The sequence below is a fragment of the Juglans microcarpa x Juglans regia genome, chromosome 7D, assembly GCF_004785595.1.
Source record: "Juglans microcarpa x Juglans regia isolate MS1-56 chromosome 7D, Jm3101_v1.0, whole genome shotgun sequence".
Lineage (NCBI taxonomy): Eukaryota > Viridiplantae > Streptophyta > Magnoliopsida > Fagales > Juglandaceae > Juglans > Juglans microcarpa x Juglans regia.
The window spans coordinates 20546751-20618839 of NC_054606.1; the positions used below are offsets into that span (position 1 = coordinate 20546751).

General features: G+C 36.5%; 3 protein-coding genes, 1 long non-coding RNA gene and 2 other non-coding genes across 9 annotated transcripts; 3 read left to right on the top strand and 3 right to left on the bottom strand.

Annotated features, from left to right (window-relative positions):
- The first annotated feature begins 8467 nt into the window (after positions 1–8467).
- On the top strand, positions 8468–15254 carry LOC121239254 (serine/threonine-protein kinase D6PKL1-like). Of its 3 annotated transcripts, none has more exons than XM_041136460.1 (3): positions 8468–8907; positions 10806–12736; positions 14209–15254. In XM_041136460.1, the coding sequence occupies exons 2-3, from the start codon at positions 10986–10988 to the stop codon at positions 15053–15055; spliced, it is 2598 nt and encodes an 865-aa protein (XP_040992394.1). In that variant the 5' UTR covers positions 8468–8907; positions 10806–10985; the 3' UTR covers positions 15056–15254. The 3 variants fall into 3 exon arrangements, with proteins under 3 accessions (XP_040992394.1, XP_040992396.1, XP_040992395.1); XM_041136462.1 differs by lacking the exon at positions 8468–8907 and adding an exon at positions 9383–9642; XM_041136461.1 differs by lacking the exon at positions 8468–8907 and adding an exon at positions 10337–10453.
- A 5690-nt stretch (positions 15255–20944) lies between these two features.
- Positions 20945–22963, top strand: LOC121239255 (putative low molecular weight protein-tyrosine-phosphatase slr0328). 2 transcript variants are annotated; one of them, XM_041136463.1, is made up of 6 exons: positions 20945–21388; positions 21520–21655; positions 21742–21809; positions 21884–21970; positions 22587–22740; positions 22788–22963. In XM_041136463.1, the coding sequence occupies exons 1-5, from the start codon at positions 20996–20998 to the stop codon at positions 22665–22667; spliced, it is 765 nt and encodes a 254-aa protein (XP_040992397.1). In that variant the 5' UTR covers positions 20945–20995; the 3' UTR covers positions 22668–22740; positions 22788–22963. The 2 variants fall into 2 exon arrangements, with proteins under 2 accessions (XP_040992397.1, XP_040992398.1); XM_041136464.1 differs by lacking the exons at positions 22587–22740; positions 22788–22963 and adding an exon at positions 22049–22467.
- A 683-nt stretch (positions 22964–23646) lies between these two features.
- On the bottom strand, positions 23647–50163 carry LOC121239310 (histone deacetylase 9). The gene is made up of 14 exons (XM_041136527.1): positions 49964–50163; positions 48583–48695; positions 48346–48463; positions 47101–47175; positions 46791–47010; positions 28875–28938; positions 27662–27754; positions 27411–27519; positions 27183–27232; positions 27013–27103; positions 26158–26228; positions 25858–25956; positions 24085–24151; positions 23647–23955 (listed from the first exon to the last, which is right to left on the bottom strand). The coding sequence occupies exons 1-14, from the start codon at positions 49998–50000 to the stop codon at positions 23870–23872; spliced, it is 1293 nt and encodes a 430-aa protein (XP_040992461.1). The 5' UTR covers positions 50001–50163; the 3' UTR covers positions 23647–23869.
- LOC121240138 lies at positions 39577–39684 on the bottom strand. The gene has a single exon (XR_005935465.1). It is a non-coding gene; the product is annotated as a small nucleolar RNA R71 (small nucleolar RNA).
- A 4462-nt stretch (positions 50164–54625) lies between the features above and the next one.
- On the bottom strand, positions 54626–55037 carry LOC121239898. Its single transcript, XR_005935405.1, has 2 exons — positions 54937–55037; positions 54626–54904 (listed from the first exon to the last, which is right to left on the bottom strand). It is a non-coding gene; the product is annotated as an uncharacterized LOC121239898 (long non-coding RNA).
- Positions 55038–60488: 5451 nt separating this feature from the next.
- On the top strand, positions 60489–60594 carry LOC121240129. Its single transcript, XR_005935458.1, has one exon. It is a non-coding gene; the product is annotated as a small nucleolar RNA R71 (small nucleolar RNA).
- The last annotated feature ends 11495 nt before the right edge of the window (positions 60595–72089 follow it).

A 72089-nucleotide genomic window follows, 5' to 3' on the forward strand; every position in this document is an offset into this window, starting at 1 on the left:
ACCCTAGAGTTCCATCAAGGAGATCTCAATTCCATAGAGACAGTTGTACGTAGCAAGTAAATGTTGTATGATTTACTTAATTTGCTATCTCTCTCATTCTACGCACGCCCTAAAGCTTGGATAAGAATTATAAGAGTTTACAATCCTAAAATATATAAGTTCTTCCTTTCCATGAGCAATGACAGATAGGTTATTGAGAGTTCTTCTGCAGAGGAGTAAAGGCAGGTATGGAAGAGCATTTGGAAGCTTAATGTGCCTCATAGAGTGAAGGTTTTTGCTTGGAGGGTGTGCAAAAATGGACTACCTACTTTGCTGAATCTAAAAACTCGATGTGCTATTGAGGAGCCAAAATGTCATTGGTGTCAAGAGGAAGAGGAAGACCTGAATCATGCTTTGTTTGACTGCCCTCTTTTTAAAGACTGTTGGCTCCATCAATTCCAGTTTCTAAAAGATTCAAATGCTAGGCTGAATTTTTTGCAAGTGGTAGTTGCTGTCATGAAGAGAAGGATTTCAAGGGAGTTTGAGAAACTTTTTCTTATAGCTTGGGGTATGTGGTATAGGAGAAATTAGCTGCTGTATGAGAATAATTTGTTGTCCCCACAACACGTTATTGAGCATGCACTTTCACTTTTTATGAGCATGCTTCTGCTGCAGCTACCAACAAACCAGGTTTGAAAACACTTTGCAGTTGGGTGACGCCACCAGTGGGGGGTCTTAAAACTCAATGTTGATGAAGCCATTTTTAGTGATTTGTGCAGATCAGGAGTTGGCATGATACTGCGAGATGATAAGGGCCATGTTATTTTTGCAGCTAGTAAACCAGAGCATATGGTCACTGATCCATTTGAGATAGAGTTGCTCGCTATTCTAAGAGGGTGCAATTATGTATTCCTATGGGACTTCCAGATTTGCACATAGAGAGTGATTCTCTTCTTATGGTGCAAGAGTTGAACATGGAGGGCCCTTCATTGTCTATTTGGGGCAACATTGTTCATGAAATCAGGAGTATATTGCAACGTTGGCCAAGTTGGTCTGTTCATCACAAAGGCAGGACGACAAATGGTGCAGCACAGTACTCTTTGGCACGTTTTGCTTGGAATTTAGATGATTTAGCAACTTGGTGGGATTTGATTCCAGAATGTATTGCAAATGCTATTTGGATTGATACACTTATGTAATGCATTACTTGATGAGTAAAGGTTCTCTATTGTTATAAAAAAAAAAAATGTATAATTAATTATAACCTCTTAATAATTAAAAAGAAGAAGAAGATAGAAGAACTGGTGCTAATTTAAAGCTTCAATGACACGTCAATATTTGCATTGAATTGCATATATTTATAGTTGAAACTCATGGGTTCTACATGAAATAAATTTGGGCCACAAAGAAAGTGAGGAAAAGGTAGCTTGCATGTTAAAGAGAGTTGTCTTTGTACATTAGTACATGCGCAGATGGATGGATGAAAAAATAAATGATATACTCAATGCCTTTCATTTCACTGATCAACAAACTAAAGTTGGTTATGAAAGTTTGATTGAATTCTGCTCTCTTTTTGGTTCTATTTGAAAATGAGGAAACCTTGAGAGTATGATGTCCTAAAATAATATGAAATTGGCACATGACATTATAAATGGAGATCATGAGTACTATTGCATAAAAAAACCTATCAAATAAAATCCAAAAAAATAAAAAATAAAATTAAAGGATATTTTTAGTGGAAAATTTATTTTTCCATTCTGTATTTTATTTTTGTGAGACAAGACAGTTCTACTTATAATGACTTAATTGTGCACCAAAAACCTCTCATCTTGAAAATAGCATCAAGATCCTCTAAATTTCTATGAGTTGACTATCCATCCAAGTTCCTAAAATTTAAACCATTATTTTGTTACCTAATTAATTAACAATTATAGTCTAATTAATGACATTTATCTTCGAAGGATTTCCAAAGATTTAGTCTACATACCCTTAACCACCTTGTGAAATTATCAAGATATATTCGAATTCAAAATTTCTACTATGCATAATATAATGTGAAATCACTACTTATCCCAAAAGTTTAACCTAATAGAAAGATATAGATTATTATATTTATAATATATCTTAAACACACTTCATTAAATTCATACACATTATATATATTATATATTATTGATATGAGTAATGCTAGATACAGTCATGGATTGTGCAAGTGTCATGCAATCGCTTTGAAAAAGAGTGAGGTCCACTATTAAAAATTAATTTTCTTTTTATGTGGGTCCCGTATTTATTCATTTTTTTCAAAGTGATTGCACGCCGTTTGCACACTCACAATTGTAACTATCATTTCTTTTTTATAATTTATTTTATCTCGATGATCCCCATATATATATATAATCATCATGATAATTAGCTGCTGGTAGCTGGCTGGTTTTGGTTATACTATTCTCAGATAAATTGCCACAATAATGTGACTGTCCAAATAAGACTTAGCCGCGCATTCAAAGCCCATAATTTATATCGATCTATGATGATGATGGTTAAAACAATAAAGCTTTCTACCTATCGAGTAAAAGGAAGAAATTTTGGACCTACATTATTTTGTTTAGCCTCTAAAGTTGCATCGCTTCATTATTTTGTTCTAGTGTTTACCATTATTACATGATAATCAAGGTCCCCTTCCTTTTGCTTTCTAAGAATGGTAACACCAAGTTCGATGCGTAATTTCTTGTTTCAACTAAGTGGCATTAAGGGAGACAAATATGCTATTGCATGCTATTTTCTTCTGTGCTTTAACCACCTTTTTTTTTTTTTTTTTTTTCACATGTTCTTTACTTTTGACGTAGTTTAACTTTGTTTTATGTATAGTAATAAGTAAATCTTATAAAATTAAGAGGAAGCTGTCTAAAAGTTGGTTGGATTCTATATATAACGAATCCTTTGGGCAGGCAGTGGCTGGATCTATTGCATGCAGGTCACCTTGCTAGCTATTGATATTTGTTATTTTTTTTTTAATTAAATCTAGATGATTTTTTATTTTCTTCACATTTATAGACGTTCATCTCCATCTCGGAGTTCAGACCTTTTTTGTTTTTTTACACGTTAGAAAAATTATATATCCACATAATCGAATATTCGTTGTGTTATATGATCTGTGATAACGTTCCGGTGGATTCTAGACACTCATGACATGAATTTATAGTGTGCGTTTTATCCATATATATACAGTCGACTTGTAATCCAAGAGATGAATTGTTGCTAGTTTTTGCTGTGCGTGAGTGAAACCTGCAATGGAAATGTACGTGTGCTTTGATAGTGTATACAGCAATCATCTCTCTAGGGTTCTTGGATAAAGGAGCATATCTTAGCTAGAGCGTCTCTTGTCAAAAGAAAAATATTACTGTTTCTAGCTAGCTAGTTTGGTTTTTCACTTATTTAACATGAATCACATGCGAATATGATAAATAATGTTTCCTTCTAACCAAAATAGAAAAAATGGTAAAAAGAAAGAGAAGAAGGGAAGGAGGAGAGAAAGGGGATCGAGTGAAGGGAGGCCGGAAAAGTCGATCGAGGTCCCTCCTACTTAGATGTATCGCAACAAGCTTCGATCGTTTGAAGGAAAAAAAAAATATATATATATATATATATATTTATCTTTAATAAGAGAGTTTGGAGATCAAGAGATTGGTGATTAATTTAAATGCTTTACCAATTCCGGATATAGATCTTGTTATAATTTCTCTAAAAATTAACCCATTTGGACTAGAATCGATTTTTTGCAGCCAGATAGTGCAAGCCACATGCTAAAAGAGAAGGATTAGACCCTTAATGGAAGTAATGGTTGGCCTATATTCTGAAAACCATTGATGACCAGACAAAGCATTTTTGTATTTAAGTGTTGATATGATCATGCTCCTTTTTTTTTTTTTTTTTCCACATTCACCTTTTCGAAAAAGTTAATTACCTCTTCATATTTTTTTTGAATTTAGCCTTATGTGGCGATCGGTCTCCTTTAAATTTGAAGGAAATACACTAAATATATATAATCTCAAATTCATGATCTTAAAAGAATTATTTATAACTAAAATTTTTGGTTTTTTTTTTTAAATTTGAATTTGAATTTTATATATAAAAATAATTATTTTTTGAAATTTATAATATTTTATTTAATTATTATTATCATTTTTCAATTTTTCAACATGGCAAGTTGATTGCTAAGCATTAATTATATATGCAAGATCAACATATTAATTAATAGTTTAATTACATATATAATCTTATCGCGATGACGGACTAACACGATCAATCTTAAAAACACATGATGAAGTACAAATTAAACTCAATATAAAAGCACTAGAAGTACAAATTAAACACATAGATCAACAATATATATACTATTTAATCTTAAAAAAAAAATACAATGTGGTTCTAAATTAACAGGCCGACACACAATGGTCAAATAGATTTTATATAGATCAACAACCGTTGGGGTAGACAAAAAATGGCACTTTCAAAGGAATCTTCTTGTTCACCTAAGTACTAATTAATAATATATAATTAGCCCCTCCCTCCCTCCCTTGGGGTAATCCCTGGCCCTACCCAAATTAACCCTTAATTGTCTCTGGAAAAGAAAACCAGACAAGGCTAATTTAAGGTCCTAGATAGCTAGGTTTGGGTCCATATATATATGCATGCAGCATCAGTGTTATTTTCTCCTCCTTTTCAAAATTTTGGTGATTTATCAAAATTAAACTCTCAAAATTTGAGTTCAAATTTCCTGTTTGTAGGGAAAATATTATAGGAAATTTCAGTTCTAGATGTAGATAGATCAACTGTCTTTTAACTATATCTTGCATATATGTGAGTTAATTGGTTTTGTCTGCAACATGATATATATATATATATATATGTAGATAGATATATATAGAGAGAGATGATAGTTGCAGTCGTGAGTGTGCAAGTACCGTGCAATCACTTTGAAAAAAATGAATAGAACTTTTTTTTTATTTGTTGGTATATATATATAATGCATGCATGCAGTGTCGATTAATTAATTGGGTGCAATCATAATGAATTGTATACAATATATATATATATATATATATATATATATACATATTTTACGTAAATATATAATGAATTCTAATTATTAATATGAAGAACAAGTTTTAATGGTAAGAGAAATATTCTAAAAATCGTCTTATTATAAACAGTGACAGATTCAGGAATTTATTTTTGGAGGGACGAACATGAAGTCTTATATATCATAAATAAAAGTATATATATTTTCATGTGTTTTTTCATAAATATGGTTCATATATATTTATAGTCTAATTAAAGGCCGATCACAATTAATTTTTGTACGGGCAAATGTTACAAGAAGGGAAAGATATATCAATGGAAGAATACATATATGTATGCAGGTTCATGGTACTTAAATTAAAAACAAATTGAACTCATTAATTTCCTATAAGCTGCTAGCTAGGAGCTGATCGATCGAGCGAGCGTATATCTTTGGCTTCCCCCATGCTAGAGCTAGCTAGCTAGCAACATGATGATCAAGACATGAACTGCTGCATGCATGCATGAGCCTTCTGTCCAAACGTATAAAAATTAAAGCCTTTGGTGTTGTGGCAGACCGTTGCTAGCACAAAAATTCTAGCTTATACGTACGCCAAAGTTGAGTACGTACTTCAAAGAAAGGAAATCTCGATCTCTTTAATTTATTTATGTTGATTTTGTTTAATTGACATGCTAGCTTCTCTATACTATTATATATATGTTCTCCTAATAGACTAGTACTGTACGTACGTGCCTGCTTGTCTTTAATTCATGCATGGCTATATATCTTGATTCATGTGTTACCACCAGCTCGTTCCTCAAAAGCTATCATGTCATATACATCCATTGCAAGTACTCATGCAAACAACACAAGAGATCAGGTAGGGTTCAAGATGTTTCTTATCCAATATTATTCCATGATCGATCTAGATCATATTTGGAGGCCGCCATTGGGGTTTTTAATTTTCATATATAGCCCTTGTGCAAAGTGGCATTAATCTAAGATCGATAAGGTGCTCTTTGGCCTCCGAATATCATATATGCAAGATTAATATTATATGCTACAGTATTTCTATTTTATTTTCTTCTTTTTATGTAAGTTGTGACACATACATTTATTACTAAAAATCATCCAATAGTGAAAATGTGTTATATTTTACATAGTTGGCCGATGAAAATTAATAGAATGATAGTGTAATGTATAGAATTTTCCATATAAAATAGCGGAAACAAATTAATGATTTTCTTTTCTCCTAAGAAAGGGATGAATCTTGCCAAGGCTGATTTGGTAGTAGCTATCAATTAGGGTTGAGCAAGCGACTTTCAATATAAATAATTTGGGTCGGCATGCAGTCTTGATGGATAGGGCACCACTTTTGTTGGTGGTCCACTTTAGAGCATCTTGGTCGGCTTGTTGTGAGATGTATATCCCGAGGATATTGTTAGCCATCTTGGTATCAAATGTTTGTCTGATTTTGGGTCTCGCTCCATGTCCATGCAGCAGGTAAGGATAGGATCATGAGCTGATCAACTACTTTTTCATTTTGGTTTTGTATTATGGTCTACATGAAGGACAGGTCTTGAAATTCTCTAAGCTAGGGGATTCACGGGGTCCTCTTAATGGGGTAAGAGGAGCTCCTTTTATATTTTTGCTTCATGGTCTTCCCAAAGGAGGTTGGCGGTAGTTCAAGATTCCCAACCCAATTTTGCAATGTGAGCCATGTTTATGTCATACATTTTTCTTTCAACTTCTTTTGGTAGACAGATTGTACATGTTCTAAAACTTGGAAGTAAAATTTATTTTCTTGGAGAATCTCAGTTGAATATTCTTGAACATGCTATCCAATAACAAGTATAGAGATTTTAGTAGGAGGAATGTAGAGATATGCTTAGGGGTGGGGGTTGGGTACCCACACCGGGCTTGCTCGCCCGCCCGCCCGCCTAAAGATGGCGGGGTAGTCTGCTCGCATTTGGTAGACGGACGGGAAGGCATCAACCTCCTGAGAAAAGGGGGGAGCGTGCCGGATGGGCTACTGCTCGTGCTCCGGGTTTACCCCATCTATCTAGGTTTATATATATATATATATATATATATATATATATATATAAATATATTTACAAGCCCGTTGATTAACACATGCACCATTATATCATTGATTTGAAAGCTTTTTACATTAATTATCATAAAAACTAGTTATATATTTTTCTAATAATTACAATAAATAATGTATTTATATACTAACCTCTAAATAAGAACGTGATTAAATACGAATTTCTAATAGTAAACTCATTTAAATTTGGTTTTGCAATTTAAAAATTGGTTGTATTATTTTAAATTTACTTTAACAATTTATGTAGACTTTGATTAAAAAAGGTGCATTCCCCATCATCCTCTTCTCTTCTTTTGATGATCGATTAAAATGTTTTTTATCTTATCAATACTTTATGGCAGGTTTGGGGGTGGGATGAAATATAAAATTCTCATCTCATCTCATCTCATCATTACACCTTTGATCGATTAAAATGTCTTTTATCTTATCAATACTCCACCATATATATATATATATATATATTGAACCATATTTATAGAAAATAAAATTAATATATAAGGAAATTGACATGAAAAAAAATATGAATCTTTCACAATAATTTCTTTTTCCCTAGTCTACTCTCCATTTATTATCTCCTCTTTAAAACATAAAAAAGACCTAAAAATACAAACATCTTTTATCCGAAGTTCCAAACATGCTCTAAGATCAATTATATAAAGAAAACATTAGATAAAAGCTTTTATGAAACCCATTATAACTTAAAACTACTCAAAGTCTCAAACTACTTACTAACACTAAAATAAAAAATGGAGCAAATTTTGCCATACCAAATTCATAATTTCATTAAAAGATATTTGTATAAAACGTACATTATAAATCGAAGACATATTAATAGCTCAACTGATACAACTTTTAAAATTATTGAAATATATATATTTTTTAATTTTAACAAAAATCATTGTTCAGAATATATATTTTTATGGAACTCATAAAAATAGTGGAAAATATAAATAGTACTACATGTACTTATAATTTTACTTACAAGATTTGTTTTGTTAGTTTTTTTTAAAATTTAAAATTTTGAATTTGAAATTTTATAATTTTTGGTATATTAATAACTAATACGTGAAAAAGTAATTTTTTTTAAGTTTTTTTAAATACATTTAATATTTTTCGGAAAATATATATAGGATGGAAGGGTTTCACACGTGTTTTTTTTTTTTTTTTTTCATTTTGAACTTTTTTCTTAAAAAATATTATCTTGATTTTTATGTTTTTATTGTTTGAAGAGATCGAAGACTGTTTGGTGTTTAATGATGATGATGATTTTTATTTTTTTAAAATCCTCGAGATTTTTTGAAGGCCGAAAACTCACTTTCTTCTTTCCGCCATTCGGAGGAGAGAGAGCAAGAGAGAGAGGGAGAGGGGGAAAGAAACAGTAGTCGGAGCTGTAGTTGGAGCAGAAGTAGTAGTAGGAGTAATCTCTGATATTTCTCGTGATTTGCATTTCAACCCTTTTCTTCTCTCTCTCTCTCTCTCTCTCTCTCTCTTCATTCACTCCTCTTCCTCAACCTCTAACCAAACCTACCTTCCTTCTCTCGTGTTCCCTAACCAGTAGACTACCCGAAAGCCCAGAAAAGCCTCTCTCTTTCTCTCTCTGTCTCTCTGCTGAAGAATTCGAACACTTGTTAGTTTTTCTGTCCGTGACGCCACGCCTCTTTCCGTTCAAGAAAGGGCGTTTTTTTTTCCTTTACTTACTTTGTGGCTGGTTTTCGATCCGTCTGTGTTTTCTGGGACCACTCTGATCTTGTTCTGGGTATGCTTTACTTTTTTTTCTGTAACATAAAAGTTTGTGTTTTGTTGTTGCTGCTGCTGCTGTGAGTGGTGGTGGTGTTCTCGTTGCTTTTGCAGTGCTCCTTTATTCAGCAAAAAAGAAAAAAAAACTTGCAGTTCTCTTTTGTTTTGAAATCGGTCTAAGCACATAAAAAAGAGAGGGGATTTTGAGGTGGCACTTTCATAATTATATAGTTTTTAACCCTGAAGACTTTTTTCTTTTTGATTTCAACTTTAAATAGTTAGATTAATTTTGGTGGTTCAATTAATCGGTACTTACCTCAGGATATTTTTAGAAAGAAGTCCTGCATTCTTCAAAATCTTCAAATGAAGGAAAAAGAAATTTTTTGAGCGTTTCTTTTTAATATTTAAAGAATTTGAAGGGAAAAAAGGATTAGGTGGATCCATTATCAAGTAGCTGTTCCTAACTGATCGTTGAGTTTGTGATTCTTTCGTCCTTTTTTTTTTTTTTGTGTGTTTGTCTTAAGATCAATTATTTGCTGATCTCGACTGCGGATGCGTGTGTTATGATTTATGATGTTGCAAACATAATACATTAAATTTTCTTGAGTTTGAGAGCTCGAGTAAAATAACTTCAGAGAATAGGAAAAAATTGTTATGGTTTTTGCTGGTGATCGTTGGATCAAATGGCATTTCCTCCACTCACTTGATCAAGGGTTGGAGGGACAGGGTCACGGGTTCACCCACTCTAACCAGTGTGCTCGTCCATTCAATTTTTTTTTGTTAATTGTTTAAAGTTCAGCATTTGGGTTGTATTTAGTGCCAGCGATGCACATGGAATACAATTTTTTTTTGGAAATAAATCAAACAAAAAAAATATGTCCTCGTTATTTTGAGGGTAATACATCAACGTACTTGCTTGCTTGGTGACAAATTAATGTGCCAAGTGGAAAAACTTATCACGTCTTGCTTTTGGATGAACTCCGTGAATCCATGTTTGATTCCAGAAAAAAACTGGCTGAAGGTTTTGTTTTTCTGGTCTAAGAATAAGTTTTACTTGTAATTGCATTTGTTTAGATTTTTTAACATTCTAGTTGAATACCTATGAAAAAAACATTCTTGCTGAATAGAATAGAATTAAGATAATAAGAACCAAAGGAGTTTCTTTTATCCATATAGAAAAAGATGGTGAAAACAGGAATTGCAGCCAAGACAGAGACGTTTTGTTTGTAAGAGTGCTACAAGCTTATTACTATGCCTTCCCATTGCTATTAGCCTGGTGCAAATGTTCAGATAGAACTCTTAATATACAGACGTATACAAAGGTCTCGTTTGTTTTCGCATATGAGATGAGTTGAGATAAAAGTTGAATAAAATATTGTTAGAATATATTGTTTTGATATTATTTTTGTTTTGAGATTTGAAAATTTTGAATTGTTTATTTTATTTTTTGTAGGAATTTGAAAAACTTGCAATGATTAGATGAGATGAGATGAGAATGGTTGTAAAAACAAACGAGGCCAAAGTGTATAGAGAAGAAAGAAGATTAAAGACTCAAGGAGAAGATGGTAGGAAATCCCAAACCATTTCTTTAAGCATGAATAACTCAAGCAGATAATTACATATCCCTCTAACCCTTGGTCAATTGAGTTCATGATTGGTGATGGACACAGGTGAACTAACTTGCAAGTTCTTTTGGGGGGGGGGACATATGTGACTAAGTAATCTTCTGAGAGTTAGTTGTTTTTTATTGGATCAGATGGTATACTTCTTGTATATGAAAGTAAAAATTGAGTCTTTAGCCCTTTGGTTTCATATATATATATATATTAGCACTTTGTGGAAGGAAAAAATATGTAACCTCTTTTGTTAACATGTGTTTTAAGGCCTGTACTTATCTAAATTTTGTTATCTCTACAGATTTGAATGCTTCAACTTTGAAGGGGCCATTTAATTTTGCAAGCAACTATGATTGAAGGAAGCTCCAGAATATATGTGGCGTGTTTTCTAATTTCTGTGCTTCTCCCTATTCGAAATTCTTCTCTTGAATTGGGTTAGAGTTACTTTGCAAGGCCGTGTCTAACTTTTGTGGAAGTTTGGATGAATCTGGCAAAAATGGGCACCTTACCCAGTACTAGTGAAATTGTTGAATCAACAGAAGAATCTGATTCTCAATTGAAAGTGGATGAGCAAACTGGAAAGCACTGCATGTCAGACTCAGGAACTAAGTATTCTATAGAAGATGACATTAATTGCCTTTTCCAGGCAATTGACCTCAGAACTAAAGCTAGAAGGTTGGGTCAGTCGCATGAAATAGGAGACCCATTGAGAAAGAGTGCACAAAAAAGGCCAATGAGAGTTAGTTCCTCCCATTCATCGGGAATTGGAATATCAGAGCCTGTGAGTTTGAAGCAAGCTCTAAGAGGACTATGCATCTCCCAGGCATCAGAGATGGCTGCTATGAAGCGATTATCTAAGCCAGCCAGTTCGCCAAGGGTCTCGGAAGCGGGGACTATCAAAAGGTTGTATAGGGCAGTGGTTGTTGAGGCTGATGGATCCGGTGTTGTGACAAAAGGAGGCAAGGGGAATTTGATGGAAATCACTCTTGTACCAGAAGAAAACAAATCAAAACTTTCTCGTATGATGCCTGAATCCATGCAAGTGCCAGAAGCAGAGTTATCAAAAGAAAGGGTTCATCCTTCTACTTTGTCTGATAAAATAATGCCAGAGGCAATGATGACTGGATTTCCATCACATGGTCAGATTGTTCCTTTGCAGACACAGGTTGGGGGTGAAATTTTGAAGGCAGAGGTTGGAAAACTGAATGCTGCTGAATCTTCAATCACTTATACTGGCCAGGGATTGGATGCAGCTGCTCCCACCTCGGTAGAAGTTCCAAGCGAAACTCCAATAGTAGATGGGGGGCAGAAAGGTAAGTTGCATTCTCTGACTTCCTTATCTAGCTTCGGCAGTGCCACTAGGATAAGCAAATGGACAAGTAGTAGTCCGCATTTGATGAAGCCAGTCTTTGGGAACAAGAACTCTGTTAACAAGAAAATAAAGCAGGATTCAAATTCTGCCTCAAGCAGTTGCAATCCATGTAATGGAAAAGTTGAGGATGATTTGGTTCCTAGTACAAGTAATTTAGACAATCAGAAGCAAACTTATTCTATGGAGCATGATGGGAAACTTAACGAGAAAGCTTCTCCAGCATCCAGCAGTTTGAATCTTAACGTTGAAGTCAATTCAAGTACTATGGACACAGGCTCAAGCAAATCTGGTTTTGTTTTGAATTGCACCAACAGAAGTAAATCTCTAGTGATAAAAGCTGATGAGAGATCAAGGTCAAGAGAAAAGGGGGAGTTCTCCCAAAGCTCAAAAAGTAGCATTGGTGACTATAGCAGTAGCACAACGAATAGTGAGGAAAGCAATGCGTGTGGTTCTAGTCGTAGTGGCAAAAGGCCTCACATGTCGAAAGACTTGAGATGGGAAGCCATCCGCAGTGTTGAGAAACAGCAAGGAAGCTTGAGTTTGAGGCACTTCAAGCTGCTCAGGAAGCTTGGTTGTGGGGACATTGGAACTGTTTATCTTGCTGAGCTAACTAGTACAAACTGCCTATTTGCATTGAAAGTGATGGATAATGAATTCCTGGTTAGCAGGAAAAAAATGCCCAGGGCCCAAACTGAGAGAGGGATACTCCAAATGCTGGATCATCCTTTTCTTCCTACCCTGTATGCCCATTTTGCAACAGAGAAGCTCTCATGCTTGGTTATGGAGTATTGTCCAGGTGGAGACTTACATGTGCTGCGGCAGAAGCAACCAAGCAGAAATTTCTCTGAACTAGCTGCCAGGTAGTTTTTCTTGTAGGTTCAGTTCTGAAGATCTGTGCATGCCTTTTTTTATTCATCATGTTATGGGTTGTGATGATGACCTGTAAATATATAGTCCTCGGATATGGCGTCTTCTACAGTTTTGTTATGGATGATGTGCTTTTTTTTTTTCCTCTCACTAGTCACTTCTGTTGCTTATGTACCATATACCTATCAAGAAAAAATACCACATACATAGGTTAGACTAAAGTTTCCCCCGGTTTGAATTAAGAATTTTGCAACTTAATTGGTTTTATTTAGACCATTTTGTTAAGTCCCCCACTGGATGAAATGTCTTTCTAACCATCATGCTTACCTAATGTTAAGGCGATTGAATATTGAAAACTATCTTATCATTGAGATGTTCAAAATATTAGTGTTTTGGTACTCTTTTATTTTGCCAAGTTTGTTTATTTGTTTGTTTGTTTGTTTTGTTTTGTTTTTATTTATTTTTTATTTTTTTATATATATTCTTGAATGTACTTGGGAAATAGAAAGTTTATGAATTTGATAGGTAATTGTTGTGAAATTTGGCATGTGTGATAAGTCTATTGATTTAGTGGAAGTTATTGATAGGTATCACTCGAACCCAACCCTCTATAAAGGATTTATAACCTTCTTGAAATTTTCTATTTTTTCAGCTATCAAAGCGTTGTATTGTGAAAAAGTCGAGCTTTTAGCAGACATTGGAACATTTTCCATTCTTCAGTGGATTTGCTTTATAGGTTTAAATGTACCATTACTTTTAATTTCCAGAATTAATCTTTTAGTTTGGTAAATATCATGGGTAAACCTTAATTCGCCTCTGGTATTTAAGGTTGGAGGAGGATTTCCTTGCATTTATTCAGGGCCTTGTAGCTGCCAATTTCCGATATGTTAGGAAATCAGTGAAGCTATGCTCTCCTCTAGATACATTGGATGGACTGGACTCAGAATTTGGAGCCAAATAATTAGAGAATAGCTAAGAAGGTTTTAATTAAGCTCTTGCTTTGGAGTCAGAACTATCTTTTCAACTGATTGATGGATGAAAGTAGAAGTGAGCAGTGGTATTACCAGTGACAGGAAACTAACTGGGTGGCTCCCAGATTTGGCTTTCAATCTACGTTGACCTTGAATTTCAGGGTTCTCACTCACATCCCATGCTTAATAGGTGAAAGTCGGATTCATGTCAACTTAGATATGATTACTGGATATCACTACAGATGCTGGCGAAGTGGCATGGATGGATAATGTATTGATGAATTTTATTTTATTATTTTTTGTTGTCATATTCTATTGGAAAAAATTATGTTGGACTCTCCATGATAGCCATAGGTTGTGTAGCAGAAACTTAATTACATTCTACACATAAAAAATAAAAAATTACGAAATTTGCTTCACTAGTCACCGACAACATGATGGTTCCTCGGTCCTTTCAGTCTTCTTTGGAATAATCCATGTTATCGCATTTGCAGATTTTATGTCGCTGAAGTCCTGCTTGCACTGGAGTATTTACACATGCTAGGAGTTGTGTATAGAGATTTGAAACCGGAAAATATTCTGGTCCGAGAAGATGGTCACATCATGCTCTCAGATTTTGACTTGTCACTCAGATGTTCTGTCAATCCAATGGTGGTTAAATCATCTTCTCCCGTAGTGGAGCCCCCAAAAAAGATGTCAAGTCCATGTACCGAATCCAGCTGCATTGACCCATTTTGTCTCCAACCCTCCTGGCAAGTCCCATGCTTCACTCCTAGACTTATATCTGCTGCAGCAAAAGCTCGGAAGATAAAAGCAGATCTAGCTGCCCAGGTCAGCCCTCTGCCACAGCTTGTTGTGGAGCCAACGAATGCCCGATCAAACTCCTTTGTAGGTACGCATGAGTACCTTGCTCCTGAGATCATCAAAGGTGAGGGTCATGGGAGTGCGGTTGATTGGTGGACTTTTGGAATTTTTCTGTTTGAGATGTTATACGGTAAGACACCCTTCAAGGGTTCAGGAAATGAGGAAACATTGTCTAATGTGGTGTCTCGGAGCCTCAGATTCCCAAGTAGCCCTATAGTTAGCTTCCATGCAAGAGATTTGATCAGAGGCCTATTAATCAAGGACCCTGAGAATCGGTTAGGATCTGTGAAAGGAGCTGCAGAGATCAAGCATCATCCTTTCTTTGAAGGGCTTAATTGGGCTCTGATACGTTGTGCAGTACCCCCAGAGCTACCGAAGTCTTCTGATATTGAATTTGCTGCACTGAAAAAGGAGAGTACCAAGTGTAATGAGCTTGAGGCTGCAGGAGGAGAGTACGTGGAGTTTGAACTATTCTAGTTAGAAGACCGTTTTCTTTTCTTAACTTTTCCATCCTTTGTTGCAACTGATAATATAGCTTATAATGTAAATAATCTATAGCAGTGCGGAAAATTACAGATTTTTATATGTCAATACTGAATCAGAGTAGCTGAGAGTCTGAAAAAGGGAATTTAGGGGAGCATTTTTCTTAGTTGCTCGCTTGCTCTGGCCTTGTTCATTAGCTTTGTTTTTCTCTTCTTTTCTTTCGGCAGTATTTACCTTGTTCTTAAATCCCGGGTTTTTTGCTTGGTTAAGAATTTGTGGAAGAAACTTTTAATTCAGGCATCTTTTGCTTTGATCAGCCAAGCTGGAACAGGTCAATCAATCTCTGCTTGGTTCATTGGCAGCCTTACATCTTATATGTCAGAGATGACAGTCAATTTACTTTCATAAGATCTTTCGACCCCAAAGCATTCTTTTCCATTCATTTTCCATCTTCCATGAGTTTGGCCTCTTGAAGCATTGCCCATAATTGTGGGTTCAGAAAATGAGTTATCCTTTCATTTGTAGCCAAAATATAACCACATAAAATGTCATGGAGACCATGAACAATACCAAACTAATATGCTAGAATAAAATCGAAACACAAGTGCAGAATATGGTATGGTTTTTTTAAGCAAATTACATTAAAAAAACAAATTACATCCCATGATTGCTTGTAACAATTAAAAGGAAAATAAAAATAAAAATAAATAGAGAAAAAGGCAATGGACCAATAGTCCGAGTCCTTGTTCTTTGGCAACGTTAAGGAGGACGGACTGTGTTAAGCAAACAATCATTTTGATGCGTTTGTTGGAGATTCTCATGTTGACTACCTCCATGTCCTTGTTGAGAAAAAGCGAGAACATGATTAGATTGTTACTGTATATAATTTTAGGAATTTATACAATTAGGACTGTTAATATTAGCTTTATAGATTATCTTACCATGTATAGATGCTGAATATTAGGAATCAGTTAACCTCCATGTATAGCATATACTTCTGTGTATGGATGGAATTACGATATAATGAAAGAGTGAAACTTACAAGAAGTAGACTCGTTTCATATTCAGTTTACTAGCAAAAATTATTCTGCTTAGAAGTTTCAATTTAAATTATTTGTCAAAAGAAAAGAATTGTGGGTCCATATTGATGGGAGTGCTCCCGCACCTCAAGACGTCGAGATTTTGTCTAAATGGGAAATCAAGGATGCTCGGGTTATGACCTCGATCCTTAACTTAGTTGAGCCTCACCTTGTTTTCATTCTGAGGCCTTATACAACTGCCGCTACCATGTAGAATTATCTGAATAAGGTTTACAATCAAGACAACATGGCTCGGCGTTTTCAATTGGAGTATGAGATGGCTAATTTCACACAGGGAAGTCTCTCCATTGAGGAATATCTTTTTGATTTTCAAAATCTTTGGGCTGATTATTTAGATATTGTTTATGCTAATGTTCCCGCTGCAGCTCTCTCTACTGTTCAAGCAGTGCATGAAACAAGCAAGAGGGATCAATTCTTGATGAAGCTCCGTTTTGATTTTGAAACTGCACGTTTTAATCTTATGAATCGTCATCCTGTACCATCTCTGGATGCTTGTTTAAGTGAACTTCTTCATGAGGAGTAGCATATTGTAACTCAGACTGCCATGGAACATCAAGCTAATGTTAGTGCACCAGTTTCTGTGGCTTATGCAGCACAGGGGAGGAACAAGGATAAAGACATGCGTGTTGTTCAGTGCTTTTAGTTGTAAAGCTTCTGTAACTACTACAAGAAACAGGGTCATATCATATCTGCTTGTCCCATTCAACCTGAACGGAAGCAAGGTACTACTTATCATGCCTCCACTGATGCCTCTAGTTATACTGCATTGCCTGATGCCTTGCCGGTTGTTCCTATTCCTGCTCTTATAGCCTTGCAAACCCGAATACACTCACTCTTGAAATGGTACAACAGATGATCATTTCTGCTTTTTCTACTTTTGGGCTCTCAGGTAATCATAAAGTTTCTTCTTAGCCATGGTATTTTGACTTCGAAGCCTCTAACCATATGACCAATATTGTTGTTCCTCTTTCCAATGTCAGAAATTATGATGGAAATCTAGAAATTAACATCGCTGATGGTAGTTCTCTGCTTATCAGTGTTGTTGGTGATCTTTCCTTTTCCTTAACTAATGTTTTTGTCTCCTGACCTCTCCACAAATCTTATTTCTATTGGTCAATTGGTTGATAATAATTGTAATGTTCATTTCTCCCGTTCTGGTTGTGTTGTGCAGGATCAAATGTCAGGAAAGATGATCGGAAAGGGGCCTAAAGTGGGACGACTCTTTCCTCTTCACGTTTCTCCTTCCACTAGTATTCCTAGTTTTCCTTTACTTTCCTTTGCATGTAATATTGTTGGTTCTGGAAATAAGATGTGGCATAGATGTCTAGGCTACCCAAACTCTGATGTATTTCATACTTTGTTTAATTCTAGATTATTGGAAAATAAAATATGTTCTTCTCTTGATCTTTCTTTTGATTGTACATCATGCAAACTTGGCAAAAGTAAAGTTCTACCTTTTTCTCATCATACATCTCGTGCCTCACAATGTTTCGATATTATTCATAATGATGTTTGGGGTATTGTACCCATTGTTTCTCATGCGCATTACAAGTATTTTGTTACTTTTATTGATGACTTTAGTCGCTTTACTTAGGTTTACTTCCTCCGGGGTAAGGCCAAAGTTTTTTCAGTCTTTAAGTACTTTTTTACACTTCTTGAGACTCAATTCTCTGCCAGCATCAAGGTCTTGCACTTTGATTCTAGCGGCGAATACATGTCTAATGAGTTTCATGACTTTCTTCAAAGCAAATGGATCATCTCTCAGCGTTCTTGTCTTTTGACACCACAACAAAATAGTGTTGCTGAGAGAAAAAATCTTCACATTCTTGATGTGGTAAGAACTCTTTTACTTGAATCATCTGTTCCTCCTTGTTTTTGGTGTAAATCACTTTCTACTTTAGTTCATTTGATCAATCGCTTACATTCTCCTACGTTAAATTATGTTTATCCTTTCTTTAAGTTATTTGGTCATTATCCTTATATTCTGATTTTCGTACATTTGGTTGTGTTTGCTTTGTGCATCTCCCCGCTCATGAACAACATAAACTTACTGCTCAGTCTGTTAAGTCTGTTTTTCTTGGTTATGCTATCCCTCAAAAGAGTTATGTTCGTTATGATCTCCATGCTCGTCGTATATGGGTTTCTAGGAATGTGATTTTCTTTAAAAATCAATATTTCTTTCCATCTTATGTTGAGCTGTCATCTGCATTTTTATCTCTTTTGCCTAGTTTTTCTGATTCCCCAATAATTGTGGAAATGTTCAAACTTGGTTTTGTGTATGAAAGATGTAGTCGACATGAATCTGGTTCCACTTCCTCTGTGCCCCTATTGATCTTGACCCGGCGCCTGATCCTAACTTCTGTTTCCACCATTCTTCGTCGATCTACTCGTCCTTCTTGACCCTCTGATTGGTATGGTTTCTTCTCTCCTGTCTTTCTTGTTGCTACTTTATCTACTATTTCCATTCTCTCTTGCTACAAATAGACCATGGAACATGAGTGTTGGTAAAATACAATGCAAGCAGAATTTCAAGCACTTGAGGAGAATCACACTTGGAATATTGTTCCTTGTCCTCCTATAGTTAAACCTATTGGGAGTAAATGAGTTTTCTCTGTAAAACTTCGTTCTGATGGCTCTTTGGACCAGTACAAAGCTCACCTTGTAGCTTTAGGTAACAAGCAAGAATATGAGGTTGATTATGAGGAGACATTTGCTCCTGTTGCCAAAATGACCACGGTTTGAACCATCTTAGCTATTGTCACTTCACAGTTGTGGCAACTGTATCATATGGTTGTGAAAAATGCCTTTCTTTATGGTGATCTCCAGAAATAGATTTACATGAAACTTCCCTCTGGTATGACTACTTCTTATCCTCATAATGTCTATAAGCTAAGGCATTCTCTGTATGGGCTCAAGTAGGCGCCCTGGGCTTGGTTTGAGAAGTTTCGCAGTCTACTTCTTTCTTTCAATTTTATACAAAGTCAATATGATTCTTCTCTCTTTTTCCACATGTCTACGTCGGGTATGGTCCTTCTCTTGGTTTATGTGGATGATATTATCATTACTGACACTGACTGTGGTTTGATTACTAAGCTTCAACAGCTGTCACATGCAACTTTCCATATGAAAGATCTTGGCCAGCTCACATACTTCTTAGGATTGGAAGTTCATCATCAGGCCAATGGTATTTTCGTGATCCAGTGTAAGTATATTCAAGATCTTATCACTTTGGTTGGTTTGGAGGACATTTCTTCTGTTGATACTCCTATGGAGGTAAATGTTAAATACATGAAAGATGAAGGGGACCTTCTGGATGATCCTACTCTTTATTGGCTCCTGGTTGGGAGTCTTATCTACTTGACCACTACTCGACCTAATATCTCCTATGCTGTTAATCAGTTTAGCAGTTTATGTCTTCTTCTTGGCATCTCCATCTTGCTGCAGTTCGACATATCATCTATTATCTTCGAAGTTCACCTACTTGTGGGTTATTCTTTCCTATTGGCTCCTCTCTTCAACTTGTTGCTTATAGTAATGCTGATTGGGCTGGGTGTTCGGATACACATTGATTTACTACGGGTTGGTGTATGTTTTTAGGTAATGCCTTAATTTATTAGAGATGTAAAAAACAAGATCGTGTTTCTAAATCTTTTACTGAGGCAGAGTATCGTGACATATCTATTGCTTGTTCTGAAATTGTATGGCTACATGGTCTTCTTGAGAAGTTTAGGTTTCCTCAGACTACTTCTACCCCTCTTCATTTTGATAACACTAGTGCTATTTAGATTGCCATCAATTCTGCTTTCCATGAACGCACCAAGCACATTGAGGTTGATTGTTATTCTATTCGAGACACATTGAAAAGTTGGGTGATATCTCTTCCTCACATCTCTTCTGATCTCCAAGTGGATGACGTCTTCACCAAAGTTAGGACTCGACAACGGTATTAATTTCTTGTTGACAAATTATTACTGGTTGACTTACTAGCATCAATTTGAGGGGGATGTTGCAGTATATAATTTTAGGAATTTATACAATTTAGGCCTCTGTTAATATTTGCTATACAGATTATCTTACCATGTATAGATATTGAATATTATGAATCAGTTAGACTCCGTGTATAGCATATATTTGTGTATAAATGAAATTATGATATAATGAAAGAGCGAAACTCACAAGAGGCAGTTTTTCCAAAACAAAGTTCTCGGTTTCTCTTGGTTTTCTGACTGTTTTGGCATAGGTGTCTAGAGTCGAACCAATAGAGTTGTTGGCGGATCACTGTGTCAGCGCATGGGTCTCAAGCACTAGTGGTGGAGGGATGGCGAAGGTTGTTTATGGAAGTCTGGGACTGGAGAGTCAAGCGGTACATGTGTACTGTTTACATGCACCAATGTAAGATGGCGTATGAGACTTGCGCGGTGGGTCACTTGCATCATGTTCATGGCAAGAAAACGGTAAATCTAATATTTTCGATCTAGAATAAAAAGTCAAAAAGAAAATTAACAGAAAGATAAACCAAAATCAGAGGGTAGCATGAAGAGAGGAGGGAGTACCCCTCCTTGGAAAGTCTTTTCTAAGGACAAGTTATAGTTTTTATTTTATTTTTTTGAGGTTAGAGAGAGAGAGAGAGAGAGAGAGAGAGAGAGAGAGAGAGAGTCGGGTCCAAAACTGAGTTTTTTGGTACAACTTTTTTAAACATTTTTTTGGATGGACCGTGGACGTGATCTTTTCCTCGTTTGGCCCATCTCCAAAATACTTCGTAGTTCGAGCATTGAAAGCCAATCCAATTCCCACAATTCCTCCAAGAGTCCACACTCCACTCGCAGGACTCAGGATGAGGGCACTGCAAAGTATACTGTCATGCCCTTTAAATTTACAGTGTGGTCACTCCTTCCACCCTCAGGCCCTCTCTCCGAAACCCCAGATTCCTGTTCTTCTTCCACCTACCCAATACCCGCCTCTTCAAAACTCGATTCCTTCTCGAGTTCCTTGCAGACCCACTTCCTCCTTTTCGTTTGGCTCTCTGATAAAATCATCTATGGCTTCTTCTGCAACACCAGACACTGACGCACAGGCAGCGACCAAACCCTTCTCTGTGCTCTTTGTTTGCTTGGGCAACATTTGTAGAAGCCCAGCTGCTGAAGGAGTCTTCACAGACTTGGTCAAGAAAAGGGGTTTGGATTCCAAGTTTAACATTGATTCTGCTGGCACCATTGACTACCATGAGGTAGGTATCATTCAATTATACCCTTGAGGAAAGGAAAAGAAAATTTAAAAGTAGTGAGGAACTAAATTGAAAATGATATGTTTTTTTTTTTTGGTTCTTGGTTTTCTTAATAAATGTTTCACTGTTATAAGGGAAATCAAGCTGACCCAAGAATGAGGGCGGCCTCCAAAAGGCGTGGGGTTGAGATAATATCTATATCAAGGCCCATCCGGCCGTCTGATTTTAGAGATTTCGATCTGATTCTTGCAATGGACAGGCAAAACAGAGGTAGGATATCCAAAACTGAATTTTCGCGCACAATTGTGTGTTTATGCCATACTCCACTTATTTTGTGGGTGTTATGTTGGCTGTAGAGGATATATTGGAGGCCTTTAATAGGTGGAAATTTAGAGAAACCCTGCCCGCTGATGCACACAAAAAGGTGAGTATAATAATTGTTGTCATCATCTGGTGCTGTTTTGGTTGTGTGGTCTCATTGGGGTATGGATGACGTAGGTGAAGTTGATGTGCTCCTATTGCAAGGAACATGATGAAACTGAAGTCCCAGATCCTTACTATGGTGGACCACAAGGTTTTGAGAAGGTAATATAAGATCAGTTCATCCACCTATGTCTTTTACAGAGATGGGGAACTACATGCCTTTGTTTGTTGTAAATAGAGGGTTAGAGAAGGTTCCCAAAGAGTGTGACTAGTCTAGATGGTTCGTTTGAAAGTCATAACTACGGTATTTGAGCCTGGCTTAAGAAATCCTGTTCTGTCATCTTGTCAGCTCCCGTAGATGCATGAGGGTATGGTTGACGATCGAGTTTGTAATTACGGTTGCAGGTTGCAGTTGTTGGAAAGCTGGACACAACATTTTCTATGTTTCAATTTGTGACCGCTTTCCACCTCATGTGCATCAATTCACTTATAATGGCTACTTAATGCCATGAATTCTACCAACTTGCCGGTTACTGGGATTTTTTCTATTGTCTGTCCTTGTTGGGTGTCTAATTGTCTTGCAAGAATACATGAGCTCCTTGATTGAGTTGAAACAAAATTCTAAGATACCATCAAAATGGTCTCTAGCCAAAGAATTTTAAATTATACTGCTGACGCATCTCAACATTCTGCTTTAGACTGGTAGTCTTGGTGAGATAATGAGATTTCTGTACTTCTAAGTTTATAGTTTGGCTTGTACAATCTGGTCGTATGGCAGGTTTTGGATTTACTTGAAGATGCTTGTGGATCATTGCTGGATAGCATCTTGGCAGAAAACAAACAGATTCAGGATTCTTAGCACCTGGTAGAAAAGCAAGTTGATAATATCCTGCATAAGATTGATGAGAAAACTGCGTTCTTCGTTGTATAATGTTTTTTTTTTTTTTTTTTTTGCTAATTGGTGATCTTAAGTATTTATGTCTCACGAACATCATTCATGTAAAGTCCACCGTAGCTGCTGAGGCCTTTTTTTTTCCCACCCATCTATTGGCATTGGCATATGATACTTCCAACTATTTTTTGTTGAATTCGTGGTATTACTTTGTTAAGCTAAATAATTTGACCAATAAGAATGAACAAATGGAGATATATATATATATATATATATATTGCATCGGAGGTAGCAATTGGCATGTGGGTTAGATTCAACGTACTGGAAAAAGAACCACTTAGCGTATTTTGGATGAAGCGTCTCTTTTGAATAACCCCTCCTCTGATGTTCATGTGTTTTCGTCCAGTGATTGTTCTGGGTTCACTCCTTTCTTAACAGTGTTACAAGCAGCACGGTTCATGGCGAATGTAACGAACATACCATCCCATTAACACTTTTCTGAATGCTAATTAACCTGTAGTCATGAAGGCAGCTTGCCGTTTTCGGGTTTATGTCGTTCAAACTGTGTAAAGAGAAATGCGTTAACAATAAAGAAATTTTATAATAATAAACTTACAAACTAACCTGGTTTAATGTATTATGTTAGATTGTAAAATTATTTTTATTATAAAATAAATCTAATATATCATATAAACTCGTATCAATTTGTAAATTTATTTAAATAAATTGTCATGAATTATGGTGTTTAAGACAAAATTTGTATGGTACATCGACCATTATCATTATATCTCATAATTTACGCTGAGCTATTTCCAAATTGATTGTGCAGGTGAAATCCAATTAGTCAATCAAGCAAATACTAAGTCCATAAAGAACATCAATCGGCCTCAATCATTTCATTGCAAAACCCATTCCAACAAGAGAAGTGCCAGAAAGCTTGCAAACAGATTGTAAAGTTTCTTTTACTATAAAGTAGATTTAACATGTCAAAACAATACACATCGATTTGTAAACTTCTTTCTAACTAAACAACTAGCTTAAGGAAATCTGCTAGCAGACAATTACTAAATGAATTTTGACGAGGCTATCTGGGAAAAAGTTCGCTATCACAACTCCAAGGTTCTCAAACAATCTCTAATAGGCCCTATTATTGTCAAAGCAAAGGAAATTTATACATCCTCCATATTCTGATCGTTATCATGGTCTCCTTCGTAATATTCATCATCACGTTGTATCTGCTTGTCTTGAGTGTGTTCTGAAAAGAAAAGAAAAGAAATAAAAAATAAAAATCAATCGAATGACAAATATAAAAAAAAGTGTTTGATGACTGGAGCATGCACAGCCACTAGGATGCATCAGATTTCTGATTTCTTGATTTACTTACGATCCATGCGCTCATCAGGGTTTTGCTCATCTTCATCAAAGTCAGGAATGTAAAAGTCGGGTGGAACCTGCAACAGAAAAAGCATTGCTCAGTCCAACAACTAAGGCCCCGTTTGGTTGTTGAGTTCAATTTAATTTTAAGTTAAGTCTAATATCTAAATATACAACTCTCAAATTACTAAACTCATCTTAACTCAAAACCTATTTACACGTGGGACCCACAACCTTTTTCAACTTCTCATAAATACATCTAAACTCATCTTAACATCCAAATAGATTTAAACTCATTTTAAATGGACTCCACAAAACTCACTCTACCATCTCTTTTTTTTTTTTTTTTTATAAGTAATAAATTATTTCATTGATAAAGAAAATAGACATAGCCCAGGTACACTGGAAGTATACATGTGAATACACCTATTTAAGAACTAGAAACAGTTACAAGGAAATCATGGAAGCTGAGGCCATTCAAATCTAGAGCAATGGCCCACAAAAACAAAGTCTTCCAAAAAAAATTCCTAAACTCTTCCATGGAGCGCTCATGATCCTCAAAAAGCCTCTCGTTTCTTTCACACCAAATATACCAAAATTCACTCTACCATCTCAACTCACTAATATTTATAAAGAACTCAACTCTACATGCAGCCTTAGTTACTGTCATTCCAAGCATTATTAATCTTCCAAGTAAACTAATAGTCTGCCATCAAAGAGCTGAAAAATATATGGAAAAAAATATTGCAACCTTGCTCCCGAATTACCAATCATTTTGAATGTGCACTTGAAACCGCAGAAAATTGAAATGCACACCTTAAACTACCAATAGGTTTCATTGTGCACCCTCATTCAAGGTACCATTAAAATGAACGAAAAAATAGATCACGTCACAATGAAGGGTACACATTAAAACTTATTGGTATTCTAGAATGTACATTACAACTCATTGCTACTTAGGATGTATAGATCAGGCTGAAAGGCATAGACGATGCACAACAAATAATATTCCTGTACTGCCCCTTGTTGGTCCAAGGGACAGAGGAGGCTAGGTTAGCTGAAAGATGTTAGCGGAAGAAGGGGTTGTTTGAGATACATGTTACATCTTCCATATTATAAAAAAGCATTACCCCAAAAATATCACCATTAGGCTGCACCAAGGATCTGATGGGCTATTCAAACCATGCAATTTAACATGTTTCCACAATTTTGGACGTCTTATACAGACAATCGCTCCTTTGTGTTCACATTGCAGCAAATAGTTTTTTTCCTAATTTATTCCACAATTCAATCAGCATCCCCCTCTGGGATTGTATATAAAATCATTTTTGATGGCTCACCAATTTAAGCAACTACATATTTAAATCATTAATGACTATTATTGTTATGGCGTAAATATCAATTGAGATGCAAAGAAACAACAACACTTCTATTTGAGTGCGGTACAACCTCCATGTAAACTGCCCAATGGAAAACTCACGAAGGTTAAAACTCAACAAAAGCATTTTTGGCTCTGAATATAGAAACTAGATCTCTAGGCTAATTTGAGGCAATGGCTATCCCTGAGGGAATCCACCAAGTGATTCTAAAGTCAGCGGGCATATCACAGTGAATACCAGATAACCAGCATGCCTATAGCATAATTATGCCATTCAACTTAACTTTAGTCATTAAAGGCTGACCGACAGTACAGCGAAGCAAAGTAAGCGAAGGCCTGACTAAAACTTAAAATGAATTTCACTTCATGAAAACGAGGACTTGGCAACATTTGCATTCTACTCACCTCTTGCATTTGTACACCGGGAGCATGTTGGATGCTTCGAAGATTTTCGAAGACTTGCATTTTTATTGTGCCAAGGTATGATTTGCTATTTAAGTTTTCCTGCTCAATCAATGCGAGGAAAAAGAATGAGAGAGAGAGAGAGACTTTAATGCTGAGAATATATGTTGCACACTGAAAATGACCCTCAGATATGACCAATTCACCCATGAAAAACTTATTAGTTCCCCCCATGTTCCAAAACTGGTGCATGGAATCAAATGAAATGCACCACTAACACAAGCTTTCTGAGAAATTACATACTATATGCCCATTTGGAATCCTCAATGAGTATTCTGGAGAAAAATATTTAATATACTCGTTGTCAGGGATCTCTGCAAGAAAGATGAATTGATAAATGAAACTTACACTCCAAATGTAGTGAAACAGAAAACCAATTATAGCAAGGAGAAAAAAATGCACAACGTGCATCATAATCAGAAAGTATAGGGCATACGGAGATATTCTTATCAGAAAGCATAGGGCATACACAAAAGCTAAAATTATGCGCATAAATATGAAAATAAAGGATGATTATTTTAGATGTAGAAGGATGAACAAAGAACCGGTTACAACTTGCCTCAACTGTACATTGAGAAAGCCTAATAAAAGAATGAAGATAGAGAAAAAACTAATGTTTTGCCAATTGCATATAAAGCATGTCATTCCGTATCTCCCCACCACCCATTTTTTCATGTTCAGTGTGAAAGAGTAGACAACGATTATAGAAGGACAAGGGCATTAAAACCAGTGTCAGAAGACTAACTAAACACAGTTGCACATATCAAGCGAGGTAAATGCGAATAATGCAATTTACCTAAATGCGAACAATGCAATTTACCTAAATGCTTATGCTAAATCAAATACAATATCAAGAATATATTACTTGTCCTTTCCCCCTTATCCATAACATTATTCGAAAAAGAATGTTAGTAAAATTCAGCATTCTATGTGGCTTTTTGGAGCTGAGATTATGTAAGCATAATTAATCATAACCTCAACAAAGAATCGATTGGGCTGGCTACAATGATGCTTACTGATAATTTTAAAAAAAGAAAAAGCATATTCAGAGAATCATGGGATACATGCAAATCATAAAAGAGCATCAAATTAACAAACCATTGGGAAGTTCTGTATCAAGAAGAACTCCGGTTTCCACAGTCCAACATCGAGCAACATTCTCTTTTGTATATCCCCCACCTCCAGTTACCTGCACCAAGAAGTTTCTCCCTGTAGCTCTGATGTATGATGCTAATGGGCTGTCTATTATTGGTGAAATAGAAACATACCAGTAACGGCAAATTAAATTTCTTCACAAACCTAACGCATTCGGCATGCCCTGTAAGAAGCATCACGATGCCATACACAAAGTAAACTTTACAATCAAAGTGAAGACATTGGGAACTAATTGAAAAGTGATCTAAACAAGAAGTAAAAGGGGCAATGGAGAAAAATGCCTATATTTGACATATCATGACAAGCATGGAGAAAAATGTTTAATTACAAGGAGTATGCACCATCAATGGAGAGATTGAAGCAGCCCAAGCGGTCCCCAGCAAGTGAATCTGCCCCACATTGGAGAACTATTGCACCTGGGACATATGTTTCAACAACCTTGGAAATAATCTACAACATCAAAGTTTACAAGCAAAAGTTTACTCCTGGCATGATAAACCAGAGATCTCTTAAAGACATCAATCTAACACCCTTTTTTTTTCTTAAAGCAAAAGACATCAATCTAACTTAGTTGCTTATTTCCAGTACTTACACTTTTAAAAAGTCTAGTGAAGCTAGTGTCATCTATTCCATCCTTGAGTGGGACATTTATGGCATAATACTTGCCTTCTCTTTCTCCTGTTTCCTTCAGTACAAAATAATGACAATTAAAACCACTTAGATTTCAAATATATAGGATACCCATATTCCAAGGATTCCGTGCTATTATCATGTTCTTGGCTGGTGTTTCTCAGGTATATGTCCTGTGTACTTGGAAGCACCTTATTGAATCATTGACAAAGTTTCACATATTAAAATAAAAATGAGATTAGGAATACCACCGGGTGAGCATGCAAACCACTCCCTGGATCCTTTGAAGGTTAAGCATTCCAGTAAATGGTTTGCATGCTCACCCATACATTTTTGTATATAATCCAGTAAACATCCCAACACAGCTAAAGAAAGCATAGATTGAAACCTGCCACTGCAACTCTTAAGAGCTTTTATATGTTCAACTGTAATGACAACCCCTTCCCCCCTTCTCTGCCATGCTCTCTAGGGGCAAAGCAGAGAATAGATAATTTGGACACTTGACAAGCACCAGTCAGATGGCAAAGTGCAGGTTTATATGGCCATTGTGAGAGTAACAGATGATGTGCTAAGTCAAGCAAAACTAAATCATTACTTTGATGTTCTCTTTGACTTTAGGTGTTTCAGAAGTTATACTTACATAGATTGCATACATGCATGAATATTAATCTCCCCATAAAAAGAACTTGTTGAGACAATTTTAGGTTTCAACTAGGACTTCAGTTTCTTCATTAGATCTGACTACATTATTGCTGATACTTACATGAGGCATATAGGCAATGAAATGGATTAAAGCTGACTAGAAACAACAGTAAGGCAACTATTTAAGTTTAAAGATCATCAATAAAAGGGTAGTTGATGTCAGTATTTACAAAACAAATTATGATCACTATGCTCAGATTCTATAACAGTTTTTTTTATAAGTAGATTCTATAACGGTTGACACAGAAAACTTACAAAAAATCTTCAATAATTATTTTGAACGAAATTAGGTTAGAGAAAATGCCAGTCTTAACAGGATGTAAATGCACGCGTGTATAGCAAACAACTGAGCACGAAGTAGAAATTTCTTGAAAATGGGTGGCTTAATGATATCAACTGCTGAGCTCAAATTCAAAAATGATATTAACTGATTAATACACCAAAACCAAAATAATAAAGCATTAAAGACTCACCTTAACATCACCAGTTCCTGGAAAAAACATATCCCCATACTTGTGAAAACTAACAGTCATCACCCTGTCATGTCCAACTTCACAGACTTAGTGGAGTATAAAAAGCATGATGACATTACTAAGACCATTTGAGGTGATCTACTTGATTAGCCACAAATACCAATCAACACTCTTCGATAAAATTTTGAAGGACTTGAAAAATAAAAGGATGATATAAATTGTTTTCCATGGTAACCCATGAAACAGGTGTGATTGAAGATCAGCACTCTTTATTCTCGAAAACATTTTAAAAAATGAATAACTGCATAATTTATTGATTGCTAGACTTGAGGATACACATTTTTTTTTATCAGTAAAAGGACTTGAGTATATACAATTTGCATGAGTAAAAGAGCCCAACTAACATAATTTTTTATTTTTGAGAAGTAATAGTAAAATTTTATTGACAGGATAAGGCATAGCCCAAGCCAACGAACATAATTTTGGACCAGGTGCAGAACTGAAAGAACCTCTTACAGGGTTCAGATGTTAGATCATGATAACTTGGAGGTGGCCAAGTGCACAAAATGACAGTACTACCATAGAAATATAAAAAATTACTAAGAATGATCTCAAAATCTGCTAGTGTCTTACTACCTCCACCCGTGCTGGGCCCATATATGCAAACAAGTTGCTGGTTTCAAGCGGAAGTCTAGTTAGCGAAGCAATTGCTCCTGAGCCATCTCCCATCGGAGAGCCCCTACCATAAGTTGACAGATAAAGGTTCTACGCTTTTTTTTTTTTAAATGATACCACAACAGATTGCAAAACAAGATGAATTTAGAACCACCCAAGGGAAAGGCTGAACCACCATGGGGAGGCAGTAGACCATCCCAGAAGGGGTGGATCTGGAGACCCTAATGCCAGGGTGGCCACAATGCACAGGGTGGTTGTCGTGTAGACCCACCCCTGCGCATTGTCGGTCTGCCCACCCTACCCAGGGTGGTGTGTCATGGTTTTATTAGAGGGTGTAGAGGAGTGGTTTGCGCCACCATGATTAAAGTTAATTTCCTCCTATTACGGCATTTTTAACATCATAATACAACTGTTTGCAAAGCAAAGCAACATCCAGACATATCTTCTTTTTTTTTTTTTTTAATAATTAATAAGAAATTTATTATCAAGAATAGGCACAGCCTAAGTACACAGGAAGTATACAAAGGAAATACCTACCACACTCTAGAAGCAGGAAAAAGACTAAAACAGATTCAGTACATTATCATCATCCCTTAACAAACTCCTAGCCCACAAACACAAAGAAAAAAAGAAAAAATTCTGAAGTTCTCTGAGAGAATGCTCTATATATTCAAAACATCTCTCATTCCTTTCCAGCCAAATACACCACATTAAACACAAAGGAATCATATTCCATCTGGCAGCTACACATTTCCTTCCCTGAAAACCTCTCCAACATGCTAGAAGATCAAAACTTCCTTTGGCATCACACAATATAAACATGTCCGACTCAAAACCATACCACAAAAACTTTGCCACCTCACAATGAAGAAAGAGAAGATTTACAGATTCACCATCCTTCTTACACATGACACACCAATCAGCAATGCACATACCATGTTTTATAAGGTTATCCGTGGTCAAAACTTTCCCTAGAGCAACCACCCAACTGAAAAACACCACCTTAGTAGGAGCCTTCACCCTCCAAATGATTTTCCAAGGGAAAGTACAACCAGAATGACAAGTCAGCATCTTATAAAAAGAACTAACAGAAAACCTGGACTTTCCAGCATGGTCCCACAGTAAACTGTCCTCTCTTCCCTGCATCACTTTTGAATTATAAATTCTTCCCAAAAAATCAGAAACATCATTCACTTCCCAGTCATTTACCTCTGATAAAATCAACATTCCACAGAATATTATTATCCGTATGTTGGAAATAATCTGCCACACAGCATTTTGATCCCTTGCAATCCTACAAAGAAAGGGAAAATCAGATTTGAGAGCTGATTCCCCACACCAAATATCATGCCAAAAAAGAATCCTCTTCCCTTCCCCCAAGTTAAATGTACCATATTTCAAAAACTCCCCCCAACCTTTCCTAACGAACTTCCATAAATTCACCCCATACGCTCCTCTAACTTCATTAGAACACCAATCCCCCCACCCACTCCCATATTTTACAGCAACAACATTCTTCCATAAAGTATCTCTCTCTAAATGATATCTCCAAGCCATTTCCCAATAAGTACTTTGTTAAACATCCTCAAATTTCTCACCCCCAATCCTCCACAAGAAATTGGTTGACAAACCTTGTTCCAACTAACCAAATGAAACTTTTTCTCCTTTCCTATATCTCTCCTATATCTCTCCATAAGAAATTGCAATAAAATTTCTCAATTCTTTTTGCAACCCCTGCTGGCAAAGGGAAAATTGAAAGAAAATACGTGGGAAGATTAAACAGCATACTCTTTATCAAAGTAATTCGTCCCCCTTTAGACAAGTACAGCTTTTTCCATCTAGCCAACCTTCTCTCAATCGTCTCAATCACCCTTCCCATATGGAAACGGATTTGTGAGAGGCACCCAATGGAAGACCAAGATACTTCAGCGGCAACGAAGAAATCTTACACTCCAAAATATTAGCCAAATCTGAAATATTGGCTATTGCACCCACTGGAACAATCTCAGACTTGTTAAGATTAATCCTTAGACCCGAGACAGCTTCAAAACATAACAACAATGCTCTCAAAGATCGAAGATGTTCTTGATTAAGCTCACAAAAAATTAAAGTGTCATCGGCAAAGAGAAGATGAGATAATTTAATGCTATTCTGATCCTCATTTCCCACCTCAAGTATAGCCCAAGAATAGGCATAGCCCAAGTACACAAGATATATACAAAGGAAATACCTACTACACTCTAGAAAGCAGGAAAACTATAACAGAAACAGATTCAGTACATTATCATTCCTTACGAAGATCTTACCCCACAAACTTAGTAGAAAAGATCAAATTCCAAAGATCTTCAAAAGAACGCTCTATCTTCAAGTTATCTCCCATTCCTTTCCAGCCATAGACACCACATTGAACTCAAAGGAATCATTCTCCACCTGGTAGCTACACATTTCCTTGCCTCAAAACCACACCAACATGCAAGAAGATCCACAACTTCTTTAGGCATGAGTCAATATAAACCCGTCTGACCAATAACCTCATTCCACAAAAACTTTGCCACCTCACAATGTAAAAAAAGATGATTTACAGATTCATCATCCTTCTTGCACATTACACACCAATCAACTATACACAAACCACGTTTTCTAAGGTTATCCGCAGTTGATACTTTCCCTAGAGCAACCACCCTACTGAAGAACGCCACCTCAGCAGGTACCTTCATCCTCCAAATACTTTTCCAGGAGAATACACAACCATAATGACAATTAAGCACCTTATAAAAAGAACTGACTGAAAACCTGAAATTTCCAGCATGGTCCCAGAATAGCTTGTCCTCTCTTCGCTGCATCACTTTTGAATTATAAATTCTTCTCAAAAAATCTGAAACAACATTCACTTCTCAATCATTTTCATCTCTAATAAAGTCAACATTCCATAGAATATTATTATCCGTACATTGAAGATAATCTGCCACAGCAACATTTTGATCCCTTGCAATCCTATAAAGAGATGGAAAATCTGATTTGAGAGCTGATTCCTCACACCAAATGTCATGCCAAAAGAGGATCCTCTTCCCTTTCCCCACCTTAAATTTAATATGTTTAGAAAACTTCCCCCAACCTTTCCTAATATTCTTCCATAAACTCACCCCATATGCTCCTCTAACTTCATTAAAACACCAATCCCCCCACCCACTCCCATATTTAACAGCAACAACATTCCTCCATAAAGCATCTCTCTCTTCACGATATCTCTAAAGCCATTTTCCAAGAAGTGCTTTATTAAACAACCTCAAATTTCTCACCCCCAATCCTCCACAAGAAACCGGTTGACAAACCCTATTTCAACTAACCAAATGAAACTTATTTTCCTCTCTTATTCCTCCCCATAAGAAATTACGATAAAGTTTCTCAATTGTTCTTGCTACCCCAGCTGACAAAGGGAAAAGTGAAAGAAAATATGTAGGAAGATTAAACAACATACTCTTTATCAAAGTAATTCTTTCCTCTTTAGACAAATATAACTTTTTCCATCCAGCCAACCTTCTCTCGATCTTCTCAATCACCCCATCCCATATCAAAACAGATTTGTAAGAAGCACCCAAGGGAAGACCAAGATACTTCAGCAGCAATGAAGAAATCTTACACTCCAAAATTTTATCCAAATCTGAAATATTGCCTACAACACCCACAGGTACAATTTCAAACTTGTTTAGGTTAATCCTTAGACCCGAGACAGCTTCAAAACATAACAAGGCTCTCAAAGTTTGAATATGTTCTTGGTTGGGCTCCTTGAAAATCAAAGTGTCATCGGCAAGAAGAAGATGAGATAATTTCATGCTATTTCATTTCTCATTTCCCACCTCAAAACCTGACAAATACCTTCCTTCTACCGCCGCTTCCAACATTCTACTCAACGCATCCATGACAAGGACAAAAAGAAAAGGAGATAGCGGATCTCCTTATCTCAAACCACGTGAACTATTAAAAAAACCCAACTGGGGTGCCATTCATCAAAATGGAAAATCTCGACGTCGAAATGCATTGCTTGATCCATATACACAATTTCTCTCCAAAACCATATCTCCCAAGCAAATACAAGAGAAAATCCCAACTAACATGGTCATATGCTTTTTCCATGTCCAATTTAATCAAAATTCCAGATTCATTTGATTTAATTCTGATGTCCACATCCTCATTAGCAACTAAAACCGATTCAAGAATTTGTCTCCCTCTTACAAATGCATTTTGAGATTTCGATATAATACTTTTACCAACACCACACTCGTACAATTAGCCAACACCTTAGAGATTATCTTGTATGCCCCCTTCACCAAACTGATGGGCAAAAAATCCAGCATCTCCACAGCCCCTACCTTTTTGGGAAAGCGATAAATGTAGCATTGAAACTTTTTTCAAATTTCATAAATGTATAAAATTCAAGAAAAACCTTCATAACATCATCCCACACTATATACCAACAAGATTGAAAAAAAAGCCATTGAGAAACCATTTGGACCCGGAGCCTTATCCCTTGCCATTCCTCTAACCACATCAAGAACTTCATCCTCTTCAAAAGCTCTCTCTAACCATTCTGCACTTGCCTGATCAATGGAGTCAAAAACCAGTCCATTAAGCTTTGGTCTCCATGAGTATTCTTCCCGAACAACTTCTCATAGAAATTGACAATGTGATCCTTAATGACCTCTTAATCTGAAATGATGATTTCACCATCATGAAGAGCCTCAATAACATTATTTCTTCAATGAAAGTTTGCCATACGGTGAAACAATTTTGTGCACTTGTCACCTTCCTTCAGCCAAAGGACCTGGGATTTCTGCCTCCAAGAGATTTCCTCCATTAAAATGATCTTCTCTAATTCATCCACCACCACTTTTTTTTCTCTCCAATTCCTCACCGGATGTCCTCCAGCAGCTCCCTTTCCTCCAAACTCTTCAACTGCTGCAACAAAAGTTTCCATTTATTTTTTGTGTTCCCAACCTCCTCAACCTTCCATTTCTTCAAATATATTTTTAATGCTTTAAGTTTACCAGCCAGTACAAAGCTCAGAGTACTAGAAAGAGTACGAAGACCACCACCTCACCCTATCCACAAAACCTTCAGCCTCCAACCACATATTTTCAAATTTAAAATACCTTAGCCCTCTAAAAATGCCCCCACTCTCCAGCATGATAGGATAATGGTCAGAACACATTCTCACCTTTTTTGCCTCAAATCAAGAAAACGAATCTCCCAAGAAACAGAAACCAGAAATCTGTCAAACCTAGACCATGCCATTCCATTGGACCACGTAAAATCCCCACCAACCAGGGTAAATCGATCAAACCAAGCTCAAAAATTAGATCTGAAAAAGCATTCATGGCATGAGAGAGATAATTATCCCCCACTCGCTCGCTAGGGAACTGTGTCATGTAGAAATTCCCTCCAAAACACCAAGCAACATCCCAACAGCAGCAAACACCCGCCATTTCATCCCATAATATACTCCTACTATTATCGACATTAGGACCATAAATCCTCGCAAAAGCCCATTCAAATCCATCATCCACATTTTTGAATCAACAAGCAACCATAAGCTCTCCCGTATAATTATATACCATCTCCACTAACCTCCTATCCCACATAAAAATAATACCACCCGAAGCCCCTTTCGAAACTAATTCAACCCATCCCACACATTGACAACTCCGTAAACTGTTCACAATTGTTTGATTAACCAACTTCAGCTTGACTTCTTGGAAACAAATAACATCAGCACTCCACTTTCAAATCATATTCTTTACCCGACGATGTTTTCTATAGTTATTCAGCCCCCTCACATTCCAAGAGATGATTGTTGGTTTCATTGGTAACTATAAATAATCTTCTCCTTCCCTTTATCTCTAAGGCACTTCCTCCTTTTGTATTATAATTAATAGAGCACGATAACCTCTTCAATTCCCTCTCCTTCTTTAGAGCAAATCTAGCCAATGCAGGTTGACCAACCTCTATAGCTATTAGAAGTGCTCTAAATTGTTCCTCAAACCCAACATGAGATCCCCACACAAACCTTGATTACATCCACTTTCCTCATCACCCTATCAGATGAAGAATTGGGCCCATCAATTTCAAGAAGGATACAACACAATGGATTTGGGTCCATTTCTTCATCAGACTCCCTCAGCTCTTGATGAGTGTACGAAAGTGCACTCTAAATACCCCATTATTGGACTAAAATGCTAAAATGTTAATAGAAATCATTGGAATTAATGTGTATTCTTGAATTAAGTTTCTATTTACTTTGGGATACTCCTAAGAAGATTTTTATGTTTAATTTCAGAGTCTATAAAAGAGCAAGTCCAAACCCATTCAAATTCAAAGGACTTTCAAGTGGGCAAAACGTTGGAACAACCTAAGAACTTTCAACGAGTGTATGACTCTTCAAATAAGGATAATGATGGGGTTTGAGAGTAATTCAGATTAGAATCCAAAATACGCTAGGAGACAGAATGGACACACTTTAGTATTTTAATCATAACTTTTTGCTCAGATATTGGATTGATGCGATTCTTGATGTGTTGGAAAGCTATCTTAAAAGGCTACAAAGTTGTCTCTGGTAAGGATTTCTAAATTCGAACTCCTGAAGCGCGTACGTGGCTGTCAAGTTGAGTCCTAAAATTTAGGCGATTTTGTGTGCGAGAATATGAAGACATTAGGGTTTCTTTCCTACCCTATTTAAGCACATCATTAGCACGAAATTGGAGAGTGCAGAACAAAGGAGACGACTCAGTTTGAAGGAGGAAGATCTGAAATTAATTTTCATGGCCACCGTTTGCTCTATTTTTCTCTTGAGATTTTTGTTATCCATTATATTTATGGATAACTAAATTCTCAAGTAGGGGTAGAGATGAATTTGCACATTAGATGGTATTTTTAATTTATTCTTGATTTATGTATTTGATTTTCAATTACTAAAACTCTTTTGTTTTATCATTCTCAATTCATCGTTAATGTTTTCTTCTGCGAATAATCATAAAATTTATTCTGTTTATGGATTCAGTCATGCTTTTTTTATTGAATGGATTGACTCTTTGATTATGTTGGGATCAATTATTTTTCTATATTGATTTAATTCTTTGCTGCAATATCGCTTCCTGAGTATATTGTCGTCATTGGATTTTCTCAATAGTGATAATAATTTACGTATTTTAAAAGTGGTGAATGATTTTTCAAAGGGTTATATTTGGTTTAATCTTGGTTTATAAATCTATACCTTCCGATTGGGAATATTAGGAATTGAATTCCCAATTGAGTTATTCAATGAATTGAAAATAATTAAAATATCATATTTGTGCAAGGGATTCCCGACGCTTTACTGTTTGTCAAACTTGAGTACTTTTTCTGTTAGTCACTTTGTTTCATTTTAATTTACATTTAAAATTAATCTTTATTTTTCCATTAATAATTTAATCTCTTTCTTTAGTTTTTTTGTTCTTTCTACAATTCTTTTAATGTCTCTCTGTGGAATCGACACCCCAAAGTTGTGTTACAACTACCGCATTATTGTTAAAACCCCTAGAAAAGGAGTCTCGGGACAAGCCTCGACACTTCCCTTGGAAGGCAAGGACAGCACCATTTCTAGCCTACACGCATGCCTTGGCCCGTGCCGTGGCACGCACGGGGTGCCCAGCATGCAGGCCAGGGGGGTTAGTGCCCGTGCACACCCCTGCTCCTGCGCACTCACCAGCGCGCACCCATGTGCGCTCGCCTGCTCCGGCGCACTCTCCAGCGCGCTCGCCTGCGCGGCGCACCCACGGGCAAGCCCACCCGGGCATGGCCCAGCATGCAGCCCACCTGCACAGCAGCAAGGCTAGTGGCATGCCCTCACAGGCATGTCATCCAGCGCACGAATCCAGCCCGTGCCTTGCAAGCTAGGCCAGTGGCATGCCCACCAGGCATGCCATCCAGCGCATGACTCCAGCCCATGCCTTGCAGCCCAGCGCCCAGGCCACCAGCCTAGGCCATGCAGCACGCACACATGGCTCACCATCAGCAGGCCTTGCATGGCACTAGACCATGCCCACCAGCAGGCCCATGCATGGCACCATGCCATGCCCATCAGCAAGCCATCTTGTGCCACCTAGCCATGGACCAACCCGAAGACCACCATGCACCATTCTAGCCACCATGGGCTCATGCATGCCACGACCAACATGATCCATGCCCTTATGTTATTTCTTTTTTATTTAATTTATTTTTATTTATTTATTTCCAATGGACCTATTGGGGGTTTCCAACTTGTAACTCTTAAAAATAAGACCCTTAGTCTTTTCTTTTACATCTTTTGACAAATTCCTTTTGGACGGCTTTGTTCTTGAGATCATACATTTCGGTGCTTAGCACTTGGACTCTTTGGGGTGCAATTCATGAATCCCTAAGGAGAGAATCATACTTTGCAATTCGTGAATAAGTGTGGTTCAATTTATCAATCTTATGAGTATTATTCATTCATTCTCTTGTCTTCCATTTTCTCTCCATTGATATTGTTATTGTGTGTGCATTGCTCATGAATTGTTCTTGAATTATTCTTGAGAAAACATTGTGTTCTTCGAATTGTTCATTGGCAAAATCCATCAATTTCCTCATTTGATCCATCCAAACACTTAGTGTCGCCCACTATAGTGTTTGCCTTGGTCCACATTCCATACATAGCCTTGCCGCCACTCTCATAAAACCCTAGCCAAATCCCCACTTCCATACTCGGCATTCCCATATTTACCCTTCTACCATCCTAGTTTGCCCTAGCCGAAACTTCCTCATATTTGAATCCAAGTTCCATTTTCAGCCAACTCTTGCCTTAGTTGGCTTAACCCTAGCTGCCCATCTCCCATTCCATATTGGGGTTCCTATAATTTAGAAACCCAAGTTGACCATATCTTCCCTATAACCGGTCATATCTTTCCTTATTGGAGTCCCAAGATTTTAGGAACCCTTCCTAAAATCTCTCAACCAATCAATCAATCAAGCCCTTCCTTGTTGCCGTCCACCCTAGCCGCCCAACGCCTAGCCCTAATTCCATCTTCCTTCGTCTAACCCTAAACCTAAACCCTAAGTGGCGCCAATCCTAGTTTCATCTATTGCCGTGCGCCTCCATCACCCATTGCAACCCTCACACGCCATCATCATTCCCACCAACCCACACGCCCACTCAAGCCTAAACACCTAACCTCACTCTACCAAAATTGTCATCTTTGTGACCTTTGTTCAAGAACCAAGCAAGAGAGAAACGGGCTCTCAGTCATCACAAGGAGATCATAGGCAAGAAGATCATAGTGTTTAGGGACTTGACCGAGTTCCTTAACAATTCTTCTTTGGGCATAATCAAATTTTGGCGCCGTTGCCGAGGAGACGTAGAATAATTGATAGATAGTTTTTCTTTTCAGCAATTTGTAAAGGCGGTAACTTCGTTCCCTCTTTTAGCTTGTTGCATTATTTTTTTCCTTTCTTTTCATAGTATTTTTAGTTTTTAGTATTTTGTTACCTTGCATGCACAGATATAGAGACACATTGGGTAGGTTTGCTTGTAGGCCTGTAGAAGAGTCAGAATCGAATTTTTTAAATCCTTTATTTGACAATCCATCTAGTCCCCAAAAAATGAGTGAACACGAAGATCAACCCATTAGAACTCTTCATGATTACCTCCACCCTACACGCACAGCCACACCATCATGCATCATGTTTGCAGCTAATACTCGCCAACTGGATTTTAAAACAGGGATGATATAGTTACTCCCTACTTTTCATGGCTTGAAAAATAAAAATCCATATGTGCATATTAGGGAGTTTGAGGAAGTAGTTGCGACTTTTCATAGTCAAAATGCAACTGATGATGTTGTGAGACTTAAACTTTTTCTTTTATCTTTGAAGGATAGAGTTAAGAGTTGGCTATACTCATTGAGACCACGATCTATTGGGTCATGGAATGAGATGACCAGGTCTTCTTTAATAAATATTTTCCCCAACATAAGACCAATGCTTTAAAAAGGCAAATCTCCACCTTTGCACAAAAGGACAGTGAGATTTTGTATCAGTCTTGGGAGAGATTTAAATAGTTATTGAGTATATGTCCTCACCATGGGTATGAGAATTGGCGCTTAGTGAGCTATTTTTATGAGGGACTTACACCTAGAGAGTGCCAATTTGTGGAGATGATGTGTAATAGTGAGTTTTTACAGAAAAATTCTTATGAGGCCATAGAATACCTTAATAGGCTTGTTGAAAAAGCTCACACTTAGACTAAACCTAGTGCTACTGAAAGCACAAATAGGTCACGACCTGCAGGAAACCCAAATGGTGGTGAAATTTACCATCTCAGGGAAGAGGATAGCCTAAAGGTTAAGGTTGAGATGCTCACTAGGGAGTTAGAGGTGTTAAAGACTAAGAACTTAAAGCCAACACACGTGGCTAATCATGCAAAGTCTTTTGGACCATGTTTTGTGTGTGGCGGGTAGATCACCTCGCCCAAGAGTGTCACATTTGCTGAGATGAGAGGGATGTAAGAGGAACAATGTAATATCTTAGGTATGTACAATAAGCCTTTTACACATTTCTCTGATACCTATAATCTGGAATTGCGCAATCACCCCAATTTTAGCTAGAAGTCTGAAAACCAGCAGCCTGCACAACCCCCTAGATCATATCCTGCACCATATCATGCACCTTCATCTTCTAGAAGTCCTTTAGAAGACACTTTGCATGCTTTTATTGAGGTACAAGGTAAGACTAACTAAAAGTTTGAATATTTGATTATGCAGGTTGTTGAAGAAAATAAGGAGATAAAGAGCCAAGTGTCCAAATTGATGAGCTACTTGAGTGTGAATGAGCATGGCAAGTTCCCTTCTCAATCTCAATCCATACCCCAAGGTCAACATATGGCTAAAGGAAATTTGAAGGAGGTTAATGCCATTGTGACACGAAGTGGTAAGTCCTCACACATCCCAACAACTGATAAGCCAAAGGATGTTGAAGAGGAACAAAACAAGGATAGTGCTGAGTTGCCCAAAGAAGCCGAGGTAATCAAGTGCCCAGTTAAGGTACTATTTCCTCAAGCTTTAAAATCTAGTATGCGAACTTTGGATTCTAGCAATGAAATCTTGGAGAACCTCAAGTAGGTAAAGATCAATCTTCCTCTTTTGCATGTTATTAAATAAGTTCCTACTTATGCAAAAGTTCTCAAAAACTTGTGTACAGTTAAGAGAAAGCAGCATGTTAAGAAATCAGCATTTCTAACAGAGCAAGTTAATGCTCTAATTGAGCAACAAATTCCTCCTAAGTACAAGGATCTTGGTTGTCCAACCATTGCATGTAATATTGGGAATCATGAGTTTGGGCAAGCATTGCTATATTTAGGAGCTAGTGTAAATTTGATGCCTTATTCCATTTATTTGCAGCTTGGTTTAGGTGAAATTAAGCCTACTTTTGTTGTGCTTCAATTGGCTGACCGTTCAGTTAAGAAATCAAGAGGGATAGTTGAGAATGTTTTGATCCAAATTGACATGTTTTATTACCCTGTTGATTTTTTAATTTTGGATACTCAGTCGGTTGTTGACTCTGACTCTAAGATTCCTCTCATATTAGGTAGACATTTCCTTGCTACGGCTAATGCACTTATAAACTGCAGGAATGGGCTGATGAAACTATCTTTTGGAAACATGACCATGGAAGTCAACATTTTTCACATCAATAATCAACCCAGGGAGGATGATGAGTGCCACCAAATATACATGATTGACACACTCATAGATAAGGGAGTTCACACAACTCATGATTCTGATTCCCCTGAATATTTTCTTGTTAATTCTGAGTTTGATACTATGAATGATTCATCTAATGTTAATATATGTGCTATTTTTTATGAACCTCAGGATTATGGCCTATATATTTGGAAATTGAAATTTGAGAAGCTGTCTAAGAAAAGTGAAAAGCAAATTACTTCAAGCATGGATAGTCCCAAATTGGAATTGAAGTCACTGCCCCCAGGTCTTAAGCATGCATTTCTCAACCGAGGTGACACTTCCCTTGTTAGTATTTCTTCTAAATTGAATGAGGATAAGCTTAGAAAATTTCAGTTCACCAAGTTAGAGGAGTTGAGAAATGATACTTATGAGAACTCTAAAATCTATAAGGCTAAAACGAAAACGTTTCATGATAAAAATATTGGTAGGAAGACGTTTAAGCCTAATGATCAAGTGTTCTTATATGATTCTAGACACCATAATCACTCAGGAAAACTTAGGTCTAGGTGGACCGGCCCTTTTGTAGTGAAGAATGTTTTTGCAAATGGAGAGGTAGAAATATAGGATCCTAAAGATGGTCGGATCTTTAAAGTAAATGGTCAACGCTTTAAAGTATTAATTGATAGACAAGTTCCGGAAGTGGAAGACATTCCACTTGTAGATCTGGTCTATCAACCTTGACCACACCACGCACGTATGTTTTTCTTTATTTGTTTTATTTGTTTTGTTTTATTTTTGTTCTCTTATTTTCTTTATTTTCCTTGTTGTTTGCTGTTGTTTTCTTTGTTTTTGTTTGCATGTTAGTTTCATTTTGTCAATTCAAGTTACCATCTTTGGTGCTTAGAGAGCTACCCACGTCACTCATTAGATGTATTCTACCATTTTTAATTACTTCACATTCAAATTTGTTTCTTAAACATTGAGGACAATATTTCATTTAAGTTGGGGGGTGGTAGTGTAAATTCAGTATTTAAAATGCTTGTTAGAACTCTGTGGCATATTTTCATGTGTCAAATTTTTTTAATATTGCATCACACGTGCATCATTTTCACATGTGTACTCATTCTCATTTATAGCCATCTTCGTGAATTCACCAAACCCACCATAATCATTTTTGCTGAAGCATTCACAGAACCTCTAATGCACTCATCCAAGGTTTGTGGTAAGATGGTGGTTTGAAACATTTAGCTAGAGAACTCTTTTGCTCAAGTATTAATGTGAGTTTTGGAGAGGATTGAGAGTCTACAAATGCAATAAATTATGATAAGCGTTCATTGATCTGTTGAATTGGACAATTCTTTTGAGAATATCATTACATGGATTGTGGTAAGATAGTCGATATACTTGGAATATGACGAATGTCAACTTAGGATCAACGTTTGAGCCAATAAACACATGTAACATTTTCTTTTCATATGCCCACATGTATGCCTCTCCACATTGGAGTATAGCTTATACACTAATTTTTTCTTATCCTTGTTACTTCCAAGTGTGTACTAGATGTGGAATTATTCTTTTTGAAATGAATAAAAAAAAAAAAGAAAAAAAAGGAAGAACACGAGTTACAAAGTGTTCAAGTGAGTGAGCTTCAAAGGCAGAAATACCAAGGCTAGGTAGAAATAGCAAAATACCAGGGTGACATGTAATTGATCACCAAATTATAAAAAGAAAATGATAAAAAAAAAAGAAAAAAAAAAGAAAAGGAAAAAAAAAAGAGGCATTATTTGATGATTTGAAAGGTTGAAGAGTACATCAAGTGAGAAGTGTGGTCTACTGAGATATTTAATAAGATTCCCTTTGTATGTACTTGAAAGTTTTTGAAAGTTTTTGAATCTTTTTTCATTTTTTTTCATATAGCCCCGAACCTAAGCCACGTTACAACATTTTGTGTTGATCATTCTGATCCTAAGTAAGTTTTTGGAAAGAATGGTTAAATTCTCATTTGTTAATATTCCTATCATAAGATCAATGCTTGCTTGTTGTTTGTTCATAATTACCTAAATCTCTATGTGATTGTGTATACACCACTTGTCAACTCCATAGAGAGAGCCCTTACACGAAACACTATTATACCTGTGAGTTATGGATTTCAATCTTTTGCTTGAGACGTTCTGGATGTTGCATGTGTCAAAGTTAGTGGTAAAATGCTTATAGTTTAGAGAACACACACTCTGTGAATTGCTATAAGTGGATTGATCTTGATGGGTTATCGGATTCTTTAGTTTGTTTTTGATATGTGAATTTGGAAAATGTGAATTGATGGCCTATTTTAGTGATTCTCATCTCTTTCATCTCTTTAGCATAAAAATTGCTAGGGAGTAGCAATAAGCAAGTTGGGGGGTGTGATGAGTGTATGAAAGTGTACTCTAAATACTCTATTACTGGACTAAAATGTTAAAATGTTAATAAAAATCATTGGACTTAATCTGTATTCTTGAATTGAGTTTCTATTTACTTTGGGATACTCCTAAACAGATTTTTATGTTTAATTTCAAAGTCTATAAAAGAGCAAGTCCAAACTCATTCAAATTTAAAGGACTTTGAAGTGGGCAAGACGTTGGAACAACCTAAGAACTTTCAACAAGTGTAGGACTCTTCAAATAAGGATAATGATGGGATTTGAAAATAATTCGGATCAGAGTCCAAAATACTCTAAGAGACAGAATGGACACACTTTAGTATTTTAATCATAACTTTTCGCTCAGATATCGGATTGATGCGATTCTTGATGCGTTGGAAAACTATCCTAAAGGGCTACAAAGTTGTCTCTAATAAAGATTTCCAAATTCGAACTCCTGAAGCGCGTACGTGGCTGCCAAGTTGAGTCCTAAAATTTAGGCATTTTGTGTGCGGGAATATGAAGACATTAGGATTTCTTTCCTATCCTATTTAAGCACATCATTAGCACGAAATTGGGGAGTGCAGAAGAGGGGAGACGGCTCAGTTTGAAGGAGGAAGATCTGAAATTAATTTCCATGACCACCGTTTGCTCTATTTTTCTATTGAGATTTTTGTTGTCCATTATATTTATGGGTAACTAAATTCTCAAGTAGGGTTAGAGATGACCTTGCACATTAGATGGTATTTGTAATTTATTCTTGATTTATGTATTTGATTTTCAATTACTAAAACTCTTTTGTTTTATCATTCTCAATTCATCGTTAATGATTTCTTCTCCGAATAATCATAGAATTTATTTTGTTTATGGATTCAGTCATGCTTTTTCTATTGAATGGATTGACTCTTTAATTATGTTTGGATCAATTATTTTTCTATATTGATTTAATTCTTTGCTGCAATATCGCTTCCTGAGTATATTGTCGCCTTTGAATTTTTTCAATAGTGATAATAATTTACGTATTTTAAAAGTGGTGAATGATTTTTCAAAAGGTTACATTTGGTTTAATCTTGGTTTATAAATCTAAACCTTCCGATTGAGAATATTAGGAATTGAGTTCCCAATTGAGTTATTCAATGAATTAAAAATAATTAAAATACCATATTTGTGCAAGGAATTCCCGACGCTTTATTGTTTGTCAAACTTGAGTACTTTTTCCGTTAGTCACTTTGTTTCACTTTAATTTGCATTTAAAATTAATCTTTATTTTCCTATTAATAATTTAATCTTTCTTTAGTTTCTTTGTTCTTTCTACAATTCTTTTAATTTGTCTCTCTGTGGAATCGACACCCCAAAGTTGTGCTACAACTACCGCATTATTCTTTGGCCGTAATCAGCACTCTTGACTCACTTATCTCTGCTTCCTCCTCCCGTCCAAGAACCATCTGCAGCTCAAAGTTAAACCTTTGGGTGCAAGGGAACCCAGAAACAAACTCCTCAATGGACCCAATGACATTACCACATCTCCCTCCGCCACTTCCACGGTTCCGCCACTTCCACGGTTCCACGCCCCTTCTGAAACCCTCTAAGTGCCTCCAAAACATAGCTCAGTAGGAGCCAGTAACAACTGAGAAGAGAACCACCCAACACCGAGATGAGAATCTCCCATTAGAAACTCAAGCTCAAAGAAAGGCAACAAACTACCCTTCGCTGGAGTTGAACTCACCACCTAAGTACCCTTAAGAGGGATCGACTACCACCGTCGTCCCTTTTTGTGAAGAAATCACAACCTCCTGTGCCGTCGAGGGTTTAATCTGGGCCTCCTCAAAGTTCTGATTCTCAGATATGAGTAAATGAAGAGTTGTCATAGGATAAGCCCCCATCGGAGAGCCTCTCGAGGACTCACCTGTTGCTGATGACCTTGTATGTGACATTGAAGTGCCTGTCGGAGCCACCAAGCCCTTGGGCTAGGCCTCCACTCCCCTCGGGCTTTTGGAGCCTTATATTTCAAGGGCAGGCTTTGCCCTCCAATGATCAGGCCTGTTTGCTAGGCCTCGATCATGCCCATCTATTGTCTTAACTTTAAAACCCTCAGGCCCATACTGCAACTCCCCCATCCTTTTTCCTTCTTCCTTATCCGCTGAATTTAACACCTTTCGAAGATGTATCAGAAATCATCTTATTTTTGGAATCCCATTCATTGGGACAACTCTGTTTTCAGAAACTAAGACATAATTCCTAAAATCAACCATCTCTCTCATTAATCTCCCAAAACCTGCCCAACCACCTCCTTTCCTCCCTTCTAGAATCACTATGATTCCATTCCCAGTAACAATGCCAAACTCAATCAACTTCACAAATATGCCAAACGCGTTTTGACACTTTTGGACCATAAAAACTCTATTACCATCCCTTTTTGTGTGAAAAAAATCTTTATTGCCTAATAACCTTAGACAGTCCTCCACCACTTTTGCCATCCAAATAACCATTCCTCCACTGACATGAAGGGATTTAGACATCTTCCTACTCCTCTCAGTAATACAGAAAAAGTTACCACCTTTCCTACTAAACACAAACCTCTTAGCTTCAATGCAAAATCTACAATCCATCTTTCAACAAACTAAAGATAAAACTAAAAAAAGAAAAATGGAACATGAATAAGGGAAGCAATGAAATATTAAGGATTATCCCCGGCGAGGAGTGCTAGGAATGGAAGATGAAAGGTCATACTGAGAGAGAGAGAGAGAGAGAGAGAGAGAATTTTTTCCAACAAAGAAAACGGACTATTCCTCTCAGTGGAGCTATTGACTCTTCATTATTTACTCATTTGGCTTCCTCATTTCTTATCTATTCTACTTTGAACTCTTTGTATTCTCACCAGTTAATTTTGATGTTTGTTGAGATATAAAAATTGTTATCCCTAAGATTATAAGAATAATTTTACATTTTAGACTCTTTGTGATAGAAATTATAGACAATCAATGCATAGTAAGCTAGTTATTCCCGCTCATGGCGCTGGTCGATGATTAGTTTAACTAATTTCAAGGTTTGCAAAGCATTTTTAGTGCATGTTTCCTTATCTGAATTCAATGCATAATAAGATGACTATTTTACCTGTCAGTGAAATAAAAGGCTTCTTCTACACCATCCCCATGATGCACGTCTATATCAATATACAAAACACGGGCATGATGTTTTAGAAGCTCCAAGATTCCCAAAACCAAGTCATTGATGTAACAAAAGCCGGATGCCTCACACTTCTTTGCATGGTGTAATCCACCAGCCCAATTTATAGCAATGTCACAAAGTTGATTGTTCAATCTGCGTGCGGCATCTGCTAGCAAATGTCAATTGCTACACAAGGCCAATAGACATTATCCAATCTTTAAGAGCACGACTCTCATGGTTAAAGAATCATAATTACCTATAGTTCCACCAGCATAAATTTGACAAAACTCAAACAAGTTTTCAAATACAGGGCAATCTTCTCCAAGATTATCTGGTCAAACAAAAAAGAAACAGCAAAAAAACTGGAGTTAAACAAACCAAGAAAATAAATTTAAAGTGTAGCCATAAGTATTTGATGCCCCCTTATCCATATCTGGCGATTGACTATGGTACAAATTATCATTGTTTACACACCACATGTGGGTTACTCTTGGGTCAGTAACACATTCAAATTAATGGTAAATTATAGAATTTGCATGAATTACTAAACATATAACAACTAAAATAGACTTTCTTTTATGTCATGCCAGTAGTGTCATAGTTGAAACAACTATTCAACTTTGCAAGCCACTATTTTTTATTTGTTTGACAAGCGACTCTACAACCCACTTAAAATGAGTCAACACTTAAAATCATGGAGATACCAAGGTACCAATACAATGTATTAAATTACCAATCACTACTTTGATGTGTGTCAAAATAATTTCAATACATGGAATTTATTGCCACCACTCGCTTCTGCACGTGCCATAGTTATTAAAATCATACTGAACCAGTGGTTGGGTGCTTGGTTTCAGTTTAAACCTGAGTTTGAATGACAAAAGTCGATACGGCTAAGCTACAAGAGCTTCTTTTGCAAGAAACACTTTTATTATTATTAGCCTTTCATTTATGATTAATACAACACAGAAGATGTTTCTAGTTTAAAGGCTAACTCATCAATTACACTGGTTGTATTGAGAACCACCATTCCCCATCCATGCTGAGCACAGTTTTGATAACTATTGTCAAACCTGGACCTTCACAATGCTTACAGTTTTAAGAATTTAATAACAAAATTCACTACTCAATCTTTGAAGGACCAAAACACTAAGGCCTCGTTTGTTTTCAAAAAACATCTCATCTCATCTCATCTCATCATTACAACTTTTCCAACTTCCAATACAAAATAAAATAAACAATTCAACTTTTTCAAATCCCAAAACATAAATAATATTAAAAAATATATTCTAACAATACTTTATTCAACTTTTTAACTTTAATCTCAACTCATCTCATCTCATCCCATCTCATCTACGAAAAGAAGCAAGGCCTAAAATCAATTTTCTATCAAAGATTTGAGACATTTACTGAATACTTTTCCAACATTGTTATACAATAAATGGATATTACCACATATCAATAGCTTATGGAGCTAAATGCACTGAAAAAAAAGTCATACATTTTACTAATTCATCTGAGAACATGTGTTGAGTGTCAGGTGTAATCCGGTGTAAAAAGTCAACATAATCGGCTGAATGGAATTGGGCAAGCTCAACTGGGTATGCCTTGTGAGGCCGCTGCATTATACAACAAAAACAGTCCAAACCATAAAATTGTTGTCAGAATACTTACAATAAATTAAAATATACATAAAATCTAATTACTATATAAAGCACTTCTATGTTTAGTAACTTACATATACTTCCATCTTCTGGTGGAGCTCGTAGGAGAGGACGAGATGGTGGGTCATACAAAGCCGATGTGGCTTCATCGGATGGTTTGGGCCAAAATAAACACTACCCACATCTCCTGTAATACCCATTTTCACGTAAGTAACTTACGATCAACTTATTTCTTTCGTTGTAAATATGACTGCAACATAAGAGTGTTAAACTCTATTATATAGCACAACTTAAGATTTTTTTTATAAGATATTTTTAACCAAGTAAAAAGGGGAGTTAACCAAAACAAAGGATCCATGCAAGAGATGTGCCTAAATAGAAAAAGGAAATAGATCCAAAAATTCCTGGAAACTAGACATATAAAAGGTGACACTATTGTGGACCACCCTTCAATGGTACTGGATGTTTGGAATCTAGGTCATGAGGTCCATCACTGGCTCCTCACAATCTTCAAAGCTAGGGCCATTTCTCTCCCTCCAAATGCACTACATTAAATAAGACAAGATCATTTCCCACAATAATGCACATAGATGACTACCAAGAAGCCCATTCCAATAAGCTATAAGAACATTTGTGAAGTCATGGCCCAAATTACCTCATAAAGGCTGAAGATGGAGCAAACTCCCCCAAACCCTTCAAATGTTCTTCCAAGAGGCAATCCTGAAAGACCATTGACCTCAAGAAAAACCAACCTTCTCCTGAGTTTCGTGTCCACTGACACCCTCCAAAACCGCTCATCCGTAGATAACTTAAAATTATATACATTGGGCAAAAAACATTCATCGCCATAACACACCCTAGTCTTGTTGCTAATAAAACCAATCAAAAGTATCCGTCTAGGCCTAAATTTCCCTTCATTCCGGTTCTCAAAATATGCAATAATATGAAAAAAGGGCCGCACTTCACGGGAACCATATAAATAAACAATTAGATGTACTTGAAACAGTTCATTATTGCTCAATTTATGGTAGAAACAATGCTTTCGACCTCTTCAGCTAGCCATTAAGTCCCAGGATACTGTGCCGTCGTTAACACAATCAAAGTAACTAGCTGAATAGTGACGTCTGGCCCAGCCAAGCGCAGGTTCGGTTGGCTCAGTCCAAGTAACAGAGATTTCAAGACGGATAGAAAATCAACACCTTTTCCAATTCAGCATTTATCTTTAGAGCCAAACAGACAGCAAGATCGCATATACAGGCCTATAGGGAAAGGCTAGGGTTTCGGTTTTCATAAATATCTTGGCAGAATGTTTGAAGTACATATTTACATATTGTTTAAGGGTGGTATTTAATTAAGAAAAGAAAGAAAGAATATCCAATTAAGAAAAGAAAGAAAGAAAGAATGTTGAACATTTGCCAGTAATATCATCAAGGAGAGGGGATGAGAGAATGGTACCGTCGTAAAAGTAGGAGATTCTGTCCTTGGAACGCATTTCAGCTAGAAACCCAGTGAAGGGAGGAAGAGCGATCAAAGAAGGATGGATTGGCTATACGGGTTGCGACATTATTGGTGCTCGAGGGAAAACGCTGATCATGCATCGGCTGGATTCGTTTCCGCAGAGATTTGGCGACAGAAAACCGTTCAGTTTGGGTTTAAACTTCCTTTGCTTCGTATTCTTATCTCCACCTCAATTTATTATTATAATTTTTTTAAATTTTAAAACAAAATATAATAAATAATTCAATTTTTTTAAATTCTAAAATAATAATAATAATATTAAAAAATAATATTCTAACAATATTTTATCATCTCAACTCAATTTAAACCAATAATAATAGGCTACCATACTGATTCACAATTTATATAAAATTTTAAATATAATAATAATTTTTTATTAAATTTAAAGCCAACAGATCAAAAATCAAAATCAAAATAAATTTTAAAATAATATTATTTTATTACATAAGCGAGGTGAGAGATGCATCTTGTAATCTGCAAATTTCAATCTTCCGTTTTGATTTTAGAGAATTGGGCTTATGTCTAAGGGATACATAGGAAGGGGCAATTGTATATAGTTCAGGATTATTCATCTAATTTCTTACTTTAAGTGTTTAAGTTTCGGCTCCTTCCCCTTTCTTCATTCCAGTCAAGTGCTTCCTCCCCTCTTTCTCTTTCCATGTTTGTTTTTTTCCATAATTTTTTTTGGTCAAATAAAAGAGAAATGCCGACCCTTGGTTTTCCGATGACCAATGTACTACACGCGCTCCATCATGGATTTTTTCAATCACCGATCTTCCAGACCACCGAATATGACACCAAAAGGAGTGGCGCATAGCACACAAGCGCGGATCATCGCGCACGCGTGGCTTCCGGGTGCCACCACGAGAAGGCTTGCGTTGCCGCCACTCGCGTCGTTTTTGGGGCCAGCAACTCTGGTATCCTCAAGATCTACTGTCCAACATTCTCCTAGAGTGGTGCATGTCCTTTACGCACCACTACAGCCGCCTTGACCAGTGTTTTCTTTATTTTTTATAGTGTTTTCTTAGTATCTGTAGTTTTGATCTTTGTTTGTGTTAGGAAATAAAAGAAATAGACTATTGGACTTTAATAATAACAGGAGAATCCCCACCTTTGAAGGATGGGTGGTGGTCTAGTCCTTCTCCTCCTTTGGAGGATGTGGGTGTTTTGTCCTTCTCCTCCTTTGGAGGATGGGGTGGTTTTGTCATTCTCCTCCTTAGGAAGAGGATGGTTATCTCTATTTTTTTTTTCCACAAAGAATGATACTCTCAAACAAACTAGTTTTTTCAATAGAGAGTTCCTAGAAGTTAAAACAATATTTGTTGTAAAGAAATTTGTGTGCAAGGAAGCTCCCGACAGATGAGTAGTTTGACTTGTAATCTGAGTTTTTTTCTTTTTATTGACCAGTCACAGTTGTAACTTCAATTTCATGAATGAAATGATATCTATTTCCTATAAAAAAAAAATGGGCTTATGTGTTAGTAGGTTAGTTATTTGATAGTGGGTCAGTTATTTGATTAAAGTCGGTTAATTTGTTAAGTCCAATAGTCATGGATTGAATTAGTCTATTTTCAACATCTATAAGTATTGTAACATCATTAGATTTCATCCAAAAAATTGTTAAGTGTTTGGAGGTCAGGCCCCTCGAAGTGCCTATCTATATTATAATTACGCCATATCAAGTGATCTTAGAGCCACATTCCTGCGCAATGGCTGAGGGTACTCGTCATGCTCAACTTGCTGATACAGTGTCTACTCTGAAGGGCGAGACAACTCAATTGAGAAAGTAATAGGAGTGGCAACGGTAGTTGTTGGAGACGGTGCTAAAGCAGATTAGTAATTTGGTAGCCAGCTATGATCAATTGACTATTAAAACAATGACTAATAATTTAGGTGAGGGCTCTTCTAGACCGGTGATGAAAATCAGTGATAATCCTATGTTTGAGGGAAATATAGGTATTCAAGCGCAAACACTTAGTTTGGATTTTCCAAGGTTTGATGGTTTGGAACTTGTGGAACGGATTCTCAAGTCCCAACAATTTTACGCATATTGTAATACTTCGGAAAAACACAAATTGCAAATTGCTTCCTTCCATATGGAAGGTAGGGCTCTCTCATGGTATTGTCGGTTGATGGATTCTAGCCCAGTTTATTCCTGGTAGGAATTTGTGGTGGCTCTCAAGATCCGTTTTGGGCCTTCGGCTTATGAGGATCCAATTGGGGCGTTCACAAATCTCCATTAGATAGACTCAGTGGAGGAATACCAAACCCGGTTTGAGATACTATACAATAGGATCAGTGGGCTTACCGAGGAGTTCCGCATCAATACTTCTTTAAGTGGGCTACGAGATGACTTGTGGATTGTGGTGACCATATTTAAGCCTACAACGTTGTTGGCTACTTTTGGTCTTGCAAGGTTACAAGAAGAAGATGTATGGCATAGATTCAAACACCAAAAACCACCTGACTTACCCCAACCCAATACCCTTAGACTACCTGCACCTACACCCATACTAAGGCTACCACCACCTCCACCACGCCCTGAAGCAAGAAATCTCCAGCCTAACAGCCCACCACCTACCCCTAACATAAGACCCACCATACCTATTAAGAGAATTTTCCTAGCCCAAATGCAAGAAAGACGAGAAAAATGACTATGTTATTATTGTGATGAAAAATTTCAAGCGAGACATAGGTGTCAAGCACCTAAATTAATTTTATTGGAAGGACTAGAACCAGAAGGATAAGAGGAAGTATTTGAGAGTATTCCCAATGAACAGGTGATGAGAAAGGTCTAAGAGTCCTCTGAAAAAGGAGAGCTGCTAGGAATTTTCCTTCATGCTATTTCGGGCACATCATTTTGACAGACTATGTGATTATGGGTTATAGTAGAAGATTAATCAGTGGTGGTCCTAATTGATATAGGAAGCACATACAACTTCGTCGATCCGAAAGTGACAAGAAGAGAAAATCTTTATATTGACAAGAGTAGCAACCTGACAGTAGTGGTGGCAAATGGAGAGCAGGTACCAAGTTTGGGATGTTGTGAGGTAGTCTCATTCCAATTACAAGGTCAACCCATTTTTGCTCATTTACACTACCCTTGGCAGGATTTGACCTTATATTAGGCATGAATTGGCTCCATCAGTTGGGATCAGATTTCACTAAACTTACTACGAAATTTATGTAGTATAAAAAATCAATTCAGTTACAAGGACTTTGTCAATCGGATTTCACAAGAGAAGATTCTATCTCAGAAGAGTTGGGTGAACATTGGAGGAAGTTTCCAGACCTTGCGGGCAAGGTCTTTTGAAGAGGAGGAGCATTTTATGATTTTAGCAGTATTAGGAATTGGGCTTATGTCTAAGGGATATATAGGAAGGGGCAATTTCTTATTTTAAGTGTTTATCAGGTAAGGCTTGGTCAGAAGCTACGATTAGAAACATGTGGGTTAGTTATTTGAGAGAGGGTCAATTATTTGATTAAGGTCGGTTAATTTGTTGAGGCCAGTAGTCATGGGTTGAATTAGTCTATTTTTAACGTCTATAAGTATTGTAACGACTATCAATGAAAATCACCATATTTCATCCAAAATATTATCAAGTGTTTGGAGGTCAGACCTCTCAAAGTGCTTAGCTATATTTACTTAATTACATATTACAATTATGCCATAACATCTTCTAGGTTTCGAATATGAGAAATCAATTTCAATGGAGGGTTTACTCATTCGCCTCCATGAGGATTTGGTGTTAACTGAAGAGGAAGGATCGGTCTAATGTGATAATCACGAGAACGGAAATGGAGAATACTTCGCACAAAGGGATTACTATTATTCAGAATTCTTGTTTTTGATCGTGACACAGAGTGCAATAGTTCAAAATACTATGCGAAAAATTAGGCGTTTGTAGGGATCTATCCGATTTTCTGGGGTGGCTCGAATGTGTTTGTGATTGAATTTGATAACAAAGAGGATATCCACAAGGTGAAGATGGGCCGCCCTTGATTATTTGATAATTGTCAATTTTGTATTAAAGACTTTGATGGGTCTCTTTTTAGGCACGATTTGAAGTATACTACAGAGTCTTTTAGGGTTCAATTACACGGCTTGGCTTTTGGTTGTATGAATCATCATGTTGGGGAGCATATTGGTGGATTGCAGTTGAAGTCTTGTGTAATAGAACGAAGCTAGGTCAGGTTATAGTTCAATATGAAGGCCTATAAAATTCTCAAGAACTCAAACAAGGAAAATGTATTACAACTGTAGATCTTTGAGTACATCAAGTGTGTGATCAGGTTGCCATTTGTTGGTTTCAAGATTTCTCACAATAATTTCAAACCAACAGCTCTTCAAGAAATACCAAAAAGGCTTTAATCCAATTCAAAACCATTGCACTAGTGGCTTTCACGCTATCACACTTTAAAAAAATTTTTTTTTACTTGAAAAAAAAATCCCGGTGATAGACAACCTATTCAAATGTTCACCAATTTCTTTTCTTTGATTTCTGACCTGTCCCTTTTCTTATGTATTTTACCTCCAAATAGTTTTTTTTTTTTTTTGTGGCAAAACTATAATGGATGAAGTTTCTCATTTGCTCTTCCTAGGCCATTAAGATATAGTTCATTGAAATTCTTGTTAGCTGCTTGGATGAAAACCACTTATTGATATCAAACAAAACAACAAAAACATCTACTTGTGTCTATTAGGGTCATCAATCAATAGCTTTGAAATACATTGCCTAACTTTGAGTTGCTAAGACTTTCATATGGTCATGTGTTGAACTTAAACCTAAACCAGTAGGAATTAGTGTAACCCAAGACTACAACTATCTAATCTTAAGTAGAGAGGTTTGAAAATAACAACTTTTTTCTTTTTTTTTCCTAGTTTTTTTTCAATTATTTAAAAACAGAACAACAACTTTGCAGAGAAATTAATCATTAGAGACTAAAAGGTGGAGGACTCTCCTTACCCCCAACTCAAAATGAGCATAGTAAAAAAGATGGATAAGTAAGCAAAAAGTAGTGCAATAAATAGGAGAAGAAAGTGAGGGATGCTACCTGATAGAGAGAAAAGAAACTAGAAGACCATAAAAAGAAAAAGAAATCATGCAAAAACCAAAACAAAAGACAAAACACACAAAACAAAAAATAAAGAAAGTAAAGGAAAAAAACAAAAAAGTAGTAAACTAAACAGCAGTAGAAGAAATGGGCTTTTGCAGATGGATGGTGGTGTCCTCTAGAGAGAAATTGGTCAAGAAGGGTTTAAGGCACTGTCCATTTACTTTAAAGGCATTTCCATTTTGAGGGCTGATCAATTCAACTACACTATGTGAAAAAACATTCTTAACAATATAAGGTCCACTCCACCTAGATCGTAATTTTTCAGGAAAACGATGAAGGCAAAAGTTATAAAGTAAGACTTGTTGACCTGTGAAAATGTTTTTCTCTGAATATGCTTGTCATGGAAATGCTTCATGCGCTCCTTGTATAGCTTGGAGTTATCATATGCATATATTTGGAGCTCATCCAACTCTGCAATCTACAAGTTCCTCACAAAATTAGCTTGGTTAACATTAAAATTGAACTGTTTAATAGCCCAATATGCCTTATGTTCTAACTCAACTGATAGATGACATGCATTGCCATACACCAAATGATGAGGAGACGTGTCAAGAGAAGTTTTGCAGGCTATTATATAAGCATAAAGAGCATCAGTTAATCGCAAGGACCAATCTTTTTGAGTATGACTGATGGTTTTTTCAAGAATATGCTTGATTTTCCTATTAGCTAACTCAGCTTGTCCATTCGTTTGGGGGTGATATGGGGTAGAGACTTTATGGTGGATACCATACTTTTTCATGAGGGCAACAAAAGATTTGTTACAGAAATGGGTCCCATTATTACTAATAATAGTCCTAGGTATGTCAAATCTAACAAAAATGTTCTCCTTCAAGAATTTAAGTACTACTTGATGGTCATTTGTCTTACATGGTATAGCTTCAACCTACTTAAAAACATACTCCATAACAACCAAAATGTATAGATATCCAAAAGATGAGGGGAAAGGTCCCATAAAATCAATCTCCCAACAATCAAATATTTTAATGACAAGAACAGGTTGCAAATGCATCATATTTTGTTTAGTGATTGCACCTAAGTGCTAACATGACTCACAAGTTTTGCAAAAATTATGAATATCCTTAAACATACTAGGCCAATAAAATTCACTTTGTAAAATCTTTGTTGCAGTTTTGTTAATTGAAAAATGACCACCACATGCTTCGGAATGACAAAAAGAAAGAACACTAGAAATTTCAACATTTGGCACACATTTTCGAATTATTTGGTCTAAACAATATTTGAGCAAATACGGATCATCAAAGAAAAAAAAATTTAACCTCTGATTAGAACTGGCGAAGATCCTGGGCACTCCAATTAAATGGGGTTATTCCTATAACTAAAAAATTAACAATGTCAGCATATCATGGTATAACACTAATTGAAAACAATTGCTCATCAAGAAAAGAGTCAAGAACAGGTGCTGGTTGCTCTGTTTCAGCAATTGTGAGCCTAGACAAATGGTCAGCTACCACATTCTCAACTCCTTTTTTATCCTTGATGATAATGTTGAACTCTTGGAGCAAACGTACCCATATAATCAGACTTGGTTTTGCATCTTTCTTTGTCAATAAATATTTCAGCGTTGTATGATCAGTAAAGATGACTATAGGAGAACCAAGAATATAGGCATGAAACTTTTCTAAAGCAAATACTATAGCAAGTAATTCCTTTTTAGTAGTAGAAAAATTCTTTTGAGCGGCATTTAAAATTTTACTTGCATAGTAAATGACATAAGGAAGTTTGTCCCTAGAATCACACTAACTCAACTCCTATAGCAAAATCACTAGCATCACACATAATTTCAAAAGAAAGTGACAAATCAGGAGGTTGAAGAATAACGGCAGTAGTTAGCAAAGTCTTAAGTCAACAAAAAGCTTCTTGACATTCGGATGTCAAATCAAAATCTACATCATGCATCAATAAATGACATAGATGCTTAGAAATATAGTTAAAGTCCTTAATAAACCTCCTATAAAAACCAGCATGATAAAGAAGAAGTCTAATGTCTATTATTGACTTAGGGGTAGAAAGTTTAGAAATCGACTCAATTTTTACTATCTACTTCAATTCTTCTAGATGAAACAATATGCCCAAGAACAATGACATGTTGAATCATGAAATGACACTTCTCCCAATTAAGCAACAATTATTTCTCTTCACACCTAACCAAAACAGCTTATAAATTGGTTAAACAACTCTCAAATGAATCCTCAAATACAGAAAAACCATCCATAAATACCTCTAGGATATTCTCAATTATGTCATTAAAAATACTAAGTATGTATCTTTGAAAAATTACTGATGTGTTGCATAAATCAAAGGACAAGGCTAGAGCCACCGCATAGGGCTCCTGCTGGGAGCTCTCGTTGGCTCTGGCATGTGTTTTTTCATGTGTTTTTTTAAAGTTATTTTTTACATAGATTTTTTTAACACTTTTAACTATTTTAAAAAATAAAATAAATTTAGAACATCATTAAAAAACACTTCCTTAATTAGAAAGTTAAAAAAAATTATTAAAAAATATTTCCTTAATTACAAAGTATAAAAAAAAATTGATGATTTTTTATTTTACTTCGTGATTAAGGAAGTATTTTTTTAATGATGTTGTGACTTTTTTTCAAAATATTTAAAATTGTTAAAAAAATCTATATAAAAAAGAATAAAATAAAATATATAAAAAAACACATACTAGAGCTCAGTGGGAGCTCCCAGTAGGAGCCCCTAGCGGAGGCTCTATCGTTATTCTAAATCAAAAAGCATTCTCCTAAAGGTAAAAGTACCAAAATGACAAGTAAATGTAGTCTTTTCTTGATCCACTAGTACTATTTCCAGTTGATAGTAACCGAAGAATCCATCCAAGAAATAATAAAAAGAATGTTTGCAACTTTTTCTAAAATTTGATCAAGAAAAGGTAATGAAAAATAGTCTTTTCGTATGGCTGAGTTGAGTTTCCTATAGTCTACGCACATCTTCCAACCCGTGGTTACACATGTAGACACTAGCTCATATTTCTCATTTTTCACCACGGTCACCCCAAATTTCTTTGGTACTACCTGAATAGAACTAACCCATTTGCTATCCGAGATGGGGTAAATAATACCCACATCAAGCAATTTCAGCACCTCATTTTTAACTACCTCCTTCATTGTGGGATTCAACCTTCTTTGCATTTCTCTATAAGGCTTTGCATCCTCTTCTAATAAATTCTATAGGTATACACCAATGGACTTATACTTTTTATATCAGATATTATCCACCCAATGTACTTTTTATACTTCCTAAGGACATCTAGTAACCTATCTTCTTGTTCACTAGTTAAGTGAGAAGAAATTACTACATGGAATGTGATTTGTAGTCCTAAGAAAGCATACTTCAGCTCCAATGGAAGAGGTTTGAGGTCTAAAGTTGGAGATTGCTCCTTTGAAGACTTGAGAGTTGCTGTCAAGGGTGGAAGTTGCTCAAATTTTAATCTCCATGGTGATATAACTTGTTGACCTGTTGAGGAAACATGAGATGAGTCATAAACATTATCAAATAATTTCAAATAATTTTCTAATTCCTCTAAAGAATCAGTAATTTGAAGGTAAGATGTATAATTTTCATCAATGAAAGTTTCCAGCAAGTTCACTTCATGAACTTCCTTAACTACTTGTGGTTGCCTGCAAAGATTGAAAATATTTAGTTCAAAAGTCATATTTCTAAAACTCAACTTTAAAACTCAACTTCTACAATTTATCTCAACTTCTACAATTTATAAGAGCATTAGAAGTGGCTAAAAAAGGTCTTCCTAAGATAACAGGTGCTTGGAAGGTAGAATGAGTAGTCAATTGCATGTCAAGCACCATAAAGTCTACAGGGTAGTAGAATTTGTCTACTTGAACTAAAACATCTTCCACAACACCTTTAAGAATCTTAATAGACCGATTAGCCAGCTACAAAGTGATAGAAGTAGATTTCAACTTACTCAACCTAAACTGAACATAAATATTATAAGACAATAAATTCACACTTGAACCTAAGTTTAACAATGTTTGGCCAATTTTTGAACTCTCTATCATGTAAGCTATGGTAGGGGATCCTGGGTCTTTGTATTTGGGAGGGGTGTTGGTTTGGATAATGGCACTAACCTGCTCAATAAGAAAAGTTTTTTTTTGCACATTCAACTTTTTTTACGGTGCATAAATCCTTTAAAAATTTAGCATAGGTAGGAACCTGTTGAATAGCATCTAACAGAGGGATATTAATCCAACTTGCTTGAAGATCTCAAGGATTTCAACTTGATGCTTGTCTTTGTGCAAAGGGGTTAGCCTTTGAGGAAAAGGTGCAGGTGTAGTGCTTGGAACTTTTTCAGGTTCTAAGGGGTCTTGTACATCATTTTCAAGATGAGGTCTAGAAGTTTTACCATTCTTTTCTATCTCTTGAACTGGTATGTCAATCACCCTACCATTTCTCAAATTTGTAATAGCCTTGATTTGCTTGACATTGGAATCTCTAGCTACACTTTTGAATTAGTTGGTTCTGGCCTTTGGGGTTAGGTTAAGGTTGTGTAGGGAACTTCTCTTTCTTTTGAGCACTCAAGCTTGTGGTCAACCTGGTGATTGAACCTTGGATGTCAGTGATTGCTTGTGAGTTCTGACTACTGATGGCAGCTTGGCTTTGCATGAATTGCTGAAAATTGGTGGCCAGCTGCTAGACAGTGTCTTCAAGGTTCTTTTTCTGAGTTGGAAGCGTATGGTTGGCATATTGAGATGGTCCTGCCCCCCCCCCCCCCAGGGCTATGTATGGTGCAAATTGTGAAGGTCCAGCTATGTTGGACACAGGAACAACAACTTGTTCTCTAACTGAAGTTAGGATGATTTCTCCATCCCGGGTTGTAGGTGTTTGAACAAGGATTTAAAAAAGGTTTAGAAACTATATTGACAACATTAAATTGATCCAAGAGAACTTTCTTAAGGGTTGGGATGGTTGGGCAATCATTAATTGAAGCCCTTGGTCCTCACAAATACTACAACTATTGGTAATCTGAGGTACAACTTGTACCTCATTCACCTTGTTCAGTTTTATGGTTTCTAACTTCTTATAAATCATAGCTAACCTAGCATTCAAATCATCTACCTCCTTCAAATTATATTTCCCACCCCCCGAGATGGTCCTTGAACTTTCAGACCTATCATAAATATCATATGTATCTCATGATTATGCACTTTCAGCTAGATAATCAAAATACTCGAAAGCTTTCTTAGGTTATTTGTTAAAAAATTCTTCACTACACATGGTTTCTACAAATTGTCTCATTTTTTATTGCAAACCCTCATAGAAAAAATAAATAACACGCCAATTCTCATAACCATGGTGAGGGCATGCATTTAACAAGTCCTTGAATCTCCTAACACTGATAAAAGGTTTCAACATCTTTTTGAGCAAAATTCATGATCTGACTCTTTAAGGCATTAGATCTATGCATTGGAAAAAACTTTTTCAGGAACTCGATTTTCATTTCTTGCCAAATTCCTATAGTTTTAAGCCTTAAAGATTTCAGCCACGTTTTAGCTTTGTCCTTTAGAGAAAATGAAAACAATTTCAATCTAATCACTTACTCAGTGCAAGTTTAATCCATGAAAGTTGAGCAAACTTCCTCAAGCTCTTTTATATGCAAATATGGATTTTCAAACTCCATGCCATAAAAATGAGGTATTAAATGTATTATTCTAGGTTTGAAGCTAAAAGCATTTGCATTAAAATGCAAAATGATGCAAGAAGGTGTGCTAGTCCTAACAAACTGAAGATACTATCTAAGTGTCTTGTTTTGATTAACAACTATCATTTCTTCATGCTTTTCTTTAGCCATTGTGCTTTGTGTTTCAGAAGTGGAGCTAATGGAAGCGGTTACAAAATTAGAGTATGTGAGGGACTTAGTGCTGACCAATCTATCCATAGGATCATGAATCTAATTAGACATATGAATTCCATTGCATCTCTAAATCTATTACAGTAGTAGATCAAATGAAGTTGTAGTCTCAAATTTGTGAAACAAAGATACAACAGTAGGATTATGGATAAAACAAACTAAAGAAATGAAAGTTCAGAGGTCACCAAAGTTGTGAAGATGTTCACAACAATAGAAACGTCATCTCCGCAAAAGAAAATCACTCTAACAGACACCAATAACCTCGGCAATGGCGCAAAAAACTTGACGTTGTTCCAAATATATTCTTCCAGGTATAGGAGTGTCAAGTTGTATCAAAGATGAATCCAAGATCGTATTCCACAGGGACAAAGGGTTTATGTCAAGTGTTGGTGGATGAAGTTCTGGTATATGAACAAGTAAGAATTTTCATAAAAAGTGTTTTTTGTGTTTTTAACACTTTTGAAAAGAAAATATAAAATGGATTATGTACAAAGGTTGAAATGGGTTTGTGATTTGTAAAAGAGATGTGTCATTCTAAGATGGCATTTGCTAATATGAAATGTAAAACTGAAATTTTTAAGCGAAAGAAAAGAAACAAAGTTTGTAGAAGAAAATTATGATTTGATAAAAAAGACAAACACCTAAGCTTCAGGTCTAGCTTTAGTTGGTTGTGATTCTTGCAATCTCAATCTCTTTTAGTTTTCTTGATTATTAATCCAGTTAAGGTATTTATAATCGGAGGATTTGACTTTGGAAGTTTATTTGCAAAGTTCTTCTACATATTTTCTGAAATTCAAGAATGGAAATAGAAAATCAAGTTGGTATTGAATCCTTGCATTCTTTCAAGCATCTGATGTGCCTTTTGTCAACAACAGATCTTGAGCAAGAGATTCAAGCTATTTATGAGATAAGTCCATCCATAATACAATAAATGAAAATGAATAAGAGTATATGCGATTTCCATCACAAGAAACCACAACCAGTTCAAGTTATTCCATCGGCTTAGGCTATAAAACTAGCCTTCCATACTCAATGTAAAATCAAACAAAAACACTAAGGAAATTAACATTGCTATTCAAAGATAATTGAAAAAAAAAAATCCCCCTAGCTCCTCTCATAGAACATAGCCAAAAATAAAGAAAAACCTAAAAAAAAGTCCGTAATGAAATTTGCCCCAAGCCGCGTTTCTCGCTTTCTGAAAAACATGCTCACGCCACTAAACTCTTTGCTTTTTTTTTTTTTTTTTTTTTTTTGTTTTAACTCCCGGGGACCGCACACCAAAATACTCCATTTCTAACCGTAATTCATTTTTTTGAAAACCACGCCCCTGCTCTCTAATCTCTGTTGCAAATTGTGTATATGGCCCCTGGACCACTTCCAGCCGCAATCCATGTATATTCTGGTGACCACTTTGTTCATTTCAGCCTCAATTTTGTTTTTCTTCCGTTTCTATTCTTGGGATAACTTCTTTCAATTCTTGTCGTCTTTCATTCTCTCTCATGCCCAGGAGCTCCACTCTAATTCCCTTAGACAATATCGACTAAAGGGTGAGGAAATTAAACAACTCCATGCCACATGACTCTCTCTTTTAATTTTCTTTCAAAAAATGCCCTGCAGCCTATAAGTATAATATAAATGTTTATCATTTGAAGGGCAAATATGGAACTTATGTGTGCAAAATATTGGCATCAATTAATTTGGCATCCAATACTAGAATTTAATGCATAATTAAGTGATCAACTCTTTTGATGAGATAAATCACTCGCTTAAGCTACTTAATTATGCATTTCTAACGCTTTATCAGGTTTAATGCAATGAACGATAAATGCTTGTGAAATAGAAACTGAGAATGGAATTCATATTGATATTAGGGTTCATTCGAGGGAATCCCTTCACCTCCAGAGCATTCCAATATCAACAACTATCCAAAATGATTCCCACCCTTTCTCCATTTCTCTCAAATCCCCCACAAGGTAACTAACAGATCAAATAACTTGCTAACACGTGGAAATAAAATAACAACTTCAAAAAATAAACTACTACAAAGAAAATAAAATAACAACTAAGACTACAGGTACTGAAATGCTAGGCTTCACTGAAACGGTGCGTTTCATGCTTTATTGAAATGGTGTGTTGCGGCAACTAGCTCATACTCCCTTCAGCTACGAAACAGTGCATTCCTCTAACCTCTACACTACGTTTTGAGTTGTGTTCCTCCTCTTGCACTTCTCTTACTCATCTCCCTAACACGACGGTAGGGCTGTAACCGTAGGTAAACCCAGTCTCCTTCATTGAATTCTCGTTCAATTCTTTTACGATCTGCATAAAGTTTCATTCTTTGTTGGGCTAGATCTAAGTTTTCCTTACGTAGTGTCCTGATCTGGTCATGGGTGTGTAATAGTTGGTCAGCAGCGTCCTTTGAAGTAGTACTAGGCACATAGACCGTGAGTTTGGGTAGGGGGTATCCATATAGAGCTTCAAAAGAGAAGAGTTTGGTCAAGGTGTGGTATGAGGTGTTGTACCATCACTCGGCCATTGGAAGCCACCGAACCCAATCCTTAGGTTTAGCACTTGTATAACATCTCAAGTAGCTTTCTAGGCACTTGTTAAGGGCCTCCGTTTGGCTATCTGTCTCCGGGTAATAAGCTGAATTGTAATTCAACGATGAGCCTTGTAGTTCAAATAGGGTCTTCCAAAAAGAGCTGAGGAACACTGGGTCTCGATCTGAAATGATGGCCTTAGGTAGGCCGTGTAACTTAAACACCTCATTTAAGAATATTTGGGCCACCCCTGTTGCTGTGTAAGGATGAGATAGTGCAACAAAGTGATCATATTTGGTCAGTCTATCAACCACTACTAAAATTACACTGGCTCCTTGAGAGACTAGTAAGTCGTCAACAAATCTAGGGAAATCTCTTCCCACACTTGGTTACTATGGGAAGCGATTGGAGAAGTCTTGGTGGCAAAACCGTTTCACTTTTATTGATCTGACATGTATCCGATTCACGCACTACCTTCTTTATGTCCCTCTTCATTCCCTTAAAAAAAAAAAAAAATCTTTTTCCTTTGATAGGTTTTTAGGAACCCTGAATGCCCTGGTTGCAGATTTCATGTATAAATTGAAATTTGAGAACCTTGTCCTTAAATGAGGATTAAGGATCTACTACAATTTAGCTTTTCTTAAGAATTAAGCCCTATTGGAGTGTAAAGCCCTTTGGTGCCTCTTATTTGGACTGAAGTTTGGTTAAAATTTTTTGTAGCTCAAGTGATGTGGAATAAGTCATCTTTAGCTCATCTATCCATGCTGAAGTTGGGAACGTAATTACTACTAGCAACCCTTCTGTTGTATGATCTGGTTCATGTCTTCTAGAGAGGGCATATGCAACCTTATTCTCCTTACCCTTTTTGTACTCAATGCGAAAATCATAGCCTATAAGTTTAGTAACCCATTTTTGTTGGGTTATAGTACCAACCTTATATTCCAGTAGGAATTTTAAGGCCTGGTGGTAAGTTTTAACCATGAAAGCTTGGCCCAATAAATAGAACCTCCATTTTTGAACAGCCGTGACTAAGGCCTATAATTCCTTTTTCGTATGTGGAAAGGGCAAGGGCCCTTCCTTTCAGGGCTTTGCTGAGAAAGCCTATGGGCTGCCCACTTTGCATTAGGACAATACCTATACCACCTCCACTTACATCACATTCTAGGGCGAAGGGTTGAGAAAAAATGGGTACTCATCACAAGAGGTTTGGTCATAGCAGTTTGAGTTTTTGAAATGCTTGGGCAACCCTGTCATCCCAGGTGAATGAATTTTTCCTTAGTAGATCGGTGAGTGGAGCTGCAATAATCCTATACTCCCAGATAAATTTTCTGTAATAACCAGTTAGACCTAAGAATCCCTTTAGAGATTTAGTGTTTTTGGGCACGGACGACTCTAACATTGCAGCCACCTTCTTAGGGTCAGCCTTTACCCTTTCTTCTGTCACAATATGCCTCAAATAATCAATCTCAACCACTCCAAAAAGGCACTTAGACCTATTAGTATACCAACTATGATGGGCTAGTGTTTCCATGATCAGTTTTAAGTGACCCATATGCTCTCCCATGCTATTGCTATACACAAAAATGTCATCGAAAAATACCAGCACAATCATTCACAAAAATGGTTGAAAAACAGTATTAATCAGCCCCTGAAATGTGGAAAGGGCGTTGGTAAGCCCAAAGAGCATTACCAAAAACTCAGAGTAGCCTTCATGGGTTTGGAAGGCCGTCTTTGGTACGTCTTCAGGCACCACCTTGATTTGGTGGTAGCTGGACCTTAAGTCCAACTTAGAGAACACCATTGCTCTGTGTAATTCATCAATTATGGGTATAGAAAACATGTCCTTCACTATCTCTTAATTTAGGGCCCTATAGTCCACGCATAATCGCTAACTTCCATCTTGTTTTCTTACTAATAGGACAGGAGACGAGAAGAGACTGAAGCTAGGCCTGATCACTCCTGTCTTAAGTAGTTCAGTAACAATCTTATCTATTTATGCCTTTTGGTAGTGGGGATACCTGTAAGGCCTAGTAGAAATAGGGCCAATACCTTCTTTCAACACTATCTTATGGTCGTGGGTTCTCTTTGGAGGTAGCCCAATGGGTTCTTGAAACACCTGTTTAAAGTCATCCAGTATTTGCACAATTTTGGACAGCACACATAATTTAGCTCATGGACCTTACTAGGAACTAATTGTGAAAACAACCTCTTGCCTCTATTAAGGATGTGCCACATGGTACGTTTTCCCCCATCATCAAAAGTAGCCTCCCTCGATTTCAATCCTCTTAACCTTATCATCTGTCCCTTCCATTGGAACTTCATATATAAGTTTGAAAAATCCCATGTAATATGGCCTAATGTCTTGAGTCATTGTACCCTTAATACAGTATCACAACCAGCTAATGGTAGAATATAGAAGGAAATGCTGAAATTAGTACATTGTATTTTTGTCAACACGCTGCTGCAAGTGCCCATACTATGCAGAATTTCACCCTTTGCCCCCATGACTTTAAGCCTTCCAGCCCCATCGATAGGTAATTTATTTTTACTTGCAACTAAAGGATCAAGGAAGTTGTGGGTACTTCCCGAATCTACCAAGATCACGACCACTACATTACCAATTTTCTCACATATAGTATTTAGGCAAGGAGTGTTAGTTAATGCATTAAAAGATATTTCAGGATTATCATATGTAGCATTGTTGGGCCCGTTTTCCTCCATCTCTTTTGAATCATAAAATACTTCCTCCCCTCTTCCCTCCATTCCATCATTAGTTCCTTAGAGTAAATATAGTTTAGGAGATTTGCACACAAGAGAAGGGTTCCATTTCTCCTTAAAATGGTAACACAACCCTCTCATTCTCTTCTCATCCATTTGTGCTGAAGAGATCTGCCTTGTTGGGTTAAATGGTTTCTGTCCACGACCTGGTATTGGAGCAATTTAAGGTCCCTAGGTCAGAGTAGAAGTCGATCGGCCATTACACTTTTCCCCTAAGTTTTGATAGACTTCTTTGCATTAGCCAAATACTTCTCCTATATCTTGGCTAAGCGAAATGCATCATTCAAACTAAGAGGGTTCAACATGTTTATGGGAAGACGGATTTCATCTTTCAACCTGCTAGGAAAAAAACTTAGCTTGTGGGATTCCTGAAGTCCCCTAAGTCTGTTAGAGATTGCTTTGAATTGAGCCTTATAGGCCATAACAGTTTTAGCATAGTTAATGCTTCCATTGGATCATCGCAGGCGGTTGGTCCAAATCGAAGCAGTAAACCTTGGTAAATGTCTCCCAATTATTAAATTGACCCTCTTCAGCTGCATCTTGATACCTTACTAATGCTTCTCCCTCCATATAATATGATGCCATTAATAACCTTTGTGCAGGTGGTATTTGATGATAATCAAAATAATGAGAGGCTTTAAAAACCCAACCTATTGGGTTGTCCCCATCGAAATGGGGAAACTTAAGTCTCATCCCCTTCTGGCCTCCTCTGCGAAATTTTGAAGCTCCATGTTGTAGTAAATGTTTGGTTCCCTCTAGATTACCTAGGCAGCCTGGTTAGTCACCAAGGTGCGAACCATCTCAATGAGCTGGGCAATTTCCTCCTGCGTGGCATGCATTTTTTTCTTCCTGGGCATCCTAGCGTTGGGCAAGTTCCTGGTGTTTGGATCTAGTGTGTTCAGCCATCAAGGATTGGTGTTGCATATACCAATTTGTTATGAGTCTGGCACTGAATGTAAGAACGTAGAAAATTATGGATGGATGATTGTGAAGGATTTGTATTGGGTTTAATGGAATGAACGATAAATGCTTGTGAAATAGAAATTGAGAATGAAATTCATATTGATATTAGGGTTCATTGAGGGAATCCCTTAACCTCTAGAGTATTTCAATATCAACAATTGTTCAAAATGATTCCCACCCTTTCTTCGTTTCCCTCAGATTCCCCATAAGGTAACTAACAGATCAAATAACCTGCTAACACGTGAAAATAAAATAACTTCAGAAAATAAATGACTACAAGGAAAGTAAAATAACAACTAAGGTTGCGTTTGGGTAGTGAGGTGATATCAAATATTATGTGAATAGTAGTGAAAAATAATGATAAAATATTAAATAATAGTGAATAGTGGTAAAAAGTATGTGAAAACTAATAATAAAATAATGAATAGTAGTGGAGTATTCTCAAACTAGGCTTAAGACTTGAGGTACTGAAATGCTGGGCTTCATTGAAACGGTGCGTTCCATGCTTTATTGAAATGGTGCGCTGCGGCAACTAGCTCATGCTCCTTTCAACTACAAAATAGTGCATTCCTCTAACCTCTACACTGTGTTTTGAGTTGTGTTCCCCCTCTTACACTTCCCTTTCTCATCTCCCTTACACGACAGATCACTTCAAACCCCATTGTCTCTTCCTTCATCAGAGTCCTCCCGATCTCTCATAGTCCTTCCATGAGAGGTCATAATAGTGGGACAAGTCGATGTGGATCAAAACGGAATTGGTTGGAGATAGTTCTTAAGGGTGAAAGTAGCATTGGACATCACTAAACCTTTGGTATTTGGAAAATCGGTGGTGGTTTAGGGTCGTTCCCTTTGGGTTTCCTTACGCTGTGCACGCCTCCCACGGTTTTGTTTCCAACGTGGTATCATCAAACACCCATCCAGTGGTATCCGCTCCCTCCTAAGAGAACTATGCATGGAGTCTCTTCTAAGAATGTAACACACCCAAAGGGACTAAGGAATAATCTCACTTTGATAGTGAGTACCTCCAAAAGAAGAAGAAAATTGATATTTCTTTACTATTTTGATGATTTTTCAAAGCAAAAACCTCTCATTACATATAGCTATCTTCCGTAAAAAATTCACCCACATAATGGGCTTAGCCAACCAAAGCAGATAAATCACAATTTGCAAAATAAACTAAGGCTACGACTTAAGCCCATTAACTATTACAACCAAAGGTCCAATAAAATAGTCTAAGGCCTAACACACAAGGGTAAAAGAAGTAAAAGTTAAAAAAATGATAAATGCGGTCCATGGTTTGGGTTGGGCCCAAGTTAATTGGCTTGTTACATTGTCGTCCCCTTCAAAGAACATTGTCCTCAAGTTTGGAAGCACCAATGCAACTCTACGACTCGGTCTTTGTAACAAACTTTCCAAGATATTATTCTGAAGTCTTACATGAAATCCTCTCTCTTGCTCTATTGCATCAAGAATTAGCTTGACCGCCTCATCAGCAGCCTTGGAAGCCACACCTATAGCATCAATATCACTAGTATGCCCCAGTTTATCACTACACCAGGCTACAAGCAAGCAGCAGACAATTAATGCCAATTGATGCCATCCTCGTTTGACTTCATCCCAGTCATTCTCATAACAACCCATTGTGAGAGGCATGCTACCATCACTAGGGTAAAAAATGAGGATGCTCTTTTTACTAATTTTGTCACACTTTTGTTTTTTAGTCCTTGCTTTCAGTCCCTACCAAGAAAGACTTCCTCTCAAGAAGTACACAAGGACATATCCAAGGGATTCTAAATCATCCCTCTAGCTTTGTTCTATACCCAAGAGAGTTTTGATACTTGCATATCTATCTATGAGACTAGCTAGCCATTGCTCATTCATCTTGATCTCACCCCTTTCAATACAAGTATGGGTCCACCTTCCTGCATACGCTTCTTTTGCACATACTATCCACTTTCCCAGTTCTGCTAAATCATATTTCATATATTCTCCTTTTGAAAATGTGCCACATTCACGTTGGAGGAGAATAGTGTTGAAAAGTGAGAGATTGATGAAAGGAAATACCTAGGTAATTAGCTTACGGATAGAAAATGAAGGTGCACAATTACAATGTAACTGACTCATAAGAGAATCCAAAGATTTGATGATATATTCCACTGGCTACTAGGTAGTTGCAGAGGAACACCTCTAGGTGATTTAAATAATTTTCTAACATGTACTCTTGCTTTGGGTGCCTGAATGCATGGGCCCAATGGTAGAAATAATTCTTTTCCCAAATTGTCACGACTCAGACAAGAAAGCTTCTCCATACAAGCAATCAACTGTTGTTTGAATAGTATAGCAGGATATCTTGCTTCCATATGTGACATGTCATCCTCAAATCCACCAATAAATTTGAAAGGAGATTTTGGACCATGCCCCACCCTGAAAATTAACCCAGAAGATCCCACAAAATGCTGAGTAACGGTGGTCAGAAAACCCTTAGATCTTAAATTTCTCTGCAGGAGGTATAAAAGTGTTAAGGCATTGGACAACCCATATGGCAACGTAACATTCTCATCTCCAACCTTCAGGACTTCACTAATTCCCTCTATTATGAAGTCAAACATTTGAGTCTGCTCAAACTCAAGGGCATTTATAACTGATGCATGCTGCCAGTGAATTATTACCTTTAAAACCCAAGTCTTCATTAATACACCTTGAAAGGAATTCATGATTCTCCTGACCCATATTGAGCACATTTCTCTTATAAATCAACAACAAGAACGATGGTGCAAACAAGTTAATCGTAGCAAAACACATCACATGATAAAAGGTCCAATAACTACCTACAATCTTATTCGGCATTACATCAAACACCTTACGTGCTACACTCTTTAACAACTTTTGCACCAACCATCCCAATTCTCTCATCAAACCCATTCTCCATACTGATTCCACTCACCGACTCCAAAAGGCCCAATTCCACAAGCATCATCCCTTCAAGATTGTTGTTTTCAAGACCCAAGTAATATAAATTCATCAAATGCACATCCATTTTTAGCTTAATTTATTTAAGAAAATTGGAAGAGAAGAAGATTTGTATCAAACACAAGATAGGATTTTTTTTTTCATGGGAATCACAATCCGAGGCAAGAAATAGATCACCAACACCTACTCCTTTGGCCTTAAGCCATCGATCGTACCATGATACCACACCCAAAGAATAATATGAGAAACTACCTGAGAAGCTTTGCATCCCCGAAGAATGAACATCATGTAGTCTCAGTGTTTCTTTTTTTTTTTTTTATCTTGGAAATCATAAGGTATCCATTCCAGATCCAGTTCCTCTTCCTGAAGAACGACACACCTGAAATTCATGCAAATAATAGTCGTTCTTAGCCTCTTTACAGACCACCTCGAGCACATAATCAATGAGCTCTACTCACTCCATTTCCCATAACTTGGATTCGATCTGGTTCTCGACCCCCAGGGAAAAACTCCCAAATTTGAGAATCTGATAATGAAACTTGAGGCTGGAGTAGCAGTGGTGCTCAATTCCAGCTCTGAGAGATTTTCAAAACCGCACGACGTCTCATCTTTCTCTTTGGCCATTCTTTATTTATGAGTAGTGTGTAGTTGTTGCTAGGGACAACCGCCATATAGGAAGGAAAGAGGAAATAACTTTTAAGAGGAAACGAAGGAAATAAGAGTCGGAGAGGGAGTTCAGAGAATTGAGAAATTGATTTCCAATTTCTAAAAGGATTTCTGGCAACAGAAGAAAGAGTCATCTCGTCGAGATAGCACTTAGCTCGTTTTTCCTCTTCCTGCAACGTAAGAAGTTGTTGCTCCAGATGGTTAAATTTTTCTTCAAAATCCTTCCTGCCATCAATTACTTGCTGATGGATAATTTTAAAGTTTTCTTGTAATCGCTCCATTGACTTCTTGATTTTATCGAGGGATACAAAAATTTCCTCCATGATAGCATAAAGATCTGTGTCTCTCTGATACCACTTTGTAACACATCCAAAGGAGCTAAAAGATAATCTCATTTCGAGGGTGAGTACCTCCGTAAGAATAAGAAGATAAAAGAAGAAAAATAATCTTTCTTTATTATTTGGATGATTTTTCAAAGCAAAAACCACTCATTACATATAGCTGTCTTCCTTAACAAATTCATCCATGTAATGGGTAGATGTGTAAATTTAAATCGGTAAATCGGAAAAGCGGTCCGGACCAGACCGGATCGGTTGGTCCGGTTTTTGAACCGGTCCGGTCCGGAACCGGTTCCTATATTTTGAAAACCGGCCGAAATCGGTCCAATTTCGGTTCCGTAGTTTCCAGGACCGGACCGGTTGAAAAAAAAAATATATAAATTAATTTTATATATTATACAAAATATTATATATATATATATATATAAGTTTTATATATGATATATAATTATATATTAAATTTTTATATATAATATATATAATTATATATCATATATGAAATAATTTCATATTATAATTTATAAATTATAACATGAAATGTTAATCTTAAATATGAACATTTGTAATTTGTTTGATTATATGTTATTAATATAATTATAGATACGATAATGTTATTATAATTTATAAAATAAAAGTTTAATCTTCAAGATGAAAATTTCATTGATCATATGTTTTAAACATAAAAAATATATATTAAATTATTAATAACATTTCATCATAAGAGATAACACTTTATTATATATTTTCACATTTTAAAAAAATTGAAAAATCGGATTGGACCG

Excerpts from the sequence above, each read along its gene's own strand:
- LOC121239310 (XM_041136527.1), bottom strand. The coding sequence starts at position 50,000 with ATGCGTTCCAAGGACAGAATCTCCTACTTTTACGACG. Across the intron at positions 47,176-48,345 it reads CTCAGATGAATTAGTAAAAT|ATAATCTTGGAGAAGATTGC; the intron begins GTATGACTTTTT and ends TTGTTTGACCAG. Across the intron at positions 27,233-27,410 it reads CTTCAATCTCTCCATTGATG|GGCATGCCGAATGCGTTAGG; the intron begins GTGCATACTCCT and ends TGCTTCTTACAG.
- LOC121239255 (XM_041136463.1), top strand. The coding sequence starts at position 20,996 with ATGAGGGCACTGCAAAGTATACTGTCATGCCCTTTAAATTTACAGTGT. Across the intron at positions 21,810-21,883 it reads CCGCTGATGCACACAAAAAG|GTGAAGTTGATGTGCTCCTA; the intron begins GTGAGTATAATA and ends TGGATGACGTAG. Across the intron at positions 21,971-22,586 it reads GACCACAAGGTTTTGAGAAG|GTTTTGGATTTACTTGAAGA; the intron begins GTAATATAAGAT and ends GTCGTATGGCAG.
- LOC121239254 (XM_041136460.1), top strand. The coding sequence starts at position 10,986 with ATGAATCTGGCAAAAATGGGCACCTTACCCAGTACTAGTGAAATTGTT. Across the intron at positions 12,737-14,208 it reads TTCTCTGAACTAGCTGCCAG|ATTTTATGTCGCTGAAGTCC; the intron begins GTAGTTTTTCTT and ends TCGCATTTGCAG.